Source organism: Herpailurus yagouaroundi, unplaced genomic scaffold (genome assembly GCF_014898765.1).
Source record: "Herpailurus yagouaroundi ecotype Mexico unplaced genomic scaffold, PumYag 181, whole genome shotgun sequence".
Classification (NCBI taxonomy): Eukaryota; Metazoa; Chordata; class Mammalia; order Carnivora; family Felidae; genus Herpailurus; species Herpailurus yagouaroundi.
Genome location: NW_024412412.1, coordinates 27,614,240 through 27,685,933, shown reverse-complemented (window position 1 = coordinate 27,685,933; position 71,694 = coordinate 27,614,240). Strand labels below are relative to the sequence as shown.

The window sequence follows — 71,694 nt, the reverse complement described above, 5'->3', positions numbered from 1 at the left end:
TTTTTTTTTTCAACGTTTTTATTTATTTTTTTTGGGACAGAGAGAGACAGAGCATGAATGGGGGAGGGGCAGAGAGAAAGGGAGACACAGAATCGGAAACAGGCTCCAGGCTCTGAGCCATCAGCCCAGAGCCCGATGCGGGGCTCGAACTCACGGACCGCGAGATCGTGACCTGGCTGAAGTCGGACGCTCAACCGACTGCGCCACCCAGGCGCCCCATTCTTTTTTTTTTTTTTTTTTATGTTTATTCAATTATTTTGAGAGAGAGAGAGAGAGAGAGCAAGCAGGAGCAAGGGAGGGGCAAAGACGGAGAGAGAAAATCCCAAGCAGGCCCCACACAGTCAGTGCAGAGCTCAACACAGGGCTCGAACTCACAAACTGTGAGATCATGACCTGAGCTGAAATTAAGAGTCAGATGCTGGGGTGCCTGAGTGGCTCAGTTGGTTAAGCGTCCAACTTCAGCTCAGGTCATGAACTCACGGTTCATGAGTTCAAGCCTCGTGTCAGGCTCTGTGCCGACAGCTTGGAGCCTGGAGCCTGCTTCAGATTCTGTGTCTCCCTCTCTCTCTCTTCCTCCCCTGATTGCACTCTGTCTCTCTCTCTCTCTCTCTCTCTCTCTCAAAAATAAATAATGATTAAAAAAACAAAACAAAAAAAAAGGAGTTGGATGCTTAACTGACTGAGACTCACAGGTGCCCCAAGAGTTTTGCTTTCATTGAGACTCAGCTATTCCATCGTCCCAGAAGGGTGGTCACCCAGTGTAGGAAAAAGAATCAGTCTAAAGAAATGTTTTCATGAGTCCCTGAGATCACCAAGATTAGAGGTATCTAATACAGGTATGTCTGTATTCTTGAGGCCTGTGGTCCCTGGCTCCCTCTGTTATCACAATTGGCGTGGGTCCATGGTCACTCACAGAACAGGGGCTGTGACCTGTCGAGGTGGGTCACCGGTCTGATTCTAGCTTGCCATTGCTTCACTCATTTTGCCATCCCTGCCACACCCAGAATCCTTTTCTTTATCCTCACTGTCTTCACCAAAGGCTTTAGGGTTTGCTTCTCAGAAGAAGAGGCAAGATGGCAGCGGGTAGGGAATGGGGAGTACTGACTAGGGTGTGGTGAATTAGCATTTCAGTGGGAAGCCAGGACCTGATAGGGGCTGGAGGAGCAAGTTAAACGGGATCTGGTTGACGGAAGGAAGGCTGAGCCAGAGCTGAAATGGGAAGATGTGCTGATTTGCTCTGGTTGTCATAACAAAGTAATGAAGACTGGGTGGCTCACACAACAGAAACTTACTTCCTCTGGAGGCTGGAAGTTCAAGATCAAGGTGTTGGCAGGTTCAGCTTCTTCTGAGGCCTCCCTCCTTGGCTTGTAGATGGCTCTTTCCCCCTGTGTCCTCATCTGGTCTTTGTGTGTGTCTGTGCCCTAATATCCTCTTCTCATAAGGACACCAGTCATATTCGTTTAGGGTTTACCCCAATGACCTCATTAAAAAAAATTTTTTTTAATGTTTATTTATTTTTGAGAGAGAGAGAGAGAGACAGAGTGTGAACAGAGAGAGAGGGAGACACAGAATCGGAAGCAGGCTCCAGGCTCTGAGCTGTCAGCCCAGAGCCTGATGCAGGGCTCAGACCCATGAACCACAAGATCATGACCTGAGCTAAAGTCAGATACTTAACCAACTGAGCCACCCGGGCGCCCCTGATGACCTCATTTTAACTTAATCAACTCGTCTCCAAATACAGTCACATTCTGAGGAACTGGGAGATAGGGCTTCAAAATACGAATTTACGGGGAACACATTCCACCCCAACAGAAGGAGTGTGAACAGGGGTTGGTGGCATTTGGAGGCAATTTTACTTACTGTTTGGATAAGTCAGATGAGGTCAGTTGTCCTTAAATCCTCAGACTCACAGAATGAAACAGCAGCATTTGGGAAACAGTGCCATTTTCTCTCCACAGGACAGCAACCTTGATTGTAGAGTGCACCATATAATTTTCCTTAATTTTCTCCACAATAACTTTGCCAGTAGTATCTTCTCTACCTCGTGACACTGAAGCCAGAGCAGTTCAGGTGATTGGTTAAGAACACCCCTCAAATTGCTAATGACTCAGTGCACACCCCGAACCCCTAGCTTGACTCACATTCCTCAGCACAGAAACCACAGCCTGCAAAATCTTACTATCAGGGACCGGTTCATATTCAAAACCTCTGCTTTACTATAGTCTCTTCAGTACTAAATTTTTGTTTCTTCCATGGCAAATTTCTTCCAGGTCCCTGATCCTAATCTGTATAGGCCATTCTTAGAAATATTATAATCAATATTTCCCCACGATATTCCTTGTCAGTCTTTTAGTTGCCTCTCGGATTCATGATTAATTTCCCCATTACCTTAAAAAAATTTTTTTAATGTTTATTTTTGAGGGAGAGAGAGACAGAGTGCAAGCGGGGGAGGGGTAGAGAGCGAGGGAGACACAGAATCCAAGGCAGGCTCCAGGCTCTGAGCTGTCAGCACGGAGCCCAATGCGGGGCTTGAACTCCTGAACAATGAGATCATGACCCGAGCCGAAGTCAGACACTTAACCGACTGAGCCACCCAGGTGCCCCGATTTCCCCATTTACCTCTTGATCCTGCCCAGAGTAGCTTGTGGTCTGAACTAATCTAAGAGTCTTTGTGGGGGCACTGTAGGCCAGGACATCGGTCTTGATCATTCAGAGCTATTATCTGCTGTGGGGTCATGTGTGAGGGACTGGACTGGGATGAAATAAATATGGGGAGCGTTTTCACATTTAAATAAATCTCTTTCAGGTTCTGCATCACTCTTTCCTCCCTCATGCTCTTGACCCAGAGGGTCACATCCCTCTCTCTGGACCTTTGTGAGGGAAAAGTGAAGGCAGAAGCAAGAGGCATCAGGGGCAGAAGCTCTGTTCTTGAACATCTGTGGAAGACACTGCCCTATTTCAGCTACTTGCTCTTTTTCCCTGCTCTCCTAGGAGGCTCCCTGTGTTCCTTCCAGAGATTTCAGGCTCGTGTTCAAGGGTCCAGCAGTTTGGGTCCCAGGCGCTCTGTCTGGGCTCTGACCCGGATGGGTCTGCAGATTCTGGGCCTCGAGTGCCTAAAGGTGGTCCTGAGGAAGGTGGTAGGTGCAGGAGCAGGTCTGACTGACTGCCGGCAACTCCAGTGCATCCGTGTCATGTGGTCCACAGCCGAGCTCTTCAAACTCACCTACTATTCCTGCTGGATCCTGGATGATGCGCTCCTCCATGCAGCAGGCTTTGGACCTGAATTTGGTCAGAGCCCTGCTGGGGAGGGATACGTCCCTGATGCGGACATTTGGACACTGGAAACAACCCACAGGATATCCCTGTTCACGAGAAAGTGGAACCAAAGCACAGCTGGGTGGCTCAGACGCCTCATATACCAGCACGGCAGGGCCCGGCCGTTGCTGCAGACATTTGCCTTCTCTGCCTGGTGGCACGGGCTCCATCCAGGACAGGTGTTTGGTTTCCTCTGCTGGGCTCTGATGGTGGAAGCTGATTACCTAATCCACACCTTTGCCAACTTGTCTATCAGATCCTGGCCAATGCAGCTGCTCTATAGAACTGTCACCTGGGCCCACACCCAGCTCATCATTGCCTATATCATGCTGGCGGTGGAGGTCAGGAGCCTCTCCTCTCTCTGGCTGCTGTGTAATTCTTACAACAGTGTCTTTCCCATGGTGTATTGTGTTTTGCTTTTTCTATTAGCGAAGAGAAAGCATAAATTGACCTGATATCTTTCCCCAGCCTTCATCTTATACATCCATGAAATAGAGTTTAAAAAGTGCCAGATGGTGTGTTGATGATGCATATGCTTGAACTTTTCCATACTAGAAGGTTTTTTTTTTTTTTTTTTCAAGTATTGGATGTGTATACCTCATGTCTTGCCATAGAAATTTGGGCATCTACTTTAACAAGCTATTATACTGGTCCCAAGGCGGGGCCCCCCCCCCAAAAAAAAAGAGACAAAGACATGGTTTCTTCCCTTGGGGCTTACAGTGTAGGTGTGGAAACAACATTTAGGTAAGGGGATAGATAAAAACATTAGGTACTGTGAACCAAATGACAAACAGTATATACATGGACACCTAAACATTGAGTGTCCAATTGGTCCACTTGATCCTGGACCGTGAGTTCAGCAAGACAAAAACAACAAAAACAAAAACCTAAGTCAGGGGCGCCTGGTTGGCTCAGTCACTAGAGCATGTGACTCTTGATCTCGAGGTCGTGAGTTCTAGTCCCGTGTTGGGTGTAGAGATTACTTTAAAAACAACAACAACAACAAAAACCCTCTAAATCATATAATTGTGTGGGTTTGTTACATGAACTAGAGACTCGTGCTGATCCGTAAGTAATTTGAAAAATTTGGTCTCAGAATGGAAAGACTGATATTATCTCAGAATATGTTAATAAATTGAAAATCTGGCTGAGGCTTGATAAGCACTTACATAATTGTTAAGTACAAAACTGACCCATGAAATATGTCACACAAAGAGACCAAGAACAAGAAGTAAATCCTATTTTAGTACAACGTTGAGGGTCCAGTTCCCTTTTCTTGGCACATCCTAAATAATTGTCTCCGTTTCTTCCTCTGTTAGGACTTAAAATACCCCAAGAGAAAGCTGTCGAGACCTCCAGTGGTAGTGAAGCCACAGTCACATAACGATCGTTTTCACATCTGTGGGCCACCTGGCATGTTACAGAATTACAATTTCTCTTCAAATCAATTTTAGCTCAGCTTACTTTAAAAACTTACCCTCTTTCTAAGCAATGGCATTGGTGAAAATCGAGTTTAGTGCATTAATTATATTTTATTCTCATATTTACTAAAAGGAATACATACAAATCGTTTGTGTCCCACTTAAAATCATCTGCTGACTCCGTTTATTGCACCATGGGAAGCACTGCACAGCATCTAATCTTCCCAAACCAACCATTTTCATTCTTTACAAAATTTAAACTTGCAAGTGAGCTTCTAATTTTTAAAACCTGACGAAGACAGTCAGAAGTTATAGATCATTCAGAAAGTTGTGTCGGGGCTCCTGGGTGGCTCAGCTGGTGAAGCATCTGACTCTTGATTTCGGTTCAGGTCATGATCTCACAGTTTGTGAGTTCAAGCCCCACGTCAGGCTCTGTGCTGTGTCGGCATGGAGCCTGCTTGAAATTCTCTCTCCCTCTCTCTCTGCTCCCACCCCACTCAAGCTCTCTCTCTCTCAAAATAAATAAATAAACTTAAAAAAAAAAAAAGCTGTGTCAATATCACTCACTAACAGACAGCAAACAAACAGCCCGATCTTCACACACAGAATATAGCACAACAAGCAGTGAGGGCCCTGAACAGATGGCAGGAATTTGTAGTGGCCTTAACCCTCCGGCACTGCACTCAATAGCCCAGAGGAGACAATGTGGACAAACAGGATTTTCCAAGGTTGGGGATAGTCAAGGGGAAGCAGTAGGTTGCCAAGGGGATGTTAAAGTACTCTAAGACCATTACAAGCACGTTGCTGGAAGGACATCCCTAGAATCCGACCCAGACGGGCAAGTGGGATGGTAGTGGTGGTGTTATAGGTTGGGAAGAAAGATAAATAACCATTGCAGCATTATTTATCATTAAAAAAAAAAAGTCAGCATTAGGAGAATGGTTAAGCAATTACGATGGGCTATGATAGAGCTATTAAAAATGAATGGTTGAGGGCGCCTGGGTGGCTCAGTTGGTTGAGTGTCCGACTTCGGCTCAGGTCATTATCTCAAGGTTTGTGAGTTTGAGCCCCACGTGGGGCTCTCTGCTGTCAGCTGGGAGCCTGCTTTGGATCCTCTGTCTTCCTCTCTCTCTGCCCCTCCCCCACTCACACTTGCACTCTCTCTCTCTCTCTCTCTCTCTCTCAAAAAATAAATTTAAAAAATAATAAAACCATTAAAAAAATGAATGCTTGTATACAGGCACGTCTGAGGAGCTAGCTACATGGATGTATGTGTTCAGTTTATGAAAACCCTTCAAATTGTACACTTAAGATACGTGCAAGTTTATGTATGTACATTACACTTGAATAAATTTTTTACATGAATGCCTTTAATGATTAGGAAAATGCTTACGATAGATTACTCAATTTTAAAAAGTAGTTGGTTAATAAAGTTTTTTAAAGGGCAATTTGGTCTCCAAATCTATCTCTCTATTGATGGCCAGGGGTAATTTCTGCTCCTCCGATTGGTTAAAACCAGGACATCTACTTCCTTCGCTTTCTATTTGCATCCTATAGAAATGCTTCATTTATATTGGACAGTATAAAGAACAATGTGATTTGAAGGACTTAATCTAAGGAAAAAAGTCTGAGCCAGACATGTAGATCCAGAAGCCATCTGTCTGCACAGAGGAGATTCCGGGATCCAAGAGCAGAGAGCAGAGAATATATCTTCTTCCAATCCTCATTTCCTTTGTTAGGACTTAATTTTTGAGTTCCTGACTCCTGCTTCAGCTGCTCCCTCAGCATTTGGCAACTTTAGTTTCCCTTTCCTTCAGTTACTGATTATCACTCCCAAGACCCCGCCTATTGCCTCCCAAATTCCCTTTGACATATCACCAATAGCACCTGCTTTTTCATCTCTGTCATTATTAATCTCATGGCTCTGACCTTGCTTTTGGAACTGGATATGACATTTTTCTTCTTTTGTTTGATCTAGAAAGTGGCTTTCAGGCCACCCCTGATTTCTGTCTTATTCTGTCCTACTTATAGGCCCAATCAGAATAGTATTTTGATAAATTATGTTTATCCTCTATAAATGCAAGGAAAGGGCCAGCAGCTGCTGTCCTGTAGGTGGTACCCTGGACAAGTGAATTAGATTCTCGGGGCCAAGTACTAGAGCTAAGTAACCCATAGAAACAGCCCCCAATGGGGCTGAAGCCCCTGGCCTCTGGCATCCTACCTTTTATCAGCCAACTTACTCTAAAGAGTTTGGTAGGAGGCTTCACAGATCCCCCCATGGGACCTCATCCAAATTTTGAAAAATATCATTGTATAAGATTCTGTTGATTAAGAAATTTCTAAAAATGGGATAAGCCATTAACAGACACATGAAAAAAATGCTCAGCATCACTCATCATCAGGGACATACGAAACAAAACCACAATGAGATACCACCTCACACCTGTTAGGATGGCTAAAATTAACAACGCAGCCAACAACAGATGTTGGTGAGGATGCAGAGAAAGGGGAGCCGTTTTGCACTGTTGGTGAGGATGCAAACTGGTGCAGCCACTCTGGGAAACAGTATGGAGGTTCCTCAAAAAACTAAAAATAGAACTACCCTATGACCCAGCAATTGCACCACTAGGCATTTATCCACGGGCTACAAGTGTGCTGTTTTGAAGGGGCACATGCACCCTAATGTTTATAGCAGCACTATCGACAAAAGCCAAAGTATGGAAAGAGCCCAAATGTCCATTGATGGATGAATGGATAAAGAAGATGTGGTATACATATACAATGGAGTATTACTTGGCAATCAAAAAGAATGAGGTCTTGCCATTTGGAACAACGTGGATGGAACTAGAGGGTATTATGCTAAGTGAAATGAGTCAGTCAGAGAAAGACAAATATCATATAACTTCACTTATATGTGGAATTTAAGATACAGAACAGATGAACATAAGGAAGGGAAACAAAAATAATATAAAAATGGGGGGGACAAAACATAAGAGACTATTAAATACAGAGACCTGAGGGTTGCTGGAGGGGGGTTGGGTGCGGGATGGGCTAAATGGGCAAGGGGAGTTAAGGAAGACACCTGTTGGAATCAGCATTGGGTGTTATGTGTAGGGGATGAATCACTGGATTCTATTCCTGAAATCATTATTGCACTATATGCTAACTTAGATGTAAATTAAAAATAAATAAATAAAATAAAATAAAATAAATAACAATGGGATAAGCCATGATAACTGAAAAGCTCAGAATACTAGCAAAGCTTAATTAGAAAATATTTAACAAAAAACTGCAAAATTTGCCTTCCTAAGAGGACCAAGGAGCTATAGGGACCATCAGTTGTCTGTTGAGATGGCATTGCCCGGGAAATGTTCCATGAGAACTTCAATTCACCTTTCAATTTTAGGTAAGGTAGGCTCACAGCCTTGTCCCCCTGATGCACATGTAGCCACTCACCCACGCTGGCCTCTTTCTTCATCTATTGGCAGCTGCCGTGACAAACAGGCAGCCAGTGGCTCTAAATGGGTAACCAGGTTTAGTGATCCATCTCAATTGTTAAACTTCTCTGAAGGACACAATCCAATCTTGATTTTTTTTCTATCCATGTAGTTTTATAAAGCAAACCATAGGGAGACATCACTGACACACAGTTAATTCATCAATCCTTGATTCATCAATTTCATGAGAACATGGAAAAGGAGGCCCAGGTGGAGAGTTTTGAGGAGTTTGTCCTGGCAAGCATTAGTAGATATTTCAATCCAGAAAAGTACTAAGAAAGCCAAATTTTATCTCTGCCCAAAGGATGCTACTCTGCCCACGTGACTGATCTCTTACAGGCAATGAACTCTCTCTCAGGTCACTTGAGAGGCTCTGGCAGCCAGCCTGCCGAGCCTGGGTGAAGGCGAAAGGATCAAACAATGAGGCACAGATTGATGGTGAATCACGTTCAGTAGGTGTGAAAGAACAGATTGGACCAATGTATTCCTATAAGCACTATAGGGACCACTAGATTATGAACATTGCAATGCTCAATTGCTATCAAAGAATAAATAGCAATCGTTAGTAACAACCCTGATTAAAATGCCAACTATTAGACTGTAGATTCAAATCACTTCCAACAGATTCTTTTCTACACGTTTTAACATAGCAGAAACTTGGTGGGGTTCAGCACTAAGAAGTAAAGGGTTAGTGGTTATATTTTATGTGAACTTTGTCAATGGCACCTATTTCCAAAACAATAAAAATGTGCAAAAATGTTGAACAGACACTTCACAAAAAACCCAGATACTTCACTCTTTGGCTATCATGAATAATGCTATTATGAACATTTGTGTTCAAATTTTTGTGTACATATTTTTTTTTTCTTAATGTTTTATTTATTTTTGAGACAGGGAGAGACAGAGCATGAACAGGGGAGGGTCAGAGAGAGGGAGACACAGAATCTGAAACAGGCTCCAGGCTCTGAGCTGTCAGCACAGAACCCAATGAGGGGCTCGAACTCACAGACTGCGAGATCATGACCTGAGCCGACGTCGGCCGCTCAACGGACTGAGCCACCCAGGCACCCCTGTGTACATATGTTTTTAATGGTCTTATGTATATACATATGAGTGGAATTTCTGGGTCATATGGTAACTATGTTTAGCTTTCTGAGGAACTGCCAAACTCTTTTCCACATCAGCTGTACTGTTTTACATTCCTGGTCACAATTTTTCCATATCCTTGTAAACACTTGTTATAGTTGTCTTTTTCATTTGGATATGAAGTAGTGTCTCACTGTGGTTTTGATTTGCATTTCCCTAAATGACTAATAATGTTGAGTACTCATATAATTAATAGCATTTGTATCTCTCTCTCTTTTTTTTTTTTTTTTTGGAGAAATGTCTATTTCGATGCTTTGCCCATTTTTATTAAAATTTTTTTTAATGTTTATTTATTTATTTTGAGAGAGAGAGAGAGAGAGAGAGACAGTCAGGCAGGGGCAGAGAGGGAGAGGGAGAGAGAATCCCAAGCAGGCTCTGCGCTGACAGCCCAGAGCTGGACATGGGGCTCAGTCCTACAAGCCCTGAGATTATGACTTGAGCAGAAATCAAGAATCAGACCTTTAACTGATTGAGCCACCCAGGTGCCCTGCTCTGCCCATTTTTAAACTGGGTTATTTGGGGCTTTCTGCTGTTGAGTTGTTAAGAGTTATTTAAATATTTTGGATACTTGATCCTTATCGGATATGTAATTTGCAAATATTTTCTTCCATTCTGTGGGTTGTATTTTCACTACTTTCTTGATAGTGTCCTTGATAGTGTCCTTTGAAGCACAAAAATTTTTAATTTTAATGAGCACAAATTATACACTTCCCTCGGTTGCTTTTTGCTTGTCATATCTCTGAAACCATTGCCAAACCAAGGTCATGAAGATTTGCTCTTATGTAAATCTTAGACTTAGCTTTTACATTAGGTCTATGATATATTGAGTTAACATTTGAAAGTAGAGTGAGGTAGGGGTCCAATTTCATTCCTCTGCATGTGGATATCCGGTTGTTCCAGCACCATCTCTGAAAAGACTAGTGTTTCCCCTTTGAATTAATTGCCTTGGCACCTAAAGTTGATTTTTTTCTTTTAAGATAAGAACTGAAAGAAAAAAAGAAAGAAAGACACAAAATCACTGAGAAACTTGGGGGAGCAAAATCTTAGCTCTCCACTAGAAATTCCATATTTTAATCCGAAGGTCAGAAAGTTTCCAGTAAAACCCACAGGTCAGGAACTCACACATTCGGCTTCAGAGCAGTGGAGTACAGTCTTGTCAACCCTTGAGAAAACTCTCATCTGCTTAAGCCTGCACACCACTGTTGGCAGAGGAAAAGCATCTTTTGGTCTCTTTGGGTTTTCGAAAAGCATGGTGAGTGTATTTAATTAGCAAAACAGATTAAACTCGGGAGCCTGGAGGCAGAGGGATCTGGAAAATCTAGTTCCAAGACTTCTGTAATAGAGGGGATGAATGCTGGTTGTCACTAAGCAATGTGCAGCTTATCAGCCAGTCACAGAAGGACAAATACTGCATGATTCCACTTACACGAGGTATCTAAAGTAGACACACTCATGGAGACAGAAGGCAGAACGGTGGTTGCCAGTGGCTGGAGGAGAGGGGGAAATGAGTTGCTATTCAACAGGTGTAGAGTTGCAGTCATGCACGATGAAAAAGTTCTAGACACCTGCTATATAATGTACCTACAAGCTAACAATACTAACTGCACTCTTAAAAATATGTTAAGACAGTAAATCTCATGTTTTTTTAAATATCTATGTATGTACGTATGTACATAAGTATGTACGTAAGTGTGTATGTATGCATGCTTGTATGTATGTATGTATCTATCATCTTATTAAGGGCCCATTCAAAGGGTTATTTTGCTCTCCTTATATTCTACAACCAATATAATATCACATAACCTCTGTTGCGGTGTGTTGACATTTCTTATTCTTCTATTTTTTCCCAAATGTCCAGGGAGATCTGGATGCACCCTATTCGTTTTTGTTTTCATAGAGTGGGCATCTATTAACAGATTTTTCCCTCACTCAGAATCTGCTTCAAAGGGGTGAACTCTTTGGACCCTTTTTATAACCTTGCCTGGGGCAAATATAATTGGTAATAATGACAATTATCTATAATTTTATTATTTCATTTGAGGTGGCTTCATATGCAACATTAAAAGTAAATTGGCATAATTCCCCTCAAGAAATTTGCAAGGATTACATATTTGCAACAATGCAAAATTTAATTTTTTGAAAAAGTTGCACATATATCTTACTTATGAACAGCAATTAACAGTCATCCCTTTTCAAAACTGCTTCTGTTGTGGTAAAATATGCATAACATAAAAGTTACCATTTTGACCAGTTTTAAGTATACACTTAAGTGGTATTAAGAACATTCACATACTTGGGGTACCATCACCACCATCCATTTCCAGAATGTTTTCATCATGCTAAATAGAAAGCCACTAGAGAGTAACTCCCCATTTCCCAACCCCCCAGTTCCTGGTCACCACTGTTCTATCTCTCGTCTCTGTGTGTTTCCCCTTATTCCAGGTACTTCATATAAGTGGAATCATACAGTATTTGCCATTTGTGTCTGGCTTATTCCATTGAGCATAATGTCTTCAAGATTCATCCATGTTGTAGCACGTATTAGAATTTCATCCTTTTTTAAAGCTGAGCATTTGAGTTGTTTCCACCTTTTGGCTACTGTGAATAATGATGCTATGAACATTGGTATAAAAATATCTGTTTGAGTTCCTCCTTTTAGTTCTTTGGGCCATATACCTAGAAGTGTAATTGCTGGATCATAGTCAATGTTTCATTTTTTGAGGAACTGCCGTACCATTTTCCACAGTGGCTGCACCATTCAACATTCCTACCAACAGTGCACAAGCATTTCAATTTCTCCACGTCCTTGTAAACACTTGTTTATTCTGGTTTTGTTTTATTTAAATATAATAGTCATTCTAGGGGTGCCTGGCTGGCTTAGTTAGTAGAGCATGTGACTCCTAATCTCAGGGTCATGAGTTCAAGCCCCATGCTGAGAATGGAGCTTACTTTAAAAAGTATATATACCTATATATGTGTGTGTGTATGTATATATATACATATATATACATATATATATATGTATAGGTAAATACATATATACATATGTTTGTGTGTGCGTGTGTTCTAATGGGTGTGAAGTGATATTTCATTTTTTTTTTAAAGATTTTTATTTTTAAGTAATCTCTACATTCAACATGGGGCTTGAACTCACTACTCTGAGACCAAGAGCCACATGTTCTGCTGACTGAGCCAGCCAGGCTCCCCTCATTGTGGTTTTGATTTGCATTTCCCTTCTGATTATTGATGTTGAGCATCTTTTCATATGCTTATCGAACTTTTGTATATCTTCTTTGGAAAAATGTTAGTTCAAGTCTTTTGCCATTTTCAAATTGGGCTTTTTTTTTTTTTTATTGTTGAATATAGGAGTTCTTAACTCATTTCTTATTTTAATCTTTTTTCCTGAGAGAGAAAAATAATGAAAGGTATAGTCAATACCAGGGGCTTTAGTCCTATATTGGGCAATTTGACAAAGATCTCTTCAACCAGTCTTACCCTGGAATTATTGATCTGCAAGGAAAAAGAAAGATCTTTTTTTAAGGTGTTTAGGTTAAATTTGGATGTCATTCTCTAAACCATTATGATTCATTCCCTATAACTGTTCACATAGCCACAAACAAAATATGTTCCTTTTTTTTTTTAATGTTTATTTATTTTTGAGAGAGAGAGATTGCACATGTAGGGGAGGGGCGGGGGGGGGGATGGGACAGGGGATCTGAAGCAGGCTCTGTACTGACAGCAGAGAGCCCCATGTGGGGCTTGAACTCAGGAACTGAGAGATCAAGACCTGAGCTGAAGTCTGGTGCTTAACCACCTGAGCCACCCAGGTGCCCCAAAATGTGTTTCTGCTAGCAATTATTAAGAGAGAAAGAGCTGTGGGGTAAAGAAACAAGTGTCTGCCACCTGTAGTTTGTCTTCTTTGTTAAACTTTTTTTTTTAAGGTAAGAATTTAAATCTTGAGTATAAGAACATAATGAAAAATACCTGGGGCCTATTTATCCGATCATCAGCGCTCCCAAATACTGCCAATGCATCTGGCTCTGTTCCGCAGACTCTGGCTGCTGCCCAAGTTCTTGTCCTTTTCAAGACCAGATTTGCAGCTTCTCCATAGATTCTGTGAACTAGTCCAGAGTCTTCCTATATACTCCTGTTGTTGTCGTCATTGCTTAAAGAATGGAGAGTTTTGTTTTATTGTACAAAACCGTCCATAGATAGATGACAGTCACCTAATGTTAATCTTGGTTATTTCTGGGTGGTAAATGAGGATGGGAATGATTGCGTTCTTTGAATTCTTTAAGAGACTGCTTTATTTGAAGAGTTTTCTCAATAGGGTTTAGATGTAAGCAGAAAGATTTAGGGGTCCCCTGAAAAAAAAAAGACAAAACACAGCTTTTGTGACCCAAGAGAAGTCATTTTAGATCCCAGCTATTTACTGTGATCTGTGCCCAGGCACACTGCTGGCAGAGCTTCCTAGGTGTCAGAATCACAAAGAAATGCAAAACCTAGTAGTTACAGATTTTAAGGGAACAAAGGGAATTGCGGGGGTGGGTGGAGGGGGTGGGGGAAGTCTCTACCAGGTCAAGAAATAGCCTAACAAATTCAAAGACAATAAATCAATGGTAAAACTCCCAAAAGTAAAGATTGACCTAATGCCCATTCTTGAGTTGTTTCTGCAGGTATGAAACCGTGACCCATAGGGTTAATGAGTTTAAACTAGCAGAAAATTTAAAGCTTGTTTTTCAGAGAACTGTTTCTCCCTAATCAACTATTGTTTCTTTTCAGACCCACCAACAAATAGTCTGTCTCTGCAGAAGCCTGGACTCCCGGTCAACTGATTGATTTCAGCCTATGAACAAGCAAGGCCCTGCATTCCTTACCTTAGGAGCCCAAGACCCCATCCAGGTTACATCTGCTCTCAGAGCACAGCCATAGTCCCTTCCCCTAGTCTGATATTTACCTCTGCTTCTTTGAAGTCTCCACCCTAGAAGGAACACAAGCTTCATTAACATAACATAGGATGTGTGTATAGGCGTTTGTGATGACAAAGCTTCCTTTTCTGAATATTTATCCCAAAACTTAAAGTAAAACAATCTGCTCACCCCTGCAAGGCAGGGGGGACATTGTGAGAAATAAGGGAGATGATTCATTTTCAGAAATACCAAATAAAAGCTGTGATGTGTAGTTAATAGTAGGTTTACAACCTATTGGAAATATGTACGAACCCCCACCCCCCTCCACCAATGGAGTCCCAAACCTTTAGACACTTCACTTCCTGGTTCTTCTTCCCCTCCGCATTTCGAGGGCTTATTTTAGTGGGCTTTGCAATGAGCATGCGCCAAAGAAGAAAAGGAGGAGGGACTGGAAGTCTCTGTCACCTCAGGGAATGTATATTTGTTCCAATCAGACTATTTTTTGTCTTACACGGGCACAGGCGTGGCCCTGCAAGGCTGTTACCTCTGTAGTACTCAGCCAATGAGGAACCGGGGAAGGGACTTGCATACTAGGAGATAAATTGTCTGCTGTAACTGCCCAGAGTGTGCCTGTCTCTCAGACGCCTGCTCTTGCAAGAACGTTGATTAAAGTCTCCCTTGACTCTGCTCCAAGTTTCCGCGGCCCTCCTTTGATTGGGTTGGTGGGCTTAGTCCTCACATGGTGGCTTTGTAAATTATTCCCCATGATCTCCTTACTTGCTGCAAATGAAGTTTCCTTTGTGTGATAACTCAACTGGCACAATCTCTATCTGAAACTCACCAAGGAGTGAACTTACGTTAGTTCAGTTACTACATATATAGTCCCCATGTTCTGGCATTTAAAAGCCTAGTCTTTTGAGCACCTGGATGGTTTAGTTGGTTAAGCATCTGAATTTAGATATTGGCTCAGGTCATGGTCTCACAGTTTGTGAGTTCCAGCCCCGCGTTGGGCTCCGTGCTGACAGCGCGGAGCCTGCATGGGATTCTGTTTCCTGTCTCTTTGCTGCTCCCCCACTTATTCTCTCTCTCTCTCTCTCTCTCTCTCTCTCTCTCTCTGAATAAATAAATAAATAAATAAAAAAATAAATAAATAAATGCCTAGTCTGATGTGGGAAACAAAAGCAAAAGGAAAAAATTAAGTTTCCTTGCTACTTAGAGCCCATTGATAAGTCCTTGAAACAGAGACGTTCCTCTGAGAAGGTGCATAGATACGTCCCCACCTTTGCCATTAGAAATGCATTCAGCTTTCTTTCTTTCTTTCTTTTTTTTTTTTTTTAACATTTATTTATTTTTGAGACAGAGAGAGACAGAGCATGAACGGCGGAGGGTCAGAGAGACAGGGAGACACAGAATCTGAAACAGGCTCCAGGCCGTGAGATCATGACCTGAGCTGAAGTCGGACACTTAACCAACTGAGTCACCCAGGCGCCCCTCAGCTCATTTTCTTTTATTTTTTTAAATTTTTTTTTTCAAATATTTATTTTTGGGACAGAGAGAGACAGAGCATGAATGGGGGAGGGGCAGAGAGAGAGGGAGACACAGAATCGGAAACAGGCTCCAGGCTCTGGGCCATCAGCCCAGAGCCTGACGCGGGGCTTGAACTCACGGACCGCGAGATCGTGACCTGGCTGAAGTCGGACGCTTAACCGACTGCGCCACCCAGGCGCCCCTCAGCTCATTTTCTATGCAGCCCTGATGATCTCTCCCTCTGCTTTTCTAGCTCAGGATGATCTAGCCAAATTTCTCATTCTAGTACTCATGCCATCCAAGCTCAGGGAATACATGCCAAGTTCCCTGAGTGGCTCCCTTAAACTGCTTCTCCCTTGGCTTGAAGGAGGAGGAAGCAGTTTCTTTTCACACCCTTGGAGGGGGAAATGCCAAAGTGCTCCAGTGACTCTCTTCAAAGTGTTACCGTCTCTACTCTTTGATCTTCCATGTTTTACTTCTACAGGTAGGAAGTGGGTACGTGTTTAATAGATGTGACTTGGCACCACATTTAGGACAAAGGGACAGAAATTGGCACCTATAGTATTATTCTTGGTTTTGGGACTTCAACTGAGATTGAAAGAGTCCCATTTATCATTAGTGTAGGAAGATCTCATTTTTACAAAAAAACATTTTTAAAATTACTTAGACACATCTAGTTAATATTTTGATATATAGGTATAATGGGCTGAATTTTGTTCCAGGAAAATTCATATGTTAAAAGTCCTAACTCCCAGTACCTCAGAATGTAACTGTATTTAGAGATGGGGCCTTTAAAGAAGTAATCAAGATTAAGTGAGGTCATAGCATAGGTCATAGTCCAATATGACTAGTATTCTTACAAGATGAGGTGATTGGGACAGAGAGAACACAGACTGAGGGATGACACAGTGAGGAAGAAGGTGGCTTTCTGCAAGCCAAGGAGAGGCCTCAGAAGAAATCAGCCTCCAGAACTGTGAGAAAATAAATTTCTGTTGTTTTAATTTTATTTGTTGAAAGTAAGCTTTATGCCCAACGTGGGGCTTGAACTCATGACCCCGAGATCAAGAGTCACATGCTCTGGGGCACCTGGGTGGCACAGTCGGCTGAGCATCCAACTTCGGCTCAGGTCGTGATCGTGGGGTCCATGAGTTCGAGCCCCACATCGGGCTCACTGGTGTCAGCCTGTCAGTGCACAGCCCACTTCAGATCCTCGGCCCCGCTCTCTCTGCCTCTCTCCTGCTTGTGCTCTTCCCCAAATAAATATTTAAAAAAAAAAAAAAAAAAAAAAGAGTTGTATGCTCTGCTGAGCCAGACAGGCATCAGGCATCCAGAAGTTTCTGTTGTTCAAGCCACCCAATCTCTGGTACTTTGTTATGGCGGTCTGAGCAAACTAACACAAAAACCTCCCAACTTTCTCTACATATACATACATATGTATTTATATACACGTACTTACATATCTTAGAAAATTAGGATCATACTCATTTTCTAGCCTGCTAATGATTAACAATATGTTGTAAAATGTTCTTATGTCTGCATTTTTTATAAGGTGATTTTTAATAACTGCCTAATACATTCATGACTTAATCTTCTGCTATGCAACTTTAACATTTTTAAACTTTTTACTGCTATAAATAATAAGGTGATGACTATCTTCTATCTCTGATTAATTCCCTAGGATTACTATTCAAGGACTTAATAGGTTAAGTAGTATGCATACTTGGAGGCTTTTAATATTTATCACCAAATTACATTTGACTATGTTTTTTAGTTTTTTCTTTTAATGTTCTTTTTAAAAATTTTTAATGTTTATTTATTTTTGAGAGAGAGAGAGAACACGAGCAGGTAGAGAGAGAGAGGGAGAGAGAGAGGAGAAACAGAATCTGAAGCAGGCTTCAGGCTGTGAGCTGTCAGCAAAGAGCCTGACATGGGGCTCAAATTCATGAACGGTGAGATCATGACCTGAGCCGAAGTCGGATGCTTAACCAACTGAGCCACCCAGGTGCCCCTTAATATTTTCTTAAAGTTTTTATTTATTTGTTTGTTTGTTTGTTTGTTTATTTATTTATTTATTTATTTTGAGGGGGACAGAGAGTATGAGCAGGGGAGGGGTAGAGAGTATGAGCAGGGGAGGGTCAGAGAAAGAGCGAGAATCCCAAGCAGGATCCACTCTGTATGTCAGGACAGAGCCCGATGCAGGGCCCAAACTTACCTCACAAACTTCAAGATTATGACCTAAGCTGAAGTCAGAAGCTTAAATGACTGAGCACCCAGGCGCCCCCCTCTCTCTCTCTCTTTTTTTTTTTTTAATGTAAACTCCACACCCGACATCAGGCTTGAACTCATGACTCTGAGATCAAGTGTCACATGCTCTACCAACTGAGCCAGCCAGGTGCCCCACATTTGAGAATGTTTGTACCAATTTATACTCCTACCAAAAATCATGACCTGAGCTGAAATCAAGAGTCAGATCATTCACCAACTGAGTCACCCAGGTGTCCCCATTTTCCTGTCTTTAAAATAAGTATCAGTTGGTTAAGCATCTGACAGGCTCATGTCATTATCTCGTGGTTCATGAGTCCGAACCCTGAGTCAGGCTCTGTGCTGACAGCTCAGAGCCTGGAGCCTGCTTCAGATTCTGTGTCTCCCTCTCTCCCTGTCCCTCCCCTACTCACGCTCTGTCTCTGTCTGTCAAAAATAAACATTGAAAAAAATAAAAATAGGGGCATCTGGGTGGCTCAGTTGGTTAAGCGCCGACTTCGGCTCAGGTCACGATCTCGTGGTCTGTGAGTTCGAGCCCCGCGTTGGGCTCTGTGCTGACAGCTCATAGCCTGGAGCCTGTTTCAGATTCTGTGTCTCCCTCTTTCTCTCTCCTCCCCCGCTCATGCTCTGTCTCTCTCTTCTCAAAAATAAATAAATGTTAAAAAAAATAATCAAAAAAAAAGTGTAAAGTATAACAAAGTGTCTGTGTATGTACCATGAAAATTTTAAAAAGTGAAACATTGAGAATACTGTTGAAGTCCTTTTTGTATCCTTCCTTGATTACTTCTCTCCACTTTATCACTTCAGGAGAGATTTTTAATTTTTTTTTTTTAAGATTTTTTTTTCTTAATGTTTATTTATTTTTGAGAGAGCAAGAGAGCAGGGGAGGGGCAGAGAGAGAGGGAGACACAGAATCCAAAGCAGGCTGCAGGCTCTGAGCTGTCAGCACAGAGCCCGACGCGAGGCTTGAACTCACGAACCTAGAGATCATGATCTGAGCTGAAGTTGGATGCTCAACAAACTGAGCCACCCAGGCGCCCCAAGATTTTGTATTTTTTTTTTAATTTTTTTTCAACATTTATTTATTTTGGGGACAGAAAGAGACAGAGCATGAACGGGGGAGGGGCAGAGAGAGAGGGAGACACAGAATCGGAAACAGGCTCCAGGCTCTGAGCCATCAGCCCAGAGCCTGATGCGGGGCTCGAACTCACGGACCGCAAGATCGTGGCCTGGCTGAAGTCGGATGCTCAACCGACTGTGCCACCCAGGCGCCCCAAGATTTTGTATTTTAATGTCACAGTTTATTTATTCCAAAACAGTACGTTGTATTTGGGGCATGTTTTAAAACTTTACACAGTGGGTGTTATTGTCTAGTATTCTTTTGTAACCTGAATTTTCATTCACAAATCCTTGTCAAGTTCATCTATGCTGGATGTCCTAGTCCCTTCTTTTTTGCTGCTGTATAGTGTCCCCTTGTGTGAATGTACCACAATTTATTTACCCAGTCTCCTTCCCTCCCTCCCCCCCAGTATTTGTCATTAAAATAATTAGTGATGGGCATTCATACGTGTGTAAACATGTTTCCTTGAGTGCATGTATGAGGGTTCCCTACGATATGTTCACAGAGTCATTTGGTTATGTTTATGTATCTCCATCTTTGCTAGGGGTTGTCAAATATTCCTATATATTCTCCAAAATGGTTGTACCAGTGGACACTTACACTAGCAGTATTTGAGGGTTTAATTTGCTCCCTGTCCTTTCCAGTTATGGAGACTGTCAAGACTTAAAATTTTTCTGATCTGATGGGTGGTAACAGTACTTTAAAAAACTTATTTTGAAATAGTCGGACTTACAGAACATTGCAAAAACTAGTATAGAGAATTCATATATACCTTTTACCCAGCTTTCCCTAATGTTAACAAATAACATAACCATAGCACAATTACAAAACCAAGGAATTAATATCAGTACAATGTTATTAACTACTAAACTATGACCTTATTCAGATTTCACCAATTCTCCCCCCATGTCATTGTTCTGCTCCAGATCTCATGAAGGATCTCCTTTACATTTAATTGTTGTGTCTCCATAGTCTCTTTCCATCTGTGACAGTTCCTCAGTTTTTCCTTGTCTTTCATGACCTTGAGGACTCTTGCCTTTCATGATTTTTGAGGAGTACCAGTTGTTTCATAGAATATCTCTCAAATTGGGTTTATCTGACGTTCTATGATTCGATGGAGGCTAAAATGATACCTTCATTCTAGATTAAAATGGTTGAAAGGATAATGTGCTTACTTAAGAAGAACCCTGTCTTCTGTGGGCAGGGTTGCATTTACTGCAGATGATGCTGTTTTGGAGCAGGGGGCCTGGACTCATGTGAGGGGACCTCATAAGTCCCCTCACAAGGGCTTCAAGAATCCCTACTGTCCAGAGGAGGTAAAGTGCTACCTGCAACCTGGCACAGTCAGAGCTAGAGACTTGAGGCAAGCGCATGGCCAAGATTGTAGAAGACAGTGAATACAACATTCAGTTTTGTTTTTGTTTTTTTGGAGGGCGGTGAGGGTTGTGTAGTAATTTCTCTCTTTTCCTCAGGTCTTTGATAAATGATTTGTTAAAGTTATAACCTGATTTTATTTTTATCTTTTAAGGTTTTTTTTAAATGTTTATTTTTGAGAGACAGAGAGAGAGAGAGAGAGAGGCATAGAGAGAGAGGGAGACACAGAATCTGAAGCAGGCTCCAGGCTCCGAGCTGTTAGCACAGAGCGCGACTTGGGGCTCAAACTCACAAACAGCAAGATCATGACCTGAGCCGAAGTAGGATGCTTAACGGACTCAGCTACCCAGGCGCCCCTACCCTGATTTTAGACGTGCTTTGCAGGATCAAGAGAGAGGGTCTTATCCATGGTTGGGTGCAGGCTATAGGGAGAAGAGGAAAAGTCGTTAGAAAGTGGTAAAAGGTGGCTGCAGAGAAGTGGAAGTCAGTCCAGTGCCAGAGTTTGGCTGAGGTACAAGCATTCCCGGGATTCCCAGAAATACTCTGGGAGACAAACATGAAAATAAGAACATTAACTGTCACACAGGTTGGGGGCTGGAATGGTTCATTACTGTCCTAGACCAAGATTGATCACCATTTTCTTTCTTTTCCTTTTTTTTTTTTTTTAAGTAATCTCTATACTCAACCTGGGGCTCAAATGCACAACTCCAAGATCAAGAGTCACACGCTCTACTGACTGAGCCAGCCAGGTGCCCCAACACCATTTTTTTTTGTGAAGCATTCCTATCCTCCCTTCCTTTGTAGGGAAGTCGCACAGCTACTCGGTAGATATAATGTAGTACGGACCTCCAAGAATCTTTTATTTGTTCTCATCTCGCCTTCTATTTTTATTTTTTAGTCCTGGCGTCTGATTCCAAAAATGTCTGTGGAATTAATGCATGCCTATAGTGGGCTATGCAGTATTTCAGGTGGGAATCCAAATCATCATGTAAGATGTGTGATACCAGCTATAGCTTTTGCCTTCCTTCCCATCCAAGCAGACAGCAGGTTTCAGGTTCATTGTCATAGGACAGGATGTCACAGGGAGGAGAATATGCTGTGGGGAAAGGTTCATCTATAGTAAGAGGTTCATCTATAGTAAGTTATACTATGTGTCTCTGAATCAAATCTGGTGTGATATGAAGTAGAGGCTCCGAGGAAAAGGAAAATAGTGGTCTTGGGTAATCTAATTGGACTTGGGTGCAAAAAATGTAAAATGTTCTGTAACGTAATTTCATCAGCCTGATTTTGTACACCACTTGGTATGGTCTTTTGGATGGTTTCAATTCTCAAAATGGAGCCCTGGAGCTTCTTTTTGTTACCGGTTTCCTCGCTGGTAAATTCTGTCAGTTTGTTTTCTTCCAGTCGGTACTCCTGAACTGTTTGGTTTTTCCCTGCCTGGGAACTCATCTTTGCTACTGAGAACCCCTGGGCTAAACCATCAGCTGCTCCTGCTCGTGCAGCCTGACTAAAGGGAGAGGCATATTTCCAGCGAGTAAGGGATAAAAAGAGATGTGCAACTGAGTAGGGCTCCTTGGTGACTCGTCTCCTGGACTCGGGTGTTTCCATTTCCGCTACTTCAGGAAACACGTCCTCCTCCCCAGACGGGAAGGTGTGAGACGGGGACGGGAGTGTATGCAGAGATGCTTAACGATCTTGCTGGCTTGGTGCTCCCACCGCAGCGCCCTCGGGGATCCCTCAGGAAGTTGCCCGAGCCCCCTCCTGCCTCTGGACGCCTCCACTTGCGATGAAGGCCTCCTTGGCATGGCTCCCGTATTTTATGCGGTATCTTCCCATGTGCTTGCCGCCTGCGCTTCAGGCTGCGGTTTCTTCTTCAATTTGATCACGTTTTCATTCTCTCAGGATTTCTTAGTTTCAGATCCACCTAAACTCTTCCCTTCTTGTTTCAAGTTTGGCAATGTAGCTTCCTGTTCTTTAAAAAAAAGTGTGTCATTTTCCAGGTTTGGTGCAGGGGTGGGGGTAAGGAGGATCACGGACACTTAACCCACCGGAGGCACATGTCAGGGCACCCTGCAGTGTTTATTAGATAGTCAACAGGTCTTCATGATTACCTCGAACTACTGCAGTGAATGCCTGGAAACCAGGTAGGTAGAGAATTTCCAAGAGATATTATAAGGCTGACAGGGGGGACTCCTGTTGGCAATATATTCTATTAAGATTGGATTATTAAAATGTTTTTTTTGTTTGTCTACTTACATAAGAGGGAACTGCTTAGTGGTACAGAGAACTGGTAAGAAACAGTAACAGTACCTAACATCAGCTGTGAGCCCTCTGCACGTCACATTTCAACATCACAGCCACTCTTTGAGGTAGCGACTATTTCTATCCTCATTTTGCAGCTGTGGGATTGAGACACAGATTAAATAACTCACTTATGGTTGCACATCTAGTCCAAGAGCAAGTTAGCAGTACGGGCTGGGTGTACCCCAGAGCCCCCGGTGTAACTGCTATGCCACGACGCGTGCCACAATGTCGACCCTCAGGAGTTTGTAAAGTAGTTACAAGGTTCAAGTGTCAATAGTACTGTTTTGTCTGGTAAAGGTTTGAAACAAGGCAAGTGCTGTCACTTCGAGGTAACAAACGGGTATGACGAACTAGTAGTTTGGACATACGGTCCGGACTTTGCTGTTTTCGACTCTCCCTACTTCCCCCTCCATCCCCTGACAGGACTATCGAAAACTTGTTAGTCACCCTTGACTCCTCTCTTTTTCCCACACAGTTCATCAGCAAATCTTGGTTATCACTTTAAAATTAAATCTCCACCCCTCTTACATCTCCATTGTATCTGGGATCCAGAGTGAGGGTGTCAGAATCAAGAAGCGCCCGCCATGATTTCTGCTGCCCCTGAATCCCAGGAAGCTTAAGAGCCAACACCACAATGCTGCTCCAGAGAAATGCTCATCTTGCCAATACCCTGCCTGCCAGCAGAAGATGGGCCAAAGCAGAGCAGGAAATTACCCTCTACCTCCCTTTTGCTTCCCAAATCTTTTCCTCCTGTGAACCCCCATACTTCCCTTTTGGCATGTATAGGAATCGGATAGGAATCAGCTTCCTTTGAAACCTTCTTGAGTGTCTAACTACATTACTAGTTCAAAGAGGGACTGTATTCCTATTTTTTTCCTATCCCCCAATATTACCTAAATGCTGTCATTGTAGTATAAAACTGCCATTGGAAAAAAAGACCCTTTCTAGATAAAAAACTTGAGCCTAACAGCGTTTCAGCATAAGTGTGTCAGTGACATAGCCAAGGTGGAGTATAGACCATTTCTACCTAATCAGCTGGACACTTTAAAGTGTCTGGAAGGTGTTTTTGTGAAACACACACACACATACACACACATACGTGTGTGTATGTGTGTGTGTGTCCCCCCTCCCTCTCTATATATGTATACATTTTTTAAGTAGGCTCTATGCCCAACATGGGCTCAAATTTACAACCTTGGGATCAAGAGTCACAGTTATCTACCAACTAAGCCAGCCAGGAGCCTCTGTAGTAATATCTTTTTTAAAACACTTTTTAAAGCACTGGATTGTGAGCAGAATCACTAAGCCATTTATGCTTGTAAATGATAAATGTCACTTCTAGCATGGAGTATGGCTCAAAACCGTTTTTGTTTTAATCCCTGGGAGACTACTACCCCTTTCTTCACTGCTATACTCATTAACTAGGTATTGGAGCTGATTCTCACCTAGATTTTGGAAGTTGATGATTTAGACCATGACAAAAGTGAATTAAAATCCATCCATCTTCATTTAGATCTAGGGAGTTTTCCAACTGTGAACAATTTGAGACAATCCTCAAATGTTCTATATAAGTGTATCCAGCTTTCAGGAAAATATCTATTTTGGAGGTTTGCAAATCTATACAAGTTCGCTGACTTCTAGGTCATAACTGTATTTACATATTACAGAATACATTGATCAGCCAAAAGAGAAAAAGATACATGTGACATTAAATGCCACACTATAAATCAAGATAACTAAATTGTTAAACAGTAATGCTCTTACAAAGAGATATGGAAATACTGTTTCATTCTATATTATTCTATTTGATGGTTTCTATGGCTGTGAACTACAACACTTCCTCTTTCACAGTATTAGCCATTCCACTGGCTTCTAAAACAAAAATTCCTGATTTTTCCGTCAGCACCGCAAGGAATACAAACAAGGAAACAACTAGAATCAAAAAAGGAACGTTTCATGGTCACATGGTTTTAATTTCTTGTGACTTGTGGAAACACCTTGGGAGTTTGATGGTTTTATTCCCTCTGATGGGAATTTACAAGCTTAACAACATCTGAGTTGTTGTGACTGCAGGGCATGGTCCTAAACCCAAGGATGGATTCAAACAATCTTCAAGCGACTGGAAGTAAAATATACAGTACAGAGCGTCCAGTAAAAGTGAACTGTAAAATTGTCTTTATATCTAGACTTTCTGCCACTGAAAACAAATGGTGAAGAGAGATATAAGCTCTCAGAAATCAGTTAGGGGCTTACTCAAGTACAAGGAACTCCTCAAGTTCGGGAAGTGGAACTGGAAGGCTTCTCTTGCAGCACAGCAAGTCACACCTCCGTGTTCTCTGTCACAACCCCCCGTGTCTGGTGTACAGTTTACCAGCTACAGTTTTTTAAAAAGCCTTTTCAACAGGAAGAAGACTCGTCACACAGCCTTTCCTTTGTATAAGAGGTGGGGGCACCTCGCTAGGTCCACTGAGGTACCGTATGCAGAAACGTTACATTATTGGTTCAGTCCACCTGGTTACCTCATTTTTCTTCCCTGGCAACTTTCCACTCTTCCTAATGTACTACAGATTTAGAAAACTAGAAACAAAGTAAGTTAAGACTCAGTTGTAAGAAAAGCCAGCAAAAAACACAGTTCTAGAAAAATACGGGTCTGGGGCCATTTAAAGAAGGGGAAATAATTTATGACAACCCTAAATTACCAAGGAAAACGCAAAATGCCTTAATATATTCGAAGGAAGTACAAGAGTGTATGACCCATTTAATACTTTCACCAAAATAAATAAAACAACTGTCAGTTCTTTTTGAGATAAGCTTCAGTTATCTGGAATATTTATTTTACAGGATGTATTCTCTTCCCTAGGAGTGCCAGAAAATTGGGAGGCATTAAAATAAGAGCTCCTTAATCTTCACGAAGAGAAAGGATAACACAGGCTTAACGGAAGAAACAAGATTTTGAATTTCCCACCTATTTTATAAATTATAAAGCATCCTGAGCTGTAAAACGTACACATCACTTAACGGTAATGTTGCATGGCTGCTTGTTAAATTTGACGTGCTGATTTAAAGTGACCTGAAACTTCTGAATCTTGTCACATTCAACGTAAATGTTCCAGAGTCTCCTCTAGAAATATGGATCATCTTGACAACACCGCCCCCCATCATGTTAGAGCAAACACTAAGAAACTATGGTTTAAACTTTTTAAAACATATAATGAGATTATATAATTAAGACAACTTGGGACAAGATTCACGTTTGATAAAAGAGAACAGTACTTTTCTCCAATCACACTGTGCCACACAGATTTCTTGCCCTTAACTATTTGAAAGGTTTGCAAAAAGCCAAATGCTCCAATAATGAATGGTAATAAATACACAATAAAACATACGGTCATAAAAAAGGTTCTGAAAATTTAAGAACAGGTACAACCTTGACTTTTGATTATCAACAGTCTTTTCAGGTCAACAGAATCCTCTATGGCTTTTTTGTAAAGGGCTAGTTAAAAATTCTACTTCCCCAACCTACTTCTACCAATCTATAGCTCAAAATCACAGGGCTTCCTTGTAATATTTACTACTACAGTTTCAATTCTGTTTTGGAAGTGAAACTTCTGCAAGTCTAACATTCATGACTAATATATTGCATTATTAAAATGAGTAACACACTTCAGGAGCTGAAGTGTGCAGCATATTTGCATTTCAAAAACACCCACAAAGTAACATAGATATTGAAAATCTTTATTGTTTCATCATTAAAAGTTTTCTTTCCGTAGAAGAATGGCAATGCGGTATCAGTGCATGTTCTATGGCAAATTCACAGCTCAAAGAACTAGCCTAGAGATCAGACAGCACTATGTCAAGCTCGTGTGCAAGACGAGAGACACGATGCTGCCAAACGCAACCAGGACACAGAAATATGCGGCTGCTAGAGAAAGAGTCTATGGCCAAGTGAAGAGAATAGTCGCAGTGCACTGCACTGATATTCTAGAACAGAAAACGGGAAGGGCCAGAGAGTGTACTTCCTGCAAAAAAAAAAATCAAGTAGATCCCACGCACTGAGTTCCCAACTATATGGCCAGCTAATTCATGCACGCCTGTACCATCCCCTTTAGGGCTACATCACTGTAACACTGCAAGCCGTCTTGAGCCTGCTGTAGAGGCGGGACAGCCACACGCAGATACCTCACTCTGCTTCCCATCTCACAGCTAGAGTCACCACCTGGGCCTGGCAATAAAACCTGTGGACTTTAGGCATCTTTAGTAAAAAGCTGAATAAACCCAAAATGGGTTCCAATTTTCTTCAGAAATAAATTTTATATAAAAGCTGTCATGATCACTCAGTTTTGTCTGAAGGCAAAACAATTTTTATGTAAGTATAGTGAAAAATCACACAGATATCCCAACAAAATACTCTCGGACCAACTTGAACATCTTTGTTACTAACTCTTGCAAAAGGTACTGATAATTGTTGAGATGCAAATGACCACAACGATTTGATCATGCCTGGTTACTGGGAACTTTTTGGTCAAGTCTTCTGTGTCTGAAGCTGCTATACAGCTGGATTTGGCTACCTTGCATTAATTCACACAATAAGTGCCATTTAAAAGGAAACAGCAGATCTATCATGATGAAATAAAAATCAAAAAAGTTGAGAGGTATACAGGAAACTTGTCTTAAATATTTTTAAATTACATATGATATAACCTTAGAGAGTAAGAACTACAATTACCATGGTCTAAATCTTAAATTGTTAATGCATGACTTATGTGCAAGACTAACAAGTCACTTGTTAATCATGTCAAGGCCTTGCAGGGCAGGGCACTCAGCATGTAGAGCATAGCAAGTACTTTCCAGGTGAGATCAACACCTCTAATTGAAAGTGTTATCAAACTATATTTGGAAAGTTAATTTACTTAATATATACAATGTAGAAAATAAGTTAAAAGGAGGAAGCAGGGAAAGGTTTTCTGGTCTAAATGATGCACACTACAACTTTTCCTTATCAGTAGTATGTTCCACTTCACCCACAGTAAAATATGAAAAGGCTGATAGAAGATCAAACATTTCACTTATAAATAGAAAGAGGATTAAAAAAATGGAATTTCAACATCGTTTCTTCCCATAACGCAACTCACTCTATCTATAATAGACATAAATAAAAACCATCTCAAAAATCTGGTTTTACACGCTTACCTTTGAGTTTAACAATAAATTCCTCTAACGACTGAGAAGAAAAGCACTCCTTTGTGGCAATTCCATAAAATAATTTTCAATCCACAAAACACCTGCTTACTGGCAAAACCAGCAACCTTTATGGAGGGCATGGGCATTAATACTTGGCCCCTCTGAGGTATAAATGCAGCTATACTGAGTGTACAGTCTATAAGGTATGCCAATGGTCTGCATAAAATTGGGAGTGATGTCATCCTGACTGATTGAAAACTTTTTTTTTTAACTTTTTGCAATGGAGGTTAAATAATTTTAAGACAAAAGATGTCCTTTAGCCCAGTAATAGCCAGCAGAAATCTAATTCCTAACCAATGCAAATGGTTATTACATTTTAAAAATGCTTAACATTGCATGTTGATTAAAAAAAAAAATAACTAAACAGGGACACATAAATACTCAAATTCAGCAGGACACCACAGAAAGCATACTAGAGATAAGTGTGAAATCAGTCAAGCTTTTCCAAAAGAGAAAATCCTTTTAATCCTTCAGCAAGTCTCTGTGAAAATAGTATGCTTACAATAAAAGTGAGAGGGGAGCACTGAGAACACCCCCAAGAGGCTTGCTGTGCCACTCAGCATCCCTGCCCCATCTCCTGTGCGCGCGGATGGCCGACAAATGACAAGAAGTCCATTTGACAATAGTTCAGTAGTTCCTTCACCACTGCTGCCAGCTGAAGTCATCATTGCTTCCAAAGACCAAGAAAAAGCCCAGGATAGTTGCAAATATGACTGTGTTTCCTGTGAGAACAAGTGCACAAGCTCCCCACTCAATCTAGAGAAATAAGACAGATAAACACTTAAGTTAACAGATGTAGGAAAAACAGAAAGAAAATGAAAAGCAAATCTAGATTCTAGTTCTATGCCAATCATGATATAAAAACAAGCAAGATCTGTGATAGTAACCTTCACTCTATTCAACACTTAACGGTCCTTCTATATTGCTGTTTTTAATTTGCTTCCTTTAAAAAGACAGGAAGTCATGAAAATGATCATTATTCAAAAGTTAGACTTCTGGATTCTGAGGAGGCAGCAGAGATTTCTACAACTTAATGCTCATGAAGAAATTTGCTCCAACTCTTCTTCAGTGAATCTAAAATCTTATCTAGAGAGCAGATTAAATTTAAAGTACCGGAAACGAAAACACACCCATGTACATTCTTTTAAAGGAGTAGGGGGAGTAATCTCCCCCTCCATGTGGAAGGGTGGTCAGTCCCTGGCATCTCTAAGTCCCCAGAGATGGGGGAGTGAATCTGACTGGTGAGTCTGGGAGCAAAGACCAGGTATACAGAGCTCAGGCCCTTCTCCTCTTTCACACTTTCCCATGCAAAGAACACACTATCTCCTCAGGCCTTTAAACAGTTACAGAGGGCGGCCTGTGGTTGTTAAGCACTGGGTGAGAGGATGTGCCCACTTCTGAGAGTGAAGAACTGGTAAGCCAACTGTTGCCGCAGACCCCAGCCATGCTCTTCAGTATCATTCTTCCTCTTTTTTTAAAAGTAGGGTTCACACCCAGCGTGGAGCCTAATGTGGGGCCTGACTCATGACCCTGAGATCAACACCTGAGCTGAGATCAAGATTTGGGACGCTTACCCGACCGAGACACCCAGGCGGCCCTCTCCAATATCATTTTTATCAGTTAACAACAAAAGTAAGATTATCTCTATCCTTTTTCCTGAGACAATTTTAACCTAGTCTGATGTAAAATCGTTCATAGAAAAATATATACACTTACCAGATGTGCTCTGGCAAATACAATAGGGAGCCCAAAAGCTGAGACAACAATGCCTGTTGTAAGAAATATGGCAAGTTCCTTACAAGCATTACTCATAGCATCTGTATCATCCACTAATCTTCTTGCTATGCAGTATGGAATAGGTGAAAGGATGTAAAAAAACAGAACAAAGAGAGGCCAGTATTGGCTAGAAAAAAAAAATAAGTTAATGTAGTTTTTGCTATCTATGTCATTTTCCTACACATAATATACGCTTTTAAAAAATAAAGACCAAAGAAATATTGCAAGGTTCAAAACAAGACATAGTTTAAAAATAAACAATAACCTGAACACTGAAAATAGTAATAATTAGAATCATAGTAATCCTAAAGTGAATTATGACACAATGATTAAATATTTCTTATGTTAAAAAAATGCTTTATAAATTATAGCAGTTGGAATCAAGGCCCAAAATTATTTTTCTTATTTTAGGCTATAAATAAAGAGGCATATGGAAAATATAAATAGTAACAGTAATTTTTAAAATTCAAGATTCATGCCCTTGACTTCTTGATGAATGACAGCCTTCTCAGGGTAAAGCTGGAACATCCCTAAACTCTCCTTAGGTCACTATGAACTCCCAAAATACTGAAATAAAAATGTAGAAAATGAACTGAAAGTAATATTGAAGACTTTAAGTTAGAATATAGAAAATAGATGGCTTTGAATCAACAGTCTAGCTATTGTACTGTGCCAGTGTAATTTCCTGGTTTGGATAATACAACTACAGTTATGTACGACAGCCACTGGGAGAAGCCTGTGTGAAGGGTACAGGGGACCTCTCTGTACTATTTTTTTGCAACTTCTTGATAATACATAATCATTTCAACATAAAAAGTCAATTAAAAAAAAAAAGCACAAACAGTGAAAACTCCAAGCTGCCCATGTCTCCCTACTTTCTCTCTCTTGCTCTCCTAACAACCTTCTTGTGGATCCTTCCATACTTCCACACGGATAAATTTTAACAATATGAATCACTGCACTTTTTCATTTAACAATGTATCTTGAACATCTTTATATATCAGCACTCACAGCTCTTGGCTCCTCCTCATTGTTTTTAAGATTGCCTACTATTTCCATTGATGGACATATTATAATTTAACCATTTCTCTTTTGACAGGCCTTTAGGATACTTCCAGGTTTTTTTGTTATTACAGACAAGATTGTCATGAACATCCATACTCTCCCCTCACTACACATACCTTTGTAAACATCTGCCAGGAGACCTGTATGAGAAATTCTAAGTGGAAGGGCTAGTTCAAGGAATATATAGACTTTAAGAGCTACAAGGAAACTGGCTTCCAAGATGACAGACCACATGAAGCTATACCTCTCCCTTCTCATACACGACAGTGCCTGTTTGCCCCAGCTTTTACCTTCACCAAAGGATTTCATTTAATTGAGAGGCTGAGTGTATTTTCATGCGCTTATTAGTAACTTGCAGTTCTTTTTTCATATTTATTGTTGATTTTTCTATTTAGTTTTATTTTTCTTACTAATCTATCCTATTAATTTTTAAAAGTTCTTTCTATCCTATGGAAAATAATTGCTTACAGGACTTTATTTTCTTAGTCAACTGTCTCTCGACCCTGCTTCTCGTATTTTTTGCTGAAAAGATATTTTAAATTTTCTTGTCTTTAATTTTATTAAGAGATGCTCAAAACTGAGCAGAAGTGCAATAACCAAAAAGTAATTTTTTGCACTTTTAAAAAGATTTGTCCTTGGTAAATGAACATTTCTTAGGATTACTTCTACAGTAGAAGCATTCATTTAAAAAAAAATTTAAAGCTTTAAAAGTAGAAAAAATTTACCCTAAAACACTAAAAAAGACAAAAATGTTACATACTTGTATATTGGAAGGGCACATCCAAGCATCAAAAACATCAGCCCAATTGCTCCTCCAAAGGATAAACTAATCAAAGCTGCAAAGTAAATAAAGAATCAAATACACATATTAATTATATTAAATTAATATTATTTTTATTAATATTAATATTAGCAATCTGAACATTACCTGTGATCCCAGAAGCAAAAAGCAAAACACAAAAAACGAATGCATTAAAAGTGATTTATCTTCAAGGGTGCCTGGGTGGCTCAGTTGGTTAAGCATCCTTGGATCATGATCTCATGGTTTATGAGCTCGAGCTCCACTTGGGCTGGATTCTCTCCCTCTGCCCCTCCCCCACTCATACTGCTGTGTGCATGAACACTCTCTCGAAATAAACATTAAAAAAAAAAGTGAGTTATTTTCAAAAGTGTAAGTTATCCATAGTTTCAAAATAAGTTTTTTGGGGTCATCTTCAAAGCAACATAAAGCAACACTGATTTTCAAGGCTCTGACCTATTGTGGGCACACCACCACATTCCCTCATTACTGTCTCCATTTCTTCTTTCTTTTCTTTTTTTAAATTTATTTTTGAGAGAAAGAGAGACAGAGCGTAAGCAGGGAAGGAGCAGAGAGAGAGGGAGACAAAATCTGAAGCAGGCTCCAGGCTCTGAGCTGTCAGCAGAGAGCCGGACGCGGGGTCTCAAACCCGCGAACCATGAGATCATGACCTGAGCCGAAGTCGAATGCTTAACAGCCTGAGCCACCCAGGTGCCCCACTGTCTCCAATTCTACTGAATATCCTAGCCTCCCAGATCAATGCTCTGCCAGTCATTAGTGTTATATTTACTCCACAGATCATTACAGTTTGAAAAACAGGATGTGGAGAAACTCTGCTTTCTCAGCTTTACTAGACTTTAGAAACCTTATCAAATGGGAAAGTCTCTCATGATCAGCTCCTGGTTCTTGCACATGCACCCTCCTGTGCTCAAAACTAGTAAGAAAAAAGTATCCAAGGATACTCGTAGTTAATAATTTTAGTCAACTAATTTTGGTCTACCCATGTTGTCTGGAGGCACTTGAGACCATAACACTGTTTCCACTGTATTTCAAAGACTACCTGCAGAATTCTTTGGGATGCTTCCTAAAAATGCCAATTTGTGGGCCACAGCCCAGGACTCTGAAATTTTATCAAGCACCCTGAAGATTTCCTAAGAAAATGAAAGCTTGAAAATAACTGTCTGAAAAAGATGGAATGTCAGGGGTTTTCTTAATCAGTTTGCCAAGTGAATCCTAAACATGGGTTAGTTATATCCTTTAATGTCTTCTACATATCTTTATAAAACAGTTAATCTGTTAATCTGTGTTACCTTACATGGTTTCAAAAGTTACTCAGATGGCTTCTTACCCTCCAAAGTTGACTCACAAAGACTGGGATGGGGGTGAGAGGAAGAGAGAGCTGCTGCCGGTTGAGCAGCCGGTATGTACCTGGTGCTTTAAATATCTGATTTCACCCTCTCCACAGTTTTGTAAATTTGCAATTACTCACTCTTACAGATCAAGTCAGAGAAATTTCAGGGGAGTAGTTAGTTATTATTATTTTTGTTAATGTTTATTTATTTGTTTTGAGAGAGAGAGAGAGCACGTGCAAGCAGGGAAGGGGCAGAGAGAGAGAGAGAATCCCAGGGAGATTTTGCACTGTCAGTGCACAGCTCGATGCAGGGCTCAACCCCATGAGCACGAGATCATGACTTCAGCCAAAATCAAGAGTTGGACACTTAGCCAACTGAGCCATCCAGGAACCCCTAGTTTTGGTTTTTAAAAAATGTTATCATGGGGGTGTCTGGGTGGCTCAGTCGGTTGAGTGTCTGACTTCGGCTCAGGTCATGATGTGGCAGTGTGTGAGTTTGAGCCCTGCGTCGGGCCCTGTGCTGACAGCTCGGAGCCTGGAGCCTGCTTCAGATACTGTCTCCCTCTTTCTGTCCCTCCCCTGCTCATGCTCTGTCTCTCTCACTCAAAGATAAATAAAAACCCTAAAAAATTGTAAAAAAATGTTATTATGGAAAAATTAAATACATAAAAAGTAGTCAGAATAGTATAATGAATTCCCCTGTACCATCAACTACCTTAAAATATGAACATATGGTCAATGCTGTTTTGTCTATACTCCCCATCCTCTTTGCCCTCCTATATTTGCCCTCCTATATTACTTTTCACCAAATTATTTTGAAGAATATGCCAGACATAATTTCTTCTTTAATATTTTAGTATTTTTTCTAAAAGGATCATTAAAAATGACATAACCACAGTGCATTTATCAAACCTAAAAAACAATTCTTTAACATCATACACCTAGTCTGTGTTCAAATTTCCAATTGTCTCATCAATGTCATTTATTTTATAGTTTGTTTGAATCAGGACCCAAATCAGGTCCACACATTCCTGTTGCTGTGTCTCAGAGATGATTTAAGAAACTGACTCTTATCATTTAGATCTCAGCTCAAACGGTAGCTTCTCAGAACCCTTCCTGGACATCCTATTTATTATAGCACTTCATGTTATATTACCCTGTTTTCTCCGTCTTTTTTAAAAATTGAACTATAATTAACATGCAATGTTATATTAGTTTCAGACGTACAACATATTGATTCAAGAATTCTATCCTCAGTGCTCACCATGATAGGTGTCGTAACCATCTGCCACCAAACAACATCATTACAGTATTATTGACTATATTCCCTATGCTGTACTTTTCATCTCTGTGACTTTTTAATTTTATAACTGGAAACCTCTTAATCCCCTTTATTTCACCCACTCCCCCCAATCACCCCCCTCTGGAACCATCACTTTGCTTTCTGTATTTAAGAGTCTGGTTTTGTGTGTGTGCATTACTCTGTTTTGTTCTTGAATGCACGTATTGTTTTTCTGAACTATACATTACTTGTTGTTTGTCTCTCCCACCAGAGTGTAAGTTAGTACAACTTTAATGTTTTGTTCACCACTCTCTAGGACTGTACATGGCAAATGATGTGATCTCAAATAACAGCAATTCTCCTGTCAAGGTAATTCATGACCTCTACATTGCAAATTCCAAAAGTTGCTTTGTGATTCAACAACAGTAAATACTGGTGATCTTTCTCTTTCTCTCAGCTACCATATAACTATTCTCCTGGCTTTTCTCATATCTCACCAGAGGCGACTTTTCAGACTCTTTCTAGGATCTTCTGCCCAGAGTCCAAATGATAGTGTTCTCTTAGTTTTAGTCCTGGGCCTCCTTCTTTGGCATATCTAAATTCTCTCCATATGCATCGTACCTTTTCCTGTGACAATAAATACCATCTTAATTTTGATAACATAACTACCAAATTTACTTTAGCTTTGAAATGCAGACTTGTATATTCAAGTGTCTGTTTGACAGGTCTATCTGTATGCTTTATAGTCCCTGAAAACAACATGTTCAGAACAGAATTTTCTATTACCTTTATTATTCCAGTCTCACTCTGTCCCATCCCAAGTCTCCATTGTTCTGCCTCCTCTTGTTCCAGTCTTCCCCTAATTTACTTTGCTTCAGTTATATTGAACTTGTTTGCCTCTCCTACCCCCTGAATTTTGTTTTATTCACTACTGTATCCCCAGTGCCTAGAACAGTGCCTGGCAGGTCCTGTTAGGTACTGGTGGATGCTCAATATGTAAAGTTATTGGCTGAATTAATGAGTATTCCTCAAAACAAAGATCTAGGGCTTGTGCACCCACTGTTCCCTAAGCCCTGAAGGACCTTCCCCTGACCTTTGTATGGCTGGTTCTTTCTCTTTCAGGTCTCAAACTTCAAAATCACTTCCTCAGCAAGAAAATGCCTCCCTAAAGTCACCTCCCAGTCTCTATTGTAATATCCTGTGTTACTTTAACCAATGCATTTATCACTGTCTATTATCTTTGTTTACCAATTATTTAATGTTGTTTGTTCTATCCCACTTCAGTGTAAGGTCCATGAATACTGGGACTTTGCCCATATCCTCCATGCCTAAAACAGTGCCTGGCATTTGTTGAATGAATGAATGAATGAGAGAAACCCAGGCCTGTCAGACCTCAAAGATAATGCTCCAGCACTCTTAGAACTGTTTTCTCTGACTGGTTCTTTAGGTGGTAGTTTCTTCTCCTGATATTCTGTAAATTCCTACTGCCTCCACGTACAAGAAAATAGGTAGAGGTCCTGAGCTTCTGAACCACACAACATATTTCCATGCTACCTTTCACTCCAATCTTCGCAAACAGTAGTCAGACGCGAGTCATATGCCAGGCTCCATGTTAGGTGCTGAGGACAAAAAGTTTTCTAATGCACAGTCACTTCCCTCAGGGAGCTTATGAAGGTTTCGGAAATGCATAACCTAACTACACTTCTAAGATTTCGCGTTGGTTTCAATCTCTCTAACCACCGCACTTTCGCGCGGAACCATTCTGAGCCGCAGATCAAGCGCAACAGGGAGGGGCCCAAATTTCGGTTCCGCCCACAACATCCGGCGCCCCGCCCAGGCCCCGCCCCCGGACGGTCCGTCCTTCCCTTGGCCCCGCCCCCAGCCGCTTTAAGCTTTAGGGGCGGGGCCCGCGGCGTCCACTCGTGTTCCAACGCGCGACGCAGTGGCAGTGACGTAACACTTGCGCACGGACCTTCGCTGCGGCTCTGCAGACCTTCTCTTCGCCGCCGTCCCAGGTGCTGGGTGTTGTCGCGTAGCGGCAAGTTCCGCAGCCAGGGTTCCGGCCCGCGAGCGCCTGGCAGCCGTCCGCTTTTTTCACCGGAGCCATGGCCGCAGCCGGCGGGCCAGAAGCTACTGGACGCTCTCTCCTTCTCAGCTTCCTCTTGCTTCTGCTGATCACTGGCCCTGCCCTCGCCTGGAACGACCCTGGTGAGTGCTGTCCTCACCCGCCCCTTTCTGTTGAATTCACCTAGCGTTCAGAGGCCCAGCGGGCGACCATTTCCGTTCGCCGCCATTTGGGCCATTCTATTCTAATTTCTCATTTCCATCTTCTTTCCTAGTCGTCTGCGTCCTACCTGGCCTCTTTGCTTTTCCCAGAAGTCCTGTGGGACTGATGGGGACAGTTGGGGAGTGGGCGGGGCGGGACGACTCTATATTTAAAGATCTTCTTTCTCCCTTTCCTGGACTCCCAGAATTTGTCTACCTTCTCCTTCCTCGGACAACAGCCCTCATCTCTAAGACTTAATTGGAAAGCTCGATACTCACTTGCTCATTTTGCTTTGTTGTTACGACTGTCTGATGTAATCTTCGCTGCCTGTTGTCATGGCTGCCTGTTGCTGTGGCTGACAGTTGCTACAGCACCGGCAGTCTGTGAGTCACACTTAGTGGACAGGGATGTAAACCTTGCAGGTAGGTTAGCAGAATCACAGACATGTGAGCGGAACTCATGCTTCTTAATCTGACCACTACAGTGAAGTTCCTTTCGTTACGTCAGCTTTTCCCATTGTTTTTCACCGAACACTAGAATTTAAAAAACATTATTTTTTGTGTGTCATGGTATATGATAAATACTTTCTGAGAAAGGACTTTTTTTTTAATTACTATGTTTTTAGAATTTTCTGAAGAATTTTTGTGGGATAAGTAATATTCCGGGTAATTTATACATAAACATACAGATTTCCATTTAATGATGCATGCTGTTAAATTGTAATTATGTAAGAAATAATTTTTAAACAGTTAAAACATCATTTTTGGTTTGGGGAATGAAGATGTTACAGCATTAAAAGTGTCAATATTGCATTTGTGACTTAGGCGATAGGAAATGCCTATGTTTCTTAAGCAACAGATTTATTTCTGTAATTTCCTATTTGATTCCTAAATGCTACAATGAGAGAGAAGGTGCTTGACTTTGAGTGTGGATCTTTGAATGTGGATGTTTTATTAGTAATAAAAGTCATGTTGGGTTTAAATGTCCATGTAATTTCCTTATGTATTTCTGGAAAGTTGTATCTAAAGATCACACTTTGGTCAGAATTATAATTTAAAAACTGGATTGAAACATTAGTTGAACTTCAGTTCTTAAGTAAAAAAAAGTTTTCAGATGAAGAATCCGGGGAATTTAAAAAAAAAAAAAGGGGGACCAAATTTAAATTAATGGTGAACTGCTTCTTGGAAATCTTAGTCTACCTACTGTATACACTATTGTTCTGGAACAAAAAGCACCAAAATATTTTGCAGAGTAAACACAATTGATATTTATAAATTCTATTTTACCTTAAGTTTACTTTGAGGAATTGTTTTATGAAAGTATTTTATTGGGTTAAGTTTTATCAAGCCCTTTAGTAAAGCAATAATCACTCCCTCATTTTGTGTGTGTGTGTGTATATATCTATATCTATATATATAGATATATATATCTATATCTATATATATAGATAGATAGATATTTGGCTTTGGATGCACTTACTTTGTCTTTAGCTAACATAGAGCAGTAATTTGTCTGGAAAAAATTGTATACCCATTCTAAAGAGATTACCTAAGACTTTTCAAAATTCTTTATGGAATTATTTTAATTTAAGTCCCTTTTCTAGGCATTGGGAATATAGCAGTTAACAAAACTGAGTGTCTTGACCCCAAGGAGTTTACATCTATTGAGGAGAAATAGACAGTAAACAGACTGGTAAGTAGCTTGTCATATGGTGAAAAGTGGTATGGACAATGATAACACAGGGTAAGGAAGATAGGGTGTGCAGGTAGAAGTGGAATTTTTAAAATATGCATTGGTCAGGGAAGAAGCCACTGTTAAGGTGACATTTGATCAGAAACCTGAAGGGAGAGGAGGCATAAATGACCTGCTGTGAATTGTATTTTAAAGGCTCATTCTGTCCACTCTGTGGAGAACAGACTGTAGGAGGTCCAGGGAAGCTGGGAGGCCAGTGAAGAGGCTGCTGGTACAGTGAGTTCCAAGAGTAGTGATGGTTTGGCCAGAGGAGAGGCAGTGGAGTTGGTGAGACTGGTTGGATTCTCACCTATTTAGAAGGTGGAGCTGACATGATATTCTGATGGATTAGATGTAGGGGTGAGAGAAGGCAAGGTTTTTGCCTGAGTGGCTAGGAGTGTTGGAGTTACTATTTTCTGAGATGTGGAAGATTGTGAGAGAAGCATGTTTGGGGGACTTTGGTTTTGTTCATCTTAAATTTGAGACCCGTAAGTGGATTTTGATGTGAGTCTGGACTTCAGGGAACTCCCTGTGACCGTTGACTGATATAACTAGTAGAGGATGGGTATTAGCTTTTTGTACTTGGACCTTGTCCCAGTTCGGTGTGGTATAACAAAATACCATGACTGGGTTGCTTAAACAACAAGCATTTATTTCTTGTTTTCTGGAGGCTGGGAAGTCGAAGATCAGGGTGCCAGCATGTTTGGTGTTTGGTTTCTTGGTTTGCAGATGGCTGTTTTGTTGTTATGGCAGAGAAAGAGAGGGCTGTGGTCTTTTTCTCTTCTTATAAGGGTCTAATCCTATCATGAGGGACTTCATCCTCAAGCCCTCATCTAAAACTAATCACTTCCCAAAGGCCCTGCCTTCAATATTGTGACATTGGGATTAGGGCTTCAACATAGGAATTTTTAGGGCCACAAAACCTAGTGAGCTTTAGGATGTCTAGGGAGGAAAGATGCTGTAGGGTTATGGTAATGATACCCCATGTGTATATAGCTCCTTAAACATCTCAAAAATATTTATTGTACCCGATCATCTGTTATGTGTCAGGTACTCTGCTGGATGATGATAGTAGATCATATCTAAGCTTCGCCGTCTATTTTAAGGTTGATAAATCTAAGATTCATGACCAATTTTAAAGTTGGTATTCTTAATTTTACAAGTGAGGAAATTTCTGTACAGATAAATTAAGTGACTTGGCCAAAGTCATATAGCAAGTTGGTGATGGGAATTTAGTTTGGTGTTCTTTGCTTATCTCAACCCTGCTACAATAATTTCAAGTTATTGTTATTCCTGTTATTTATTTTGTTTTATTTTTTCTGTTATTTAGTTTATCTTGTGACTTTTTAAAATTTTTTTAATTTTTTTATTTTGGAGACAGCACATGTGCCAGTAGGGGAGAAGGGCAGAGGGAAAGAGAGAGAATCTCAAGCAGGCTCCATGCTCAGCAAAGAGCCTGACGCAGGGCTTGATCCCACTACCCTGGGATCATGACCTGGGTGGAAATCAAGAGTCTGATGCTCAACCGATTGGGTCACCCAGGTGCCCCACCGTATGACTTTTTAAACCATTCAATAATTTCATTGTTATAGTTTTAATGTATCAGGTAATAGTTTGGGGTTAATATAGCACATAGCATATTTTATTTTAATATAATTCTTGGAAATTTTAGGTCTTTAGTCCATATGGAATTAAGTTTTTATACAGCTGTAGGTGGAGTTTCTTCTAGCTGCATAGTTATGTTGGTGTCATTTATTAAGGAAGGCCCCCCCTTTTTTTTTTACTAAATTAAAAAGCCCACTTTACCTTATATTGAATTCCCATGTATATCTAGATTTATTTCTAAAAAAATTTTTTTTAATGTTTATTCATTTTTGAGGGAGATAGAGCGTGAGTGGAGGAGGGGCAGAGAGAGGCTGAGACACAGATCCGAAGCAGGCTCCAGGCTCTGAGCTGTCAGCATAGAGCCCAATGCGGGGCTCTAACTCACCAACCATGAGATCATGACCTGAGCTGAAGTCGGGCACTTAACCGACTGAGTCACCCAGGCACCCCTGTCTGGATTAATTTCTAGACTTTCTTTTGTTTCGTAGTTCCCTTGCCTGTTTCTGTTCCAATTCCATACTATCTTTTTTTTTTTTTGAGAGAGAGAGCGAGTACACATGCACGTGGTGGAGGGGCAGAAGGGGGGAGAGAATCTTAAGCAGGCTCCACACCCAGTGTGGAGCCTCAGGCAAAGCTCGATAGCACCACCCTGAAGAGTCTGAAGACTGAGCCACCCAGGTACCCCTTCATACTATCTTTTAAAAAAAAAAAATTTTTTTTTAATGTTTATTTATTTTTGAGAGAGATAGAGAGAGAGGGACAGAGCACAAGCAGGGGAGGGGCAGAGAGAGAGACACAGAAACTGAAGCAGGCTCCAGGCTCTGAGCTGTCAGCACAGAGCCTGACACAGGGCCCGAACTCATGAACTGTGACATCATGACCTAAGCTGAAGTTGGACGCTTAACCGACTGAGCCACCCAGACGCCCCCATACTATCTTTTATTATATTATTTTTAATAATATTATAAATTTAATATAAGTATATTAAATTAATATATAATTTAATATAAATATAAATATATTAAATATAATATAAATATATATTTATTAAACAATATAATATTAATATAATATTAAATAATAGAAATATAAACATATAAATTTAATATAAATATATTAAATATAATATAATATATTAAATTAATATTATTTTTAATATTTATTAAATTAGTATTACTTAACATTAACATTAAATTAATATTTATTAAAATTCATTAATATTTACCTATATATCATTAATATTAATATTAAATTAATATCATTTAACATTATTTTAATAATATAATTTTATAGATATATTAAATTAATACATAATTTAATATAAGTATATTAAATATAATATAAATATAATATATATTTATTAAATAATATAATATCAACAATATAAAATTAAATAATAGAAATATAAACATCAATTTAATACAAATATATTAAATATAATATAAATATAATATAAATTTATTAAATAATATAATATTAATACTATAATATTAAATAATATAAATATAAATTTAATAGAAATATATTAAATATAATATAAATATATTAAATCAATGTATAAATTAATATAAATAATGACTTTATTATATATTATTATTTTATATTATTTTATATACTTTTAAATGTTTATTTATTTATTTATTTTTGAAAGAGAGAGAGGACACAAGCAGAGGAGGGGCAGAGAGAGATAGGGAGACACAGAATCTGAAGCAGCCTCCAGGCTCTGTGCTGTCCATACAGGACCCGATACAGGGCTCGAACTCATGAACTGAGAGATCATGACCTGAGTTGAAGTCGGACGCTTAACCAACTTAGCCACCCAGGCACCCCTATAGTAATTTTACAGTAAGTATATTATCTGGTAAAGCAATTCTTTTTTAAACATTTTTTGGCTATTTATAGATGTTAGTTTTTTCATAGGACCTTTAACATATTTCTTCCCAGTTCCAAAAATCCCAATTGGGTTCCTGTTTGGAAGTGTATTAGGTCTTATTATATATGCATTTAAAAAAAAATATAGATCACATATTGATCCTAAATTTATTTCCAGATATTTTATGTATGTATGTAGCTTGGCACTAATTTCAGATAGGCTTCTCATTTTCTTTTTTTTATTTAAAAATATATTTTTTTAATGTTTATTTTTGAGAGAGGGAGAGACAGTGTGAGTGGGGGAGAGGCAGAGAGAGAGGGAGACACAGAATCTGAAGCAGGCTCCAGGCTCTGAGCTGTCAGCACAGAGCCGGATGTGGGGCTCGAACCCACAAACCGTGAGATCGTGACCTGAGCTGAAGTTGGGTACTTAACTGACTGAGCCACCCAGGCACTCCTAGGCTTCCCATTTTCATTTCTAATTGAGTATTATACTTAAAGAAAAACCTGTTGACTTTTGGTAATTGATAAAATATCTAGCTGTTTTATCAAATTCTCTTATTATAACATGATTGTCTTTTGGGAAGTTTTCTTGGATTTTGTAGGTCCAGAAACTCTAAATAAAATGTTACTTGTTTTCCTGTGTGTACCAAGTGCGATAGACACTATTGGACGATTAATCAGAAGCTGTTGTCTACCTTCTCCTTGTCTACCTCCATGTAAATACTAGAAAAGCCAAATACTTATTTTACTAGAATTACTTGATACTAAGTCATTCTAGTCCGACTATTGGAGGAATTCTGGGAAAGATCTATTTATTTATATCTATCTCTATGTCTTTTAGTTTTTTAATGTTTTATTTATTTTTGAGAGAGAGGGAGAGAGAGAGAGAGAGAGAGAGACAGACAGACAGACAGACAGAGCATGAGCCAAGGAGGGGCAGAGAGATTGGGAAACACAGAATCCAAAACAGGCTCCAGGCTCTGAGCTGTCAGCACAGAGCCTGAAGAGGCCCGAACCACAAACTGGGTGGTCATGACCTGAGCTGAATGAAGTTGGACCCTTAACCAACTGAGCCACCCAGGCACCCCTGGGAAAGATATTTTAAATTTTGATGGCAAGTTAATCAATCTTTGTATATTCCTTGTTTCCTTTCAATTCCATATTTAAGGTTGAAATATTTCCATGTAATTTTAGGCATCATGACAGGCCACCACTAATTCTTCAATACACTCGTCCCCTTTTTAAAAAAGGAACTTTTCCCCACAAGGTAAAAATAACATTACCCCTGGCAAAATTAATCTTAAATTTTTAATGTCAACTAATTATCTATTCCATATTCAGATATCACATTTGTGCCCAAAATGTCTAAACTAGTTGGTTCAAACCAAGACCCAATCCAGGTCTGTGCATCACATTTGACTGTATTCTTCTTTAAGTCTTTTTAAATGTAGAAATCCTTTTTTTTATGCTGCTGCCTTGGTGAAGGGCTTGGGCCTGTTGTCCTTTAGAATATCCTACCTTCTAGATTCTGTTTTTTCGTGGCATTGTTTTAGCTTACTTTTTTTCTTCCTTGTATTTCTTGTAGACTGAATGTTAATTCCTAAGGATTGATAAAATTCATGTTAAATACTTTCAGGGATTACATCATAGTAGATTCTTTAATATCAATTTGTTCTACCATTATTGATGCTAAGATTACTAGTGGATTAAAAGTGGCGTTATTTCTCCCTTGTGAAGTTATATTTTTCCAGAAAGCACTCTAGCACCATACCAATATCTGGTCTTTTAATGATTTTAAAACCAATAAATCCTTGTCTGAATCTGTTTCTTTAGGGGTTATAAAATGATGATTTTTTTTTTTCTAATTCTGTCATTTCATCTGCATTTATTAGCTGTCATTCTTCAATAAGGTTGAGATTTCCATTATCACCTGAGGCTATTTCAGATTACAGTTCCTGGTGGAAAGTCAGAATAGAAATTTCATTTTTAATCTTTAATTACCAATTTTCAGGGGAAAGGAGGTAGGTAGAAACTTTTAGTGATAAATGAGTTTTTTGCATTCTTTTTGAGCATTATTATGGACTTTGGATTTTCATAGATTGAATATAACTTGATCAATTGCAGTCTTTATCTTGCTGGTCAGTCTTTTGCTTTTGGTGTCTTAATGATCATAAACATACTCTGTTGTGCTTTTGTACAGTATTTTTTTTGTTGTATGTTTTATGGTGTAAGTTTTTAGCCATCGTTGGTTAACTTTTGTCCATGGTGTCCAATGATTAATTTTTCTAATCATGTGCCAATACTATACTGTTTATATTACTATAGATTTAATAATATATTTCAGTATATATAGTTTAAATTTCCTTTCTTGTTACTGGTTTTCAGCTGTCTTTTCATATTGATTTTATATGTTACTATGTATTTTATGTTATTATATTTCTTTTTTTAAAAAGTTTATCTATTTTGAGACAGAGCACATGCATGCATGCACTAGTGGGGAGGGGCGCAGAGAGAGAGAGAGAGAGAGAGAGAGAGAGAGATCCCAAGCAGACTCCATACTGTCAGTACGGAGCCTGACTCAGGGCTGTGTCCCACTAACTGTGAGATAATGACCTGGGCAGAAATCAAAGAGTTGCACACCCAACCGACTGAGCTACCCAGGCGCCACTATGTCATTGTATTTCTAATTTTATTGCATTTTGGTGAGAGAGTGTGGCTGATAAATCTCAGCTTAGTCACATTTATTAAGTTCTTTTTTTGGTAAATAAGTATAAATAAGATCTGTATCTGCTGATACGAGGGAATGTCCATGATGTCTGGTTAAGTGGAAAAACCATGTGAAGAATAACGTGGGCTGTATGTTTTCAGTTTTTATAAAAATAAACTAACAAAAATCAAAACAACTCCTGTATCTGTGTCTGGGTAAGCAAGAAAAAAGTACTTACTAGGTTGTTAATCAGTTAAGAGAAAGAAAGAATTCTTCACGATCCTTTCTAAGCACATTTCCTTTCCTGGAGGTAGTTACTTTCCTGATTTTTGAATGATTACTTTTTTTAACTCCAGTTTTTCTACTCATGTATGTGGTAAAACCCTAAAAGTTTATGAAAAACTGACTAACTCATTTCTTACCGGTGTAAAAAAAAGGTCTCTGGCTTCAGGTTTCCTGAGATTTTAAGTGCCCCTTCTGGAGAAATCACTGGGGAAAATCATGGGAAACATAGGACTCACTATAATTAAGGTATCTGTCAAAGACTGTAGTGGTCCGATACTGAACATTGGGCAGAAATATGGTCAGAAGGAGTAGGTTGTTCTCGGTCTTTTACTTCTAAGTTTCCCATGGTCTATCTGTTGCACTCAGGAATAGGTTAAAGCCAGAGTGCTTCTGTGGGGTGACATGAGTGTCCTCAACTGAGCCCAGTTAGCAGGACATGGTGGGGAAGAGGAGGAACTTGATCAGCTTGAGGTCAAGACAGACCAAATACAGATAAAAACCAAAGCCAGGCCCACCTGGACATTGTTTCCTTAGGTTTAAAAGAGATGGTATGATAGCAGCAGGGAATTTTCCTGGCAGCCCTCCTGTCTGGCTTTTGAGCAGTACTCTTCCAGTGTGGACTTGCTGCCCTCTGCCTGGTCATGGTTGTCATATTGCTGTCTTCATTCCTCGTTCTCCTTGGGATTTCCTTTGTCCCTTTGTATGCCATTACTTTTTCTTTAGTCCTCTGGGTTTTATATCTTTCTCTTTGTTTTATTTTTTTCTCTTGGTGGTGAATATCTTTCATTGTCTTACTAAGAATTGATACCTACAAGGTATATATTTTGAAACTTTTCAGATGTCTGAAAATTCCACCCTCTTGCTTGAGTGACAATCTAGAATTCTATACCCACGTACTCTCGAAAGTATTTCCTATGACATGAATTTTATTAGGATGACCCTTTCTATGTTTGACAGGATATTTACTACCTGTTCATCTGTATTCTTCCTGTTTCAGACAGAATATTATTGCGGGATGTAAAAGCTCTTACCCTCCACCACGACCGCTATACCACTTCCCGTAGGCTGGATCCGATCCCACAGTTGAAATGTGTTGGAGGCACAGCTGGATGTGATTCTTATACCCCAAAAGTCATACAATGTCAGAACAAAGGTTGGGATGGTTATGATGTACAGGTAATATTTATTATGTTGATGGCAGTCTAGTTGGAATTTTTAGTCAAGTATTTATTGGGATATTATTCAGTATTTTGGGGAAGTTCATGTAAAAAATCTCAAGTTAAATATATAAATATAAATCAGTTATTTTCTGGAAGAACATCCTCCAAAGAAAACTGATTTTAAAGCCTGGAAATATTCATTGTAATTTTCATCCATAAATTTCTTCTAAGACATTAGTAAATGTCCAAAACTTTATACACTTGCGGTGGGGACAGAGAATCTCTGCTGGTTATCATTTTACTGTCATTCCTCAAAAAATACCAACCTACTTTTGAGAAATGACGTTAATATGATCAGGAATTGTAGACGATTAGGAATGTAAAATGGTGCAGGTGCTTTAGAAAACTGCCAGGCACTCAAAAGGTTAAACATAGAGTTACCAAATGCCCCAATCATTCTACTTCTAGGTATATACTCAAAAGAATTAAAAACATGTATCCACACAAAAATGTGTACATAAATGTTTGTAGCAGTATTATTCATAATAGCCAAAAAGTAGAAACATCCTAAATGTCCGTCATTGATGAGTGAATAAACAAAATGTGGTATAGCCATACAATAGAATATTACTAAGCCATAAAAAAGAATAAAGTACAGATACATGCTACAATATATGTGAAAACTTGATGCTAGGTGAAAGAAGCCAGTTACATATTGTCTGATCAGACATTCATATGAAATGTCCAGGATAGGGAAATCCATAAAGACAGATTGGTAGTTGCCCAGGGCTGGAAAATTTGGGAGGAAATAAGGAGTGACTGCTAATGAATATGAGATTTCTTTTTGCAGTGTTGAAAACATGCTAAAATTGATTGTGGCGATGGTTGCACAACTACAAATGTACTAAAAACCATCAAAATGGGTGAATGTATAGTATATGAGTTGTATCTCAATAAAGGTGTTATAAAAAATAAAACAGCTTATCTGAAATTTGAGAGAGGAAGATAATTTGGCCAAAAACTTACAGAAAGGCAGAAAAACAAATCAGATCTATTTTAGTTTGTGTCTCTTTAAATGTTGTTAAAAGAAGCATATTACCTATTTAGCCCAATATATAATTACAGAATTTGAACTAAATTTAGACTTTTTTTTTAAGGTGGAAATATTTAAGGCTAGTGTGAACTCTTTTTGCATTTTTCTAAATATCTTAAAATTTAAGAGATGCGTTGCCTGACTGCCTCAGGTGGCAGAGCATGTGATTCTTGATCTTGGGGTTCTGAACATAGGCTGGGCATAGAGATTGCTTAAAAATCTCTATGCTGGGCATAGAGATTACTTAAAAAAGATGTTTAAAAAATTTTTTTTAATGTTTATTTATTTTTGAGAGAGAAAGAGAGAGATAGAGTGCAAGCTGGGGAGGGGCAGAGAGAGAGAGGGAGACACAGAATCTGAAGCAGGCTCCAGGCTCCGAGCTGTCAGCACAGAGCCTGACGCGGGGCTTGAACTCACCAACTGTGAGATCATGACCCGAGCTGAAGCCACACACTCAACCGACTGAGCCATCCAGATGCCCCAAAAAATGTTTTTTAAGAGATTACTTACAGGATTGGACCCTGAAAAGTTAGTCTGTCTATTATAAGATTTGTGTAGAAGGTTAAAAAAAAATTTTTTTTAATGTTTATTTGAGAGAAACAAGAGTTTGAATGGGGTAGGAGCATAGAGAGAGGGAGACACAGAGTCTGAAGCAGGCTCCAGGCTCTGAGCTGTCAGCACAGAGTCTGACACAGAACTCGAACTCAGGAACTGTGAGATCATGACCTGAGCCAAAGTTGGACGCTTAAGTGACTGAGCCATCCAAGCTCCCCTGTATAGAAAGTTTTTTTCGCGAGGTTATGTACTATTTCTGATGCTATACGTAGTTACCAGATATTCATGGATGATGCTGATTTTTGAGCCCTAACCTTTAAAGAACCTCTATTTTTATTATTTTTTTTTAACGTTTAAACAGAGGGAATGAGCAGGGAAGGGGCAGAGAGAGAGAGAGAGAGAGAATCCCAAACAGGCTCTGCATGGGTCTCTGCACAGGATTTGAACCCACAAACTGCAAGATATGACCTGAGCTGGAATCCAAGAGTTGGGTGCTCAACTGACTAAGCCACCCAGGTGCCCCAAGAACCTCTGTTTTTAAAGTAAACATCTTGAACTACAGTAGCAAAAGTTGACATTTAAAATTTTGCTTAACGTTCATAAATTGTGGTATACTTAATATGTACAAAAGAATTCCTCATGTGTATATGTAAGGAATAAGGAATAGTAATAAAACGCACACTCAGGTACCTCCTACCTAGCTTTAAACCCTGTAGGTTGCCTTCTCCCCGACACTGAAGTACTCATTGTTCTGAATTTTGTTTATCATTCCCCAACTTCATTTTGCCTTATTGAGACAACTGTATGACCCAAATAGTATTTATTTAAAAAAATTTGATTCTCATAATCTATTTCTGTTTTTCTTCACAGTGGGAATGTAAGACTGATTTAGATATTGCGTATAAATTTGGAAAAACTGTAGTGAGCTGTGAAGGCTATGAATCCTCTGAAGACCAATATGTACTAAGAGGTTCCTGTGGCTTGGAGTATAATTTAGATTACACAGAACTTGGCCTGAAGAAACTGAGAGAGTCTGGAAAAAACTATGGCTTTAACTCTTTCTCTGATTATTATAACAAGCTGTATTCCTCAGATTCCTGTGGCATCAGTGGATTGATTACCGTCATAGTACTACTTGCTATTGCTTTTGGAGTTTATAAATTGTTCCTTAGTGATGGTCAAGATTCTCCTCCCCCATATTCTGAGTATCCTCCGTATTCCCATCATTACCAGAGATTCACCAACTCTGCAGGACCCCCTCCCGCAGGCTTTAAGTCTGACTTCACAGGTATGTTTCCCTAGGTAATGGCAATAAGTAGGGTAGATGTGAGGTAGTGAATCTCGTGCTGGTTTCTGAAATAGAAACATAGTGGCATTGGGAGACCAAAGCAGACTTGTGTTCTCATATTTTACTTTTTCAACTTTTTACCTATTTTTCTGCGTAAAGATAATTGCAACCACTGTTTTAAGGTGGCATGGTTAAATTATAAATCATCTTAATCAGAAGAACTTGATCAGATTTGGCAATAAGCATTTACCTTGAACTCCATCTCATACCATACACAAAAATCTATTCATTAAATATAGATCTCAGTATAAAAGGTAAAACATAGGTTTCCAGAAACCATGAAAATATTTGTCACGACCATGGGATGGGCAAAAATGTCTTTGAATACAAAAAGTTCCAGCCAGAAAGACAAGATGGATAAATTCGACTTTATTTAAATTGAGAACATTTAGCCATCAAAAGACAACATTACAGAGTGAAAAGGCAAGCCACAGGCTGGGAGAAAATATTTGTAAAACATTATTTCCAACAAAGGGTGTGTATCTAGAATATGTAAAGAACTCTCCCACAAGTCTCAGGAAAGGCAGACAATCCAATTTTTAAAATGGACAAGAGAGTTGAACAGCCATTTTATAATAAAAGAAGATATCCAGATGTCTAGTAACAATATGAAAAGGTGCTTAGCATCATTAGTCTTCAAGAAAATGCAAATTAAAACCACATTGAGTTCATTATTAACCACCGTGTAACCACCATAAGAGCTAACATTAAAAAGGCACAGTATCAAGTAATGGCAACTGCAACTTGATGGTAGGAGTTAAAATAGAAAACACTTTGGAAAACTGTCACTGTCTAAAATCAAACATTCACCTCCCCTATGACCCAGTAGCTACATTCCTTGATACATACCTAAGGGAAATGCATGCATTTGTACAAAAAAAGATACGCACGGAATATTTATAACAGTTTTATTCACAATAGCCAAAAACTGGAAAAAGAATGTCCATAAACATAAGAATGGGACAAATTGTGGTTATTTTCACACAATGGAATACTGTAGATTGGTTTTAAAAAACAAAAACAAAAACAAAACCAGATGTGTGCAATAGTAGGGGTTGCCTCTCACAGACATAATGATGTGCCAGACACAGACGAGTACCTAGTAAATGATTACATTTAGAAGTTCAGGAATGGGTAAGACCAAAGTATAGTGAGAGAAGTCGGGGTAATACTATCTCTGATGTGGGCGGGTATCTATTGGGAATTGTCATGAGGGAGCCTTTTGGGGTGCTAGAAATGTTTTGTTGATGTGGGTTGTGGTTACATGCATGGGTACATATGTACAAATTTCTTATGCTATACAAGTGAGATTAGCACACTTTCCTCTATGTATGTTATACATCAATTTAAAAAAAACTTCCTCTGAGCAGAGGATGCTTTTTTGGTTTAAGACCTGACTTCCCAATCAATACAAATATCTTTGCTGCCTCCACTTGGATTCCTGCATCAGGCACCCAAGTACAGCTATCACATGAAGCTTTCATAGATGTTCATAATGCAGAAAGGAAGGACCTCCGACAAGTGGGGTTGTCTTGCAGTAGCTGATACTGAGCAGGGCAAATATGACTTTTCAGAAGGGGACCCTCCTCCCTTCTAAGATACATCCCTTTTTTCCGCGTCTATGGGAAAGGCATTCCTCAGTTATAAATCGGTATTTTATGAATATACTTTTTGAATACAACTTGTTTATGAGTTGAGGGCTGAGTATTAGCAATAGACAGTACAGGTGAAGTAATTGAAATGTCATGTTATTTTTGGTGTTGTAGGTCATGTTTTGTTTACGTGAGGGTATATAATAAATCATTTTTATTTCTAGGACCACCTGGTGCAACTTCTGGTTTTGGCAGTGCTTTCACAGGACAACAAGGATATGACAATTCAGGACCTGGGTTCTGGACTGGCTTGGGAACTGGAGGAATACTAGGATATTTGTTTGGCAGCAATCGGTAGGCTTTGCATTGATCGCACTTGCTCTTAAATTCCACTTTTCTTTGGAAGCTTCTTTGTTTTACTTGCAGTTGGAGTAGATTTGGTTTTGTTGAGGAAAATAAATAATGGTGACATTACTGTATTAAATCAGAGTCTCTGCTATATGGGCTTTCATCAATACTGTATATGCTACTTTCTTTCATTGTGTCTTCTTCCGATGTCATCCTTATAGATACTATGAGATAGGAAAAAGACTGTTTACTTAACATCTGAGAAAATGAGAAGATAGGAAAGAACATCGTGCTTGAGGAACAGTTAGCAGTCAGGTTTGGTAGGGAATGATAGAAACAAGGCTGGACAGGGCTTGGAGCCAGATTTTGGGATGTCTTCAGTATTATTGGTAGCTTAATTTTAGATTTATCTGACTGTGACTTCTGAAAGAGTCTCTTCTCCCTGTCACTCTCTGCCCCCCCCCCCACCATGGCAATGACCATACAATATCAGAGAAACAAAATAGTATCTATTTCATGTTATACCAGAACACTGAGGAAAAACACTTGATAAAGATTTTTTTTCCAAGAGTTTAGCAACAGAATATTTAAAACTGGTCACAAGAAAGTGCCTGACACGCTTTTATGTCTTCATAGAGCAGCCACACCCTTTTCTGACTCGTGGTATTACCCATCTCCTCCTCCTTCGTCCTCCAGCATGTGGAATAGCCGTGCCTACTCGCCACTTCGTGGAGCCTCGGGTAGCTATTCGGCATATGCAAGCTCAGAGACGAGAACCAGAACAGCATCAGGTGAGAGCGAAAACATGGAGCTTCGTATCTTGTGGCAGTAGAGTATAGAAGTAGTTTTGGAACTTAGGAAGATGATGAACTGAGGGCACCTGGGGGGCTCACTCAGTTAAGTGTCCGACTCTTGATTTCAGCTCAGGTCCTGATCTCGTGGTTTGTGAATTCAAGCCCCGCATCGGGCTCTGCACTTATAGCACTGAGCCTGCTTGGGATTCTGTCTTTCCCTCTCTCTCTGCTCCCACTGCCCCCTTCAAAAATAAATAAATAAGGGCGCCCGGGTGGCTCAGTCGGTTAAGCAGTTAAGTGTCTGACTTCGCCTCAGGTCATGATCTCACAGTTCGTAGGTTCGAACCCTGTGTGGGGCGGGCTCTGTGCTGACAGCTTGGAGCCTAGAGCTGGCTTCAGATTCTGTGTCTCCCTCTCTCACTCTGCCCTTTCTCCTGCTTATGCTCTGTCTCTTTCTCTCAAAAATAAATAAACATGAAAAAAATTTAAAAATAAATAAATAAACTTAAAAAATACATTAAAAAAGATAACTGTGTATTAGTAATCATAGTTTTATTTGGCATACCCATCAGAAGTATTAATAGCACAGTTAGCTGAGAGAGAATATAGTTGAGATTCATTCTTTCCTCTCACCTCTAAACATTCTTTAAAAATCAAGTAGGGATTTGGTTTAGACTCACTTCCAACATTAACCAACCAGGGCTTGACCTTCAACCTTCCTGAGCACTGGTTTCTACATGTGTTTAAATCTGTGACCTCTAGAGTTCTTCTTAAATTCTAAAATGAGATTTTCTATATACTGAATATTCAGCAAAACTCAATAAAAATGTATTAATTGAAGTATGGTGGTAATGTTTATTTCTATTGTTAAGAAATTTTGTAAAAATCAAGGATATAATATAAAAAGTAAAAAAATAACTTTGTTTTTAAACATCTAGCTAATTAGCAGAGAATGGGAGGTAATGGGTCATGAAGTAGATTGCTGTGGATTGGATTCATCTTCAGCAGGGGGAAGTTCTAGAAGAGAGATGAATTCTTGATATTGACAGAAAACTGCATTTCAATATGTTTTGAAGTGTAACAGTGAATTTCTCATAGTACTGGTGTGAATATAAATTGATACAATCACTTTGAAAAACCATGAGCATACTCTAGCCCCAGCAATTTCACTCTCAGATGTATAGCAACAGAAATGCACACATTCATACACTGAAAGATAAGTATGAGAATGCTCATAGCATCTTTAATCCTTTTTTCTTTCTTTTTTCTTTTTTTTTTTGAGAAAGAGAGTGCGTATGTGTGTGCACATGCACTCAAGAAGGGGAAGGTCAGAGAGAGAGGAAGAGAATCCTTAGCAGGGTCCATGCCTAGCATGGAGCTAGATCTCATGATTGTGAGATCATGACCTGAGCTGAAATCCAGAGTTGGATTTCATAACCAACTGAGCCACTCAGGCACCCTGCATATTTACTCCTAGTAGCCTCCAAGTGGAAGAAATCCACGTATCCAAGAGCAGTGAACTGGTTGAATAAATGGAGTTATGTCCATACGATGGAATGCTGTGTAACAGGGCGAGTGAATATACAGCTGTATGCAATAATGTGGATAGCTCTTCAAATATAAAAAGAAAAGAAAGAAGCCAGACACAAAGGACTGTATATAAATATGATTACAACATTCATATTTTATAAATATACATGTTTAAAAACAAGCAAAGCTAACCTATGGAGTTAGATGTTAAGGTGGTAGTTATTTTTGGGGAGAAAAAAGGGGAGGTAGTGATTGGGAGGATATATAAAAATATAGCTTACGTAGGCCAAAACACAATAATAGAACACTCATTCTTATTGGAAACAAAAAATGTAAAAAAAACCCATAAATATCAACTAGAAGTGTATGGGACTTATATGAAGAAAATCATCAAACATTAAATAATCTTAAGGAAAACCTGAAAAAAAATGGACTTTCCAGGTGGGAACACTTGTCATCTGTAACCCGTTAGCTGTGTGTGGGGGTAATGAAGTTAATGTTTACTATTGAGAGCCTGAAACTTGCCCCCACGTTATTTCTGTTTGTCGCCGGTGTGGTGACAGGTGGCAGGGCGTGGCTGGCTCCATAGGCTTCTCTGCTTTTTGGCTTAGGTTTTAAGTATTGCCCATACCATGTTGCCTTAATTGCTCACGTTGCCTTAATCATGGAACACATCTTCTTTTGTTTCCCTACTACAAGTGATTTGCAGCAGCCTTGATGTCTGGATGACCAACTAGGAGGGCTGTTATGGGGGGCGAAGCATTGTCTGCATAGCCCTGCTTGCTCCCCACTCCCTCCCTCCCATCTCTCTTACTCATTTGTTAACAATAGATGTGTTACTGTTGTAATTTGATAAACAATGCCAGTGCAGTTTTGAAAATGAATACAAATTTTACTCTTCTCATTTTAGGATATGGTGGTACCAGAAGACGATAAGAAAGTAAAAAGTTGAAGTCAAACGTTGGATGCAAAATTTCTGACTTTTCATCAGTTTCTTAAAAAAAAAAAGTGCTACCTGCTAACAACTGGGGAAAGGGGAATATGCAAAAGTTCTGTAGTTTTTTTTGTCCTGTGTTGCTTTTTGTGTTGTTACTTGATATATGAGAAAATGCTTATGTAGAGAACTGTATGCTAGTGTAATATGCAGTTGTGTTTTATGGTTTCTGAGAGAGATGATTACCATGGAAAGCTGAAAATGTATTTAGTTTCTAAAACCTGTGATGCCATTAAGACTGAGGCTTTCTTACCATTAGATCCTGCATACATAAAACGTCAATCTTAAGTGGTTTTAGTATATGCTTCATTACTTTATCCAAACGATAACAATCTATTTGGTATTTACTGTTTGGTGTTTGGTCTGATAACATTTAAACCAAGCTTTGGACTACCAATTATACTTATCTGTGTTCTGATCACTTTTGAGCTCAGGAGCTTTGAACCCTTCAGTGGTGGTGGGGTTCTAATAAGTGAGAATGACCTTTTTTGGGAAAAGGTAGAAAATGAGTACCTAGAAAGTTGTTGTGAATGATGTTGTGCTGACAAAAATGCTTGAAACCTCCATATTCATTTCTTAGGAAGTAAAGTTTAAATGTTTCAGCAAAGGTCTTTTAATAGCAGAAGCATGCCGTTCTCTGTGAATCTCCAATATTGTAGCAGTCTGTTTCAGTCTTACATTAAAATGACAGGAAAAGTAAAAACAAAGGGTTTAATTTTTATTCTTTCTACCAGCCTTGACACAAATTGGTATTAACTTTTTTTTTTATCCTTCTTCCCAAAGGAAAAGGTGTCTCCCTAATTTCCCCTGGGAGTCTTGCCTTAGCTTCCAGTCACTTGGTGTTTTCAAAAAAGGAATTCAGACATGGTGTGGAAGGAGGCCTCTGCTAAAAAATGACTTAAAAAAAAAAAAAAGAAATCTCCAAGTCTCTCAGCTCTCAAAGATTGCACCATTTGTCTCAGTTAAACTCTGCAACCCGAGAGTCCCATTTTTACCTCTTAGGAATCATTTAAAAACAAACCTGTGTTTATTCTTTCAAATGTGATTTAGGGGCCAGTTGAAAGAGTATTGTGAACAGAACTGCCCTCTCATCAGTAAAACTTGGTAGAAGTCTTAATTCATGTCACACAAGAAACAGTTTTTATTTAAGTATATTGCGCTAAATCCTTACCCCATTTCTTCTCAGTAAAGGGAGATGGAATAAAAGAAAATCCAGCTTATTGCCTTTTTCCCCAGTTGCTTAGTGTTTTGGGTTTTAGTTTACCTTTTGCTACAGGGGCCTATAATCTTGAATCCAGGTATGTTTTACTTGGAGAGCAAAGTAAAAAGAAAGTTATTAATTTAAAACTGCTGTGGAGGGGCGCCTGGGTGGCGCAGTCGGTTAAGCGTCCGACTTCAGCCAGGTCATGATCTCGCGGCCCGTGAGTTCGAGCCCCGCGTCAGGCTCTGGGCTGATGGCTCAGAGCCTGGAGCCTGTTTCCGATTCTGTGTCTCCCTCTCTCTCTGCCCCTCCCCCATTCATGCTCTGTCTCTCTCTGTCCCAAAAATAAATAAATGTTGAAAAAAAAAAATAAAACTGCTGTGGATTGTCCCAGTGATAGTGATCTGCATATTAAATTTACTTTTTTTTAACCAAGTGATTTAAAAACAATTTTTTTAATGTTTATTTTTGAGAGAGAGAGAGACAGGACGCAAGCAGGGGAGGGGCAGAGAGAGAGGGAGACACAGAATCCGAAGCAGGCTCCAGGTTCTGAGCAATTCCTGTGAGATCGCGACCCAAGTTAAAGTTGGATGCTGATTGAGCCACCCAGGCGCCGTGATTTTTTTTTTTTTTTTAATTGAAATACAGTTGCCACACAATGTTATGTTAGTTTCAGGCCCAATTTCAATTTTTGGATACATTATTTCAGGTCATTGGAATTTTAAGAAAATGATGAGTGAATGTAGTTGACTAAATTGGTGACTTTAGATTACTCTCAGCACGAGGGATGTTCTTATTATTATTATTAAAAAAAAGTCCTTTTTAAGTTTATTTTGAGAGAGCAGAGGAGGGGCAGAGAGGGAGAGAGAATCTCAGGCAGGCTCGTGCTGTCAGCGCGGAGCCCGATGCAAGGTTGAACTCATGAACCTTGAGATCATGACCTGAGCTAAAATCAAGAGTCAGACACTTAACAAACTGAGCCACCCAGGCGCCCCACGAGGGGTGGTTTTCTTTGAGGCTCTTTCAAAGACTGCTTGGAGGGAAAGAGGGGAAAGAAACCGGGCATATAGGGCTCAAGATCCTCAGCCCCCAACCCCCACTAGGGTGCTTCTCCTTTATTGTTGTATGTTTACACATCTTTGTTATTTGTGGAAAAGATTCTGAGGTATCGCCACCAAATCTAAGACAGAATAAAAGACAGTACAACTAACTGGGTCTCTTTAGTGTGTTGATGGCCCACAGTAGGGGATGGCACCAAGGGAAAGAAAGGTACTGAAGTTGGGAGCTTGGTGGACCTGCTTGGGTGGGCATGAAAAGGAGAAAGGAGAGGTGAAAGGGGGCTTTACAGTTTTCCTCACATGAGGGTTCAGCAGAACTTCAGATGTTAGGATAGGATTTCTGGTATTTTAACCAGTTAGGTGTGTTTCTGTAGTTTCATGAATGCTTCTCTCTGAAACTTCTGATCTTTTAGATTCTGACCCCTATCCTCCAATACTGGGTTAAACTTATCTACTGTTCTTCCATAATACGTTGTATATACACTTTTACCATTGATTTTAGTACATTTCATTGTAATGATCTCAAGTGTAGATCTTTCTACTACTCTGAGCTCTTTAGGAAAGAGGGCCAAAAATTACTTCTTCCTGCCCTTTGCAGCTAGGGCATGGTCATGTGACTAAATTCTGTCAATATTTCTGTCCTATGTTCCCTCCAGGTCTTTGGAGAGAATGGCACAAAGACCTCAGGACAATTAAGAGACTATTCCCAGCAGTGATAGGGTAGTTCAAGATTTCATGGAGGTATTGGTGAGTGTCTGGTGCTACTTCCCAGGGACCCTATTAACTGGATGATTGCTGTGGTATGTCTTGGCTGGTTTGTGTGCTGCCTGGATGCCCATGTCTGAAAACCTGCCTCTTCCTAAGCCTGGTTTTCCAGCCTTCCCATGGGTTTTTTGAGCTATTTAATATAAATGCTAATAAGTTCCTTTTCTGCCCAATTTAGTAGAGTCATTTTCTGTTTGCTACTAAGGACCTTGTGTGTATGGTGAATCTCCTAAGATTCTTTAACTGTAAGCAACAGATACTGGCTAATTGTAATAAAACATTGTGGTTGACTCCCAACTCCTGTTCCTCCCTGTTGATTTGTTCTCTAAACCAGTGGTTCTTAAACTTGAAGAAGCATCAGAATCACTAGAGGGCTCTAAATACAGATTGCTTGGCCCTACCCTCAGAGTGTCTGATTTAGAAGGTGTGAAGATGAGTTTTATGTGTCACCTTGGCTAGGTTATAATTATCACTTATTCAAACACTATTCAAGGTGTTGCTGTGGGGATACTTTGTCGATGTGATTAACATGTACAATCAGTTGATTTTTAAGTAAAGGAGATTATCCTTGGGGATATGGGTGGGCCTGATCCAATTCGTTGAAAGGCCTTGGGAGCAGAACTAAGATTTCCTGAAAGAAGAAATTCTTCCTGTGGATAGCAGTTCAGCTCAAGAGGTAACATCCGCCCTTCCTGATGGCTTACTCTATGGACTTTGGACTTGCTTAACTAGCCCTAACAATCGTGTTAGCCAATTTCTTCTAATACATCTCTTCCATATACATCTGCTGCTGGTTCTGTTTCTCTGATTGAACCCAGAAGTGATTCTAAGCAAACAGAACCTTGAGGATGAGTTTTGAAAATTGGTTCTGGGTTTTCTGGAATATAGTCTCTAATCTGATTAATTGAAAGACATTAATGACTGTTTCCAGTGTTCAAGAGGGTACTAGTAGTCCATGGAGTGTTGTGGCAATGGAGACACACAAAGTACCACATTTTGGTAACACATAAAAAGCAAGATTCTGGATGACCATCCCTTAGGACATTTTAGTCTAACATGGAGTGTAAGGGGACTGGCTGGTTGCTCCTAACTGAGCTGGACAAAGTAGAAAAAGAAAAAGATGAGCTCAGTGCTTCAAATTCCTAGCTGAAGCTTCACATTAATGACCTGAAAGCTTTCTTTTTGTATTTTCTCTGAAAGAAACCATTACGTCCTTAGCTACAGGGCTGAGATTTCTGAAAACCAAACCCAGAATCTTATCCTGCAAGTGGGTGAATTACAACACAAATGACTTCCCAACCTCAAGGAATGTCTGCTGTTACAGTGAGAGCATTGAGTGGGAAAGAATGGGAGGCTGAATAGTGGAATGGGAACGTATGGGAAGATCCCAGTAAAGTTGGGGCCATTGAACCCCTAAGGTCTGCTGTTTCTTTCTTACCAGCAGAAGTAGCCCTTCAACTCTTGTCTGAGAACATTAATCCTACTTTGTCTGAAACACCTGATATGGCCTCTCTAGAGTTGTTCCTTGCAAGGCATTACCGCTTCTCCTCAGGATTCCACCACCCTACTTTGCTTCTAGAACCCACAAGTAGACTCCTGTCCCAGCAGTTACCAAAGGGTAAAGTACAAAGTATAATCCGTGAGGTGCATTACACGCCAAAAGAACTGCGTAATTTTTCCAATCTATACAGATGGAAATCTGGGGTCTATGTGGGAATGGATCTTAAGGTTGTAAGATAATTGTAGATAAATATAAAGTTGAATCAGGCCAAATTTATTGATATGGGCCCACTAAACAGATTCTGGATTTAGTATTTTAGTTCAAGGGATTTGAAAGGGCTCTAACAGCTTGGTTAGTTGGCTGAAACATGGACTCAAAAATGGCCCACACTAAAGTCAGACTGCCACAACTGCTTTGGTAGGTATATTGTAGAGGAAGGGATCTGAAGGCTTAATGGGATTGGAATGTTAGGGTAGATTTATCATGTTAAGACCTACTCACGCACCCTGGGAGAGTCCAGAGGAAGACACCTTTCAGAATTTTACTTTAGAAATGAATTTGGGTGTGGGGCCCCAGCATCCTTGAGCACAGTGGTAGCTCTTTGTAGGTCAGAAAATACAGTGAGAACTGCTTCCATCAAACTGGGGTCCCTAAATGCAATGAGGTTAATGTCATCCCAGGATAGGAGGGGCCAAGTGGCGACACTTAGTTGCCAAAGACAACATGGCCTGGTTATGGTAATAAACAGCAGAGTCAGAGTAACATTTACCTTAACTCACAGAGACCTAGGGTGTTGGTGTTGATTATGGCGTACCTAGAAAAGAAAAGGTGAGTGGTCTACTAAATTCTTGCTTGATTTGTGTAAATGGAAGAGTTCTAGATTGAGCAGAAGCCTACCTCTGCTACACTGCCAAAACTTTTATTAATCTTTTCCCCAAGGACTTGTTTCCCCTGAAGGACCTATGGCTATTTACTAGGGAGGCTGTACACTGGGGAAAGGGAAACAATCATCCTTTGGGGATTACTGGATACTGTCTTTGAGTTGACACTAATTGTAGGAGGTCCAAAATGCTACTCTGGTCCACCAGCCAGAGCAGGGGTCCATGAAGGTCAGGTGATTAATGGAGTTTTAGCTTAGATCTCTGTCTCAGTGAGTCCCGTGGGTCCCCAAATGTATGAATCCTATGATCATTTCCCCAGCTCTGGAATGCGTAGCTGGAACAGACCTACTCAGTAACTGGCAGTCTTCACATTGGTTCCCTGACCTGTGGCGTGAGGAGTGTTACGGTAAGAAAGACGCACATGGAAGCTACAGAACTGCCTCTACCTACAAAATGGAAAACCGGTGGTGGCTGCAATACGGACACTGGATTAAAGGGGCCAAGAGGATGTGTGGGGACCCCTCCTGGAAGGAAAAACATCTAAGTTAGAAATGCCAGTGGCTAGGAATAGAGTAGAAATGAGGAAATGAAATGGGCACAGAAAGCCCGTAGAATAATGAGTTTGATGTGTGTTACGGGTTGAATTGTGTTTCCCCAAATTTCATTTATTGAAACCCTAACCCCCAGTACCTCAGAATGTGGCCTTAATTGGAAATAGGGTTGTTGCAGATGTAATTAGTTAAATTAAGATGAGGTTATACTGGATTAGGTGAGCCTCTAGTCCAATATGACTGTGTCATCATAAAAAGGAGAAAGTTGGGCACAGTGTGGTATACACGGGAAGAATGCCATGTGATGACCGCAGTTATGGTGCCATAAGCCAAGGAACACCAGAGTTTGCCAGCAAAGCACCAGAAGCCAGGAGAGAGGCCTGGGACTGATTCTTCTCTGGTGCCTTTGGAGGGAGCATGGTCCTGCCCATACCTTGATCTCAAGCTTGTAGACTTTAGAACTATAGAACTATGAGACAAATTCCTGTTGTTTAAGGAAAAAAAAAAAAAAAAAAGTAAACCAAAGAAAAACCACATTTCTGGATGGACTGCAGAGCTTAGTGCCACCATCAAGGACTTGAAGGATTCAGGGCTGGGAATTCCTATCACATTCCTATTCAACTCTCATACTGGCCTGTGCAGAAAACAGATGGCTCTTGGAGAATAATAGTGAATTGTCATATTTTTAATTAGGTGGTGACTCCAGTTGCAACTGCTGTTCCAGATGTGTGGTTTTTTGTTTTTTGTTTTTTTAATTATGTTTAAATCCAAGTTAGTTAACATATAGTGTAATAATGGTTTCAGGAGTAGAATTTAGTGATTCGTCCCTTACATATAACACCCAGTGCTCATCCCAACAAGTGCCCTCCTTAGTACCCATCACCCATTTAGCCCATCCCCCCACCCAACTCCCCTCCAGCAACCCTCAGTTTGTTCTCTGTATTTAAGAGTCTCTTATGGTTTGCCTCCCTCTCTGTTTTTCAGATGTGCTTTGATTACTTGAGTACATTAATACATTTCCTGGTACCTAATATGCAGCACTTGATCTGGCAAATACTTTTCCTTGATACCTTGATAGTGACCACCAGAAGCAATTTGCATGGCCAGCAAATCACTTCCACTGTCCTACCTCCAAAGTATATCAACTCTCCAGCCCCATGTCATAAACCTTTCCCTTCCACAAGACACCACATTAGTCCACGAGAATGATGATATTACGCTGATTGGACCTGGTAAGTAAGAAGTAGCAATGATTCTAGATGTTTTAGTAAGAGATGTGGGTGTCAGAGGGTGGCAAATAAATCTGACAGTGAAATTTCTGGAGGTCCATTGGTGGGCACAGCTGTTGGTTGGTCTCTCTCATTTGATTGTTGGCTGTATGAGGGCAGGAGTTACTTTGTAAGTTTTGTTCATGGCTATATCTTCAGTGCCTAGAATAGTAGATAGAATCCTAGCAGGAAATAGATGGATTTAATAAAGGGATTATTTACAAAGTTGTGGGCAAATGTAGGGAAACCACAAGAGTGGTATAACACAACAGGGTAAGTAACAATTGGACTGTTGCCCTCCTAGGGCTGAAGAACTTTTGAGTAAAGAGTACAAAGAGGCTCAGTGCCCCTTGTCATCACTGAGTAACGGCAACCCAGTTTGTCCTTGGGAGTTTGGATGAATTACCCAAGTCAATATAGTGATCGTTTCCTTTGCCTGTTTGTTCAGTAGCATAAGGAGTCCAAACCAGCCAGAGTTCAGCTCCAGGTATCCAATTCACCACGATAGTGTTTCCTGGTAGAAGCATTCCTTCCTCAGGCACCAGAGCTCCCAGATCCCTGGATTAGTACCATCTTGTGAACTTTCTCAGATTTGCTCTCCTGTCCTCTTTTACTTGGTTGGTGTCTCACCCACAGCAGGTGATTCCACTTTGAGACGGGAATGAAGCCCATTACTGCTAGGTATGGAATATGGCTTCCTGAATGGCTGCAAAGGGCCAGTTCATGGAACTCAGAAGTTCAGAGAATTAGCTCGATGGTGGACGGTCCTTTCTGAACAGACAGACACACCTACACGTACACACACACAAAGCATTTTTTTGGTCTAATACAAATGTTCACAAAAGAGCAACCTGGGCAGTGGAGGCTCTTACATGACATTTTCTGTGGCTATTACTCAGCCTCTTTCTTCAGCAAGCCTTATTCTTGCTCAAATGGTTTATGAACAAAGTGGTGGTGGGGGTGAAGGGTATGTACAGACTTAGCGACAGAGGCTTTCGCTCACCAAAATTCATCTGGCTACAGCCGCTGCTGAGTGCCCGCTCTCCAAAAGCAGAGACCAGCACTGAGCTCTGGATATGGTACCGTTTCCTGGGGGACCAGCCAGCCACCTGGTGGCATATTGATTACATTAGACCACCTGTCATGGTTTGTTGTCGTTGAGATAGGCATTTACTCTGGGTTTGGACTCGCCTTTGCCACTCAAAATGCTTCTTGGAAAAACCACAATACGTGGGCTTACAGAACGCTGTATTAAATATCACAGCAGTCCACCCTGCGTTGTTTCTAAGGAACTCGTTTTATAGTGAATGAAGGGCAACAATGGAACTAATAGAGGCCTCTGTCCTCTCCTGGATCCAGAAGTAGTACATCCCCATGATCTGGTTAGCTCAATGATGCCTTCAGGCAAATGTCTTTTCATATTTTGTTCAGCATTGCTAGTTTCCCTGCGTGATAAGATTGCTCCAAATCGTCTATTGCTCAATTACTGGGAAGGGGACTCCCCCTACTTTACATATCTGAAGACAGCTCTATCTTTGACCAAGGTAAAATCCCAAACACGTTCAATTATGTTTTACTTTACCTAATTTTTAGGTTCCTCTGCCATGTGCTCATCATTCTAGGTCTGATAATATTTTTTCCCCCAGCACAGTCTTTTCTAGTTTTCTTATAATAGCAGAGGAGAAAAGACAACACTTTTTCTCTTCACCTTAAAGTGTTCCCTATTAAGAATGCTTATTAAGCTAAATTATTCACTTTATTTTATTTAAAATTTTAAAAATGTATTATTATTTTTAAGGTTTATTTTTGGGAGAGAGAGAGAGAGAAAGAAAGTGCACGAGCTGGGGAGGGACAGAGAGAGGGGGAGACAGAGGACGCAAAGTGGGCTCCGTGCTGACAGCAGAGAGCCCCATGCGGGGCTTGAACTCAGGAATTGTGAGATCATGACCTGAGCTGAAGTCAGCTGCTTAACTGACTGAGCCACCCAGGCGCCCCTATTTTTATTTTTTTGAGAGAGAGACAGAGAGAGAGAGCCAGCTGGGGAGGGACAGAGGGAGAGGGAGAGAATCCATAGTCTGTATGGAGCCCAACACAGGGCTTGATCCCACAACTGTGAGATCATGACCCAAGCCAAAATTGAGTCAGTCACTTAACTGAGCCACCCAGGTGCCCCTAAGCTAAATTATTTAAATAAATTTATATTTATTTATATTAAATTAATTTGCAATGAATAATTTTAGATTATAATCATTGTGTGTATATATATATACTATATATATCTATATAGAATATATATAGTATATATACATATATATAGTATATACACATATACATATATTATATATTATATATACATATATAATATAATAAATAAATAATATATTTTATTATGTTTATACATATAATAAATATATAATACATTATATATAAATATATATAAATATATATATACATATATATATATATATATTTATATATATATATATATATATAAATATATATATATAAAGAAACAAAAAGTAGAGGCACCTGGAGGGCTCAGTTGGTTGAGTGTCTGACTCTTGATTTTATCTCAGGTCATGATCCCAGGGTCATGGGATTGAACCACGTATAGGACTGTGTACAGAGCATGGAGCTTGCTTAAGATTCTCCCCCTCTCTCTCTCTCTCTCTTTCTCTCTCTCTCTCTCTCCCTCTGCCCTTCCCCTGTTCTCTCTCTCTTAAAAAAAAAAAGAAATAAAAGTAATACAAATTCTTTGTAAAACATTCAGTTTAGAAGGATATAAAGAGAAAAGCAAAAGAAGTCTGCACCTGCCCTTCCTCCCCTCTGGTCCTGTCAATGTGGCCTCTCTACTCAGAAGTAAGCTGGGTTTTGTTATTGTTCTAGAAATAATACATGACACCAACAATTTTCCCCCTTAAATAATAGATCTATTTTCTTTTAACAGCTGCATGGTATTCCATCATATGGATATAGCATAATTTAATCTGTTCATTACTTTATTTTTATTTTTATTTTTTTTCATGTTTATTTATTTTTGAAGGAGAGATAGAGCATGAGCAGGGGTGGGGAGCAGAGAGAGCGGGAGACACAGAATCTGAGCAGTCTCCAGGCTCTGAGCTGTCACCACAGAGCCCAATGTGGGGCTTTAACCCACGGACTGGGAGATCATGACCTGAGCCGAAGTCGGATGCCCAGCCGACTGAGCCACCCAGATGCCTCTGTCCATTCCTTTATTTTTAAATGTTTACCATGTCTTAAAATTTTTTTCTATTTTCAACAACGCAATAATGAACATACAGAGATATCTTTAGCAAAATGTTTAACTGTCACTCTGTAAAGAGAGGGTGGACCCCCACTCAAACAACAGAATCACTTGTTATTGTAGTTTAGATCATATATATATATATATATATATATATATATATATATTTACACATACATACATATGTATATGTTTAGATTTGTAAGACATGTTTCTAGAGTGATACTATCCATGCTTAAATGCGGGATCCAGACTGAACTTAGGAATTGGGTATAAGAGGAGCTGCTATTTATTTTTTTTTATTTTTTTTAACATTTATTAATTTTTGAGACGGAGAGACAGCATGAATGGGGCAGGGTCAGAAAGAGAGGGAGACACAGAATCTGAAACAGGCTCCAGGCTCTGAGCTTGGTCAGCACAGAGCCTGACGTGGGGCTCGAACTCACGGACCGCGAGATCATGACCTGAGCCGAAGTCAGATGCTTAACTGACTGAGCCACCCAGGCGCCCCAAGGAGCTGCTATTTAAACATGGCTTTCCGTCTTTCTGCATGAGTGGATAAAGTGAGTCACTCTGAAGCAGATCTTCTTTGTTCTAGGATTCTCTTTGTGGCTTTTCTTAAGTAAATAAATATAGGGTAAGTAGGCCATTGCTCTTGAGGAAGCATATAATAGGACTTCAAAAAGTGGCTTGATGAAAGCTACTTCTTTTAATATTTCTTAATATGTAGAGACCAAAGGTTGCTTAAGAGGAACTAATTTTCTTGGAGACCAAGGTGACTATTGAAAAATAATGTAGCAATATTTTTGCCCCTCTCTTTTGGAATTCCTCACGAATCGTAACTCCTAGATGATTAGAGATAGGTCTTATTACCGAGGTAGAGAAGAATGAATTTAGACTGGGGATTCTGGCTTACTATGAAATTCTAGATGGTCTTGGGGGAAATCTGGTTCTGAGTTAACTTAGTGGCTATATCTGGAGCCAGAATTGCCCAGATCTTACAACAGGACACAATGAGTGTACTTTGGAATGAATGACTAAAGGTGTGGGTCTAAACCAGAGAGCTGTAAACTGGGAAGTCTAGGAGTAGGGCACCACTTTGGCCTCCACAGGAATAGGGACTGAAAAGGACAGTGGAAAAGAATACATCAGACTGGACGGTTTTCAGAATGTGGCAATAACAGTAGCTGATAATCTGGGCAGCTGGTGCATGGATCAGATTCTCCAGATTGCTCTCCAGAAGCATTTAAGAAATACGTTCAGCCACTCTGGACAATGTCCTTGGGATTCTTGAATAAGTGGGGTTGGAGGGAAGAAACAAGGTCTCTTAAAAGGTATTATGCCTCCAGCTAATCTAAAATATCAGAGGGGCACCTGGCTGACTCAGTCGGTAGAGCATGTGACTCTTGATCTCTGGGTCGTGAGTTTGAACTCCACGTTGGGCATAGAGATTACTTTAAAAAATCTAAAATATTGAGTTTCTGGCCCAGTTGAATTAGGAAAAAATAAGAGATGCGACCATATCTGTTCCTCAAGTGGATTAAATAAATCATGTACAAAGTTCAGGGGATATATTACTTCCTTGATGTGAATGAACATTTTATTATTGTAGCCTTTTTGGTAGCTACATCTCTCTGCTACTTCACATTCAGCTTATGGAAAGGATAAGAAAAAATGCCATTCTGTTTCACATGAACTGCCGGCAAGAGATTTGCCATGATTCTGCACTTACGCAATTGACTTAAAAAACAAAACCCAAAAACTAAATTCAGGAATTTCTAGTTAGATTCATTAAACTTCATAATCTTTTTTTTTTAAATGGAAGACAAGAAAACATTTGTGTCATGGATGTCACTACAAATACTACTAATTTGTATACTTACACTCACTAGTCCTGGTACTTTAACCAATCAAAGGGTTTCAGGATTCTTGCTTTCTGGAAAATTATGGAGAGCTTTGCAAAGCAATACCAGATTTTATCTTCCCTCAGACAGAGTTGCTCAAGGTGTCTCCTAATCAAAAAAGTTGTTATAAAGTACCCTGTCATGGCAACAAAGAGAGCCCATAATTTCAAAATGTGTATTTCTCATTGACATTGGTTGCCACTTTCTGGCTTTTTCTAAAATTCATTTTTTTCTTTCATCACTAGAGGGCAATAATGCTCCATTAATCAAAGTATAGTGGGCAGTGAAATCTTTTTTAGTTTGTTTCTCTTACTTGTAATATTCAGCGGGTTGTTTATGCTGTTATAGACCTATTAGATAGATTATTTATTTCCTCCCAGACTGTTACCAGAATATAAGGGTTGCTTATATTAGAGCTGTTTTTCATACATGTCTCTGACGTACTGTTAGAACCAATGCAGTCTGCTGTCGTTTGGTCTCACATTTTCACTTATATAGGACTTAACTCTTTTCTCTGTGTAAAAATATATCCCGATTCTGATGATTTTTAATCTTTTCCACTATTGCCACGCAGGTTTAAGCTACCATTCTCTGCCACCTCAATGAGGCCTATGCTAACTACTTGTATCAGTCAGGCTAGGCCGTTCTGCCGTGACAATCCCAGAATCTTACTTGCTTAATCAACACATAGCTAACACTAAGCATCTTATGTAGGTTGGGAGGGCTTCTGCTCGTTACAGTTACTCAGGGATTCTGGCTGATAAGCTTCCACTTGGCATGTTCTGCAAATGCAGCATATGGAAGGGCACGTGGGGAATCACACACTGTTCTTAGAGCTTCTGTTCAGAAATGTCACGTGCCATTTTTGCTCTTCATTGGCCAAAGTGAATCACGTGGCTACACTTAATGTTAATATGGTAGGGAAGTACAATCCTAGCATAGGCTGGAAATGAAAGACCAAGTATATTTGGTGATCAGTAATAATAAAGCCAAACTGCTCTATTTAAAATTTGCACATCCTGGAGTGCCTTGGGTGGCTCAATGAGTTTGACTCCAGCTCAGGTCATGATATCAGTTTGTGGGTTCAAGCTCCACCTTGGGCTCTGCACTGACAGCTCAGATTCTGTGTCTTCCTCTTTCTCTCTGCCCCTCCCCTGCTTGTGCTCTCCCTCAAATATAAATAAATAAACATTAAAAAAAATAAAATTTATGCTGGTGCAGCCACTCTGGAAAACAATATGGAGGTTCCTCAAAAAACTAAAAACAGAACTACCCCATGACCCAGCAATGGCACTACTAGGCATTTATCCACAGGATACGGATGTGCTGTTTCGAAGGGACACACGCACCCCCCATGTTTATAGCAGCACTATCAACAATAGCCAAAGTATGGAAAGAGCCCAAATGTCCATCGATGGATGAATGGATAAAGAAGATGTGGTATACATATACAATGGAGTATTACTTGGCAATCAAAAAGAATGAAATCTTGCCATTTGCAACTACGTGGATGGAACTGGAGGGTATTATGCTAAGTGAAATGAGTCAGAGAAAGACAATATCATATGACTTCACTCATATGAAGACTTTAAGAGACAAAACAGATGAACATAAGGGAAGGGAAACAAAAATAATATCAAAAAAGAGAGGGGGACAAAACATTAGACACTCATAAATATGGAGAACAAACTGAGGGTTACTGGAGGGATTGTGGGAGGGGGATGGGCTAAATGGGTAAGGGGCATTAAGGAATCTACTCCTGAAATCATTGTTGCTCTACATGCTAACTAATTTGGATGTAAGTTAAAAAAAAAATAAAAATAAAACAATAAAATTTCTACATCCCTATTTTTGGTCTAGGATTTTGCACCTTCCTTACCTTGTTGCATGTTTCCTAATAGCATGTATCATTTTCTAACTTATTAGAAAATTTTCCTTCTTAGCTAAGTAGAAGTTATGCATTCAATTTCTATTACCTTTAACTTTCATCTTGATTTCAGAAAGTCTGAAATTGGGGCACCTGGCTGCCTCAATCAGAAGAGCATATGACTTTTGATCTTGGGGTTGTATTTGTTTGTTTGTTTATTTATTTATATTTACATCCAAATTATTGGCAACTGTAAATGGGATCGATTCCTTGATTTCTCTTTCTGTCACTTCATTGTTGGTGTATAGAAATGCAACCGATTTCTGTGCGTTGATTTTATACCCTGAAAATTTGCTGAATTCATGGATCAATTCTAGCAGTTTTTTTGTGGAATCCTTTGGGTTTTCCATATAGAGTATCGTGTCATCTGCGAAGAGTGGAAGTGTGACCTCCTCCTGGCCAATTTGGATGCCTTTTATTTCTTTGTGTTGTCTGATTGCAGAGGCTAAGACTTCCAATACTGTTGAATAATAACAGTGGCGAGAGTGGACATCCCTGTCTCGTTCCTGACCTTAGGGGGAAAGCTCTGTTTTTCCCCATTGAAGATGATATTAGTGCGGGGTCGTTCATATATGGCTTTTATGATCTCAAGGTATGCTCCTTCTATCCCTACTTTCTTGAGGGTTTTTATCAAGAAAGGATGCTGTATTTTGTCAAATGCTTTCTCTGCATCTATTGAGAGGATCGTATCATTCTTGTCCTTTCTTTTATGATGAATCACGTTAGTTATTTTGTGGATATTGAACCAGCCCTGCATCCCAGGTATAAATCCCGCTTGGTCGTGGTGAATAATTTTTTTAATGTATTGTTGGATCTGGTTGGCTAATATCTTGTTGAGGATTTTTGCATCCATGTTCATCAGGGAAATTGGTCTATAGTTCTCCTTTTTAGTGGGGTCTCTGTCTGGTTTTGGGATCAAGGTAATGCTGGCTTCATAGAAAGAGTTTGGAAGTTTTCCTTCCGTTTCTATTTTTTGGAACAGTTTCAAGAGAATAGGTGTTAACTCTTTCTTAAATGTTTGGTAGAATTCCCCTGGAAAGCCATCTGGCCCTGGACTCTTGTTTTTTGGCAGATTTTTGATTACTAATTCGATTTCTTTACTGGTGATCGGTCTGTTCAAATTGTCTGTTTCTTCCTGCTTCAGTTTTGGTAGTGTATATGTTTCTCGGAATTTGTCCATTTCTTCCAGATTGCCCATTTTATTGGCATATAATTGCTCATAATATTCTCTTATTATTGTTTTTATTTCTGCTGTGTTGGTTGTGATCTCTCCTCTTTCATTCTTGATTTTATTTCTTTGGGTCCTTTCCTTTTTCTTTTTGATTAAACTGGCTAGTGGTTTATCAATTTTGTTAATTCTTCCAAAGAACCAGCTTCTGGTTTCATTGATCTGTTCTACTGGTTTTTTTTGGTTTCAATAGCATTAATTTCTGCTCTAATCCTTATCATTTCCTGTCTTCTGCTGGTTTGGGGTTTTATTTGCTGTTCTTTTTCTGGCTCCTTAAGGCGTAAGGTTAGGTTGTGTATCTGAGATCTTTCTTCCTTCTTTAGGAAGGCCTGGATTGCTATATACTTTCCTCTTATGACTGCCTTTGCTGCGTCCCAGAGGTTTTGTGTTGTGGTGTTATCATTTTCACTGACTTTCATATACTTTTTATTTTCCTCTTTAATTGCTTGGTTAGCCCATTCATTCTTCAGTAGGATGTGCTTCAGTCTCCAAGTATTTGTTACCTTTCCAAATTTTTTCTTGTGGTTGATTTTGAGTTTCATAGCATTGTGGTCTGAAAATATGCACGGTATGATCTCAATCTTTTTGTACTTGCTGAGGGCTGATTTGTGTCCCAGTATACGGTCTATTCTGGAGAATGTTCCATGTGCATTGGAGAAGAATGTATATTCTGCCACTTTAGGATGAAATGTTCTGAATATATTTGTGAAGTCCATCTGGTCCAGTGTGTCATTCAAAGCCATTGTTTCCTTGTTGATTTTTTGATTAGGTGATCTGTCCATTGATGTGAATGGGGTGTTGAAGTCTCCTACTATTATGGTATTACAATCAATGAGTTTCTTCATGTTTGTGATTAATTGATTTATATAATTGGGTGCTCCCACATTTGGCACATAAATGTTTACAATTGTTAGGTCTTCTTGGTGGATAGACCCTTGATTATGATATAATGCCCCTCTGCATCTCTTGATACAGTCTTTATTTTCAAGTCTAGATTGTGTGATGTAAGTATGAGAAAGCTACTCCAGCTTTCCTCTGTTGACCATTAGCATGATACATGGTTCTCCATCCCCTTACTTTCAATCTGAAGGTCTCTTTAGGTCTAAAGTGGGTCTCTTGTAAACAGCATATAGATGCATCTTGTTTTCTTATCCATTCTCTTACCCCATGTCTTTTGATTGTAGCATTGAGTCCATTGACGTTTAGAGTGAGTACTGAAAGATATGAATTCATTGCCATTATGATGCTTGTAGAGTTGGAGTTCTGGTGGTGTTCTCTGGTCCTTTCTAATCTTTGTTGTTTTTGGTATATATATTTTCATCTTTTCTCCCCTCAGAGAGTCCCCTTTAAAATTTCTTGCAGGGCTGGTTTAGTGGTCACAAACTCCTTTAATTTTTGTTTGTCTGGGAAACTTTTTATCTCTCCTATTTTGAATGACAGGCCTGCTGGATAAAGAATTCTTGGCTCCATATTTTTCTGATTCAGCACATTGAATATATCCTGCCACTCCTTTCTGGCCTGCCAAGTTTCTGTGGATAGGTCTGCTGCAAACCTGATCTGTCTTCCCTTGTAGGTTAAGGACTTTTTTTCCCTTGCTGCTTTCATGATTCTCTCCTTGCCTGAGTATTTTGTGAATTTGACTATGGTATATATGCCTGGTTGATGGTCGGTTTTTGTTGAATCCAATGGGGGTCCTCTGTGCTTCCTGGATTTTGATGTCTGTGTGTTTCCCCAGGTTAGGAAAGTTTTCTGCTATGATTTGCTCACATAACCCTTGTACCCCTACTTCTCTCTCTTCCTCTTCTGGGACCTCGATGATTCTGATGTTGTTCCTTTTTAGAGTCACTGATTTCTTTTAGTCTTAAATCGTGC

General features: G+C 39.8%; 3 protein-coding genes across 4 annotated transcripts in view; 2 read left to right on the top strand and 1 right to left on the bottom strand.

Moving 5' to 3' along the window:
- MBOAT4 (membrane bound ghrelin O-acyltransferase MBOAT4) overlaps window positions 1-5,156 on the top strand; it is an 11,279-nt gene extending 6,123 nt beyond the window's left edge. Inside the window, exon 3 of the mRNA XM_040490157.1 lies at window positions 2,807-5,156. Within this exon, the coding sequence (XP_040346091.1) occupies window positions 2,807-3,770 (964 nt within the window). The 3' untranslated portion in view covers window positions 3,771-5,156. The remainder of the gene's footprint in view (window positions 1-2,806) is intronic.
- A 21,434-nt stretch (window positions 5,157-26,590) lies between these two features.
- On the bottom strand, window positions 26,591-36,497 carry LEPROTL1 (leptin receptor overlapping transcript like 1). Its single transcript, XM_040490380.1, has 4 exons — window positions 36,363-36,497; window positions 31,719-31,813; window positions 29,834-30,020; window positions 26,591-28,873 (listed from the first exon to the last, which is right to left on the bottom strand). The coding sequence occupies exons 1-4, from the start codon at window positions 36,495-36,497 to the stop codon at window positions 28,757-28,759; spliced, it is 534 nt and encodes a 177-aa protein (XP_040346314.1). The 3' UTR covers window positions 26,591-28,756.
- SARAF (store-operated calcium entry associated regulatory factor) lies at window positions 36,331-55,199 on the top strand. Of its 2 annotated transcripts, none has more exons than XM_040490154.1 (6): window positions 36,331-36,598; window positions 45,857-46,035; window positions 48,538-48,955; window positions 50,832-50,961; window positions 51,652-51,746; window positions 54,190-55,199. In XM_040490154.1, exons 1-6 carry the CDS (start codon window positions 36,496-36,498, stop codon window positions 54,213-54,215), a joined length of 951 nt encoding a protein of 316 aa, XP_040346088.1. In that variant the 5' UTR covers window positions 36,331-36,495; the 3' UTR covers window positions 54,216-55,199. The 2 variants fall into 2 exon arrangements, with proteins under 2 accessions (XP_040346088.1, XP_040346087.1); XM_040490153.1 differs by having other exon boundaries at window positions 36,332-36,598; window positions 51,592-51,746.
- Window positions 55,200-71,694: the final 16,495 nt, after the last annotated feature.

Coding starts and splice junctions, on each gene's coding strand:
- LEPROTL1 (XM_040490380.1), bottom strand. CDS start 36,497: ATGGCTCCGGTGAAAAAAGCGGACGGCTGCCAGGCGCTCGCGGGCCGG. Junction 31,814..36,362: donor TCTGCAGAGCCGCAGCGAAG/GTCCGTGCGCAA, acceptor ATGTGTATTTGA/TTCTTTATTTACTTTGCAGC. Junction 28,874..29,833: donor TATTTGCCAGAGCACATCTG/GTAAGTGTATAT, acceptor TTATTTCTCTAG/ATTGAGTGGGGAGCTTGTGC.
- SARAF (XM_040490153.1), top strand. CDS start 36,496: ATGGCCGCAGCCGGCGGGCCAGAAGCTACTGGACGCTCTCTCCTTCTC. Junction 50,962..51,591: donor TATTTGTTTGGCAGCAATCG/GTAGGCTTTGCA, acceptor ATGTCTTCATAG/AGCAGCCACACCCTTTTCTG. Junction 51,747..54,189: donor GAGAACCAGAACAGCATCAG/GTGAGAGCGAAA, acceptor TTCTCATTTTAG/GATATGGTGGTACCAGAAGA.